Raw genomic sequence first — 72,089 nt, 5'->3', positions numbered from 1 at the left:
CATAGCAAGAGACATAGGATGAGAAGTAGAGCAGCTTTGAATGTGAAACAGTCGATGAGATGCAGAGGTGCAGAATCAGAAGGGCAGAAAATGCAGATGAGAAACAGAGGAAAAGTGACAGAGAATTAGAAACGGAGGTGCAGAATCAGACGGTGAGAAATAAGGATCTGAAATAGCTTCTGTTTCTGCCCATCTCTCTCGGTCCCTCTGTTATCAATCTTTGTTTCTGCAGCTCTCTTTCTGCCTCTTTCTCACGTTATGTTTCTGCCCTTCTCATTCTCCTCCTCTTCCTTCTACTCCTCTCCTTCTCATGATCTGTTTCTGCCCCTTTATTTCTCATCCTCTGTTTCTGTAGCTCACTGTCTGCCACACTGTGAATCATCCTCAGTTTCTACCCCTTTCTTTCTTATCCACTGTTCCTGCTCCTCTCTTACACATTCTGTGTTTCTGACCCTGTGTTTTTCATCATCAGTTTCTGCCCCAATGATTCTCTTAGAACATAGAACATAGAACATAGAACAGTACAGCACAGAACAGGCCCTTCATCCCACAATGTTGTGCCAACAATTGATCCTCATGTATGCACCCTCAAATTTCTGTGACCATATGCATGTCCAGCAGTCTCTTAAATGACCCCAATGACCTTGCTTCCACAACTGCTGCTGGCAACGCATTCCATGCTCTCACAACTCTCTGTGTGAAGAACCTGCCTCTGACATCCCGTCTATACTTTCCACCAACCAGCTTAAAACTATGACCCCTCGTGTTAGCCATTTCTGCCCTGGGAAATAGTCTCTGGCTATCAACTCTATCTATGCCTCTCATTATCTTGTATACCTCAATTAGGTCCCCTCTCCTCCTCCTTTTCTTCAATGAAAAGAGACCAAGCTCAGTCAACCTCTCTTCATAAGATAAGCCCTCCAGTCCAGGCAGCATCCTAGTAAACCTCCTCTGAACCCTCTCCAAAGCATCCACATCTTTCCTATAATACTGCGACCAGAACCGGACGCAGTATTCCAAGTGCGGTCTAACCAAAGTTTTACAGAGCTGCAACAAGATCTCACGACTCTTAAACTCAATCCCCCTGTTAATGAAAGCTAAAACACCATATGCTTTCTTAACAACCCTGTCCACTTGGGTGGCCATTTTAAGGGATCTATGTATCTGCACACCAAGATCCCTCTGTTCCTCCACACTGCCAAGAATCCTATCCTTAATCCTGTACTCAGCTTTCAAATTCGACCTTCCAAAATGCATCACCTCACATTTATCCAGGTTGAACTCCATCTGCCACCTCTCAGCCCGTCTCTGCATCCTGTCAATGTCCCGCTGCAGCCTACAACAGCCCTCTATACTGTCAACGACACCTCCGACCTTTGTGTCGTCTGCAAACTTGCTGACCCATCCTTCAATCCCCTCATCCAAGTCATTAATAAAAATTACAAACAGTAGAGGCCCAAGGACAGAGCCCTGTGGAACACCACTCACCACTGACATCCAGGCAGAATATTTTCCTCCTACTACCACTCGCTGCCTTCTGTTGGCCAGCCAATTCTGTATCCAAGCAGCTAAGTTCCCCTGTATCCCATTCCTCCTGACCTTCTGAATGAGCCTACCATGGGGAACCTTATCAAATGCCTTACTGAAGTCCATATACACCACATCCACAGCTCGACCCTAATCAACTTTTCTAGTCACATCCTCAAAAAACTCGATAAGGTTTGTGAGGCATGACCTACCCCTCACAAAGCCGTGTTGACTGTATTTGATCAAGCCATGCTCTTCCAGATGGTCATAAATCCTATCCCTCAGAATCCTCTCTAACACCTTGCAGACGACAGACGTGAGACTTACTGGTCTGTAATTGCCGGGGATTTCCCTATTTCCTTTCTTGAAGAGAGGAATTACATTTGCCTCTCTCCAGTCCTCAGGTACGACTCCAGTGGAGAGCGAGGATGCAAAGATCTTCGCAAGTGGCGAAGCAATTTCATTTCTCGCTTCCCAAAGCAGCCGAGGACAAATCTGGTCCGGACCTGGCGACTTGTCAATCTTAATGTTTGACAAAATTTTCAGCACATCAGCTTCGTCTATCTCTATCCATTCCAGCATGCACACCTGCTCTTCAAAGGTTTCATTCACCACAAAGTTCGTTTCTTTCGTAAAGACAGAAGCAAAAAACTCATTTAGGGCTTCCCCTACCTCCTCAGACTCCACACACGAGTTCCCTATGCTATCCCTGATCGGCCCTACTCTTTCTTTGACCATTCTCTTATTCCTCACATAAGTGTAAAATGCCTTTGTGTTTTCACTGATTCCTTCTGCCAAGCTTTTCTCGTGCCCCCTCCTGGCTCTCCTCAGACCATTTTTGAACTTCTTCCTTGCCTGCGAGTAATCCTTTCTAGCTGAACTTGACCCTAGCTTCCTCCACCTCATTCTCTGTTTCTGCCGCTCTGTTATTACCAGTCTGTTTCTCCTACCTTGTTTCACTTCATCTGCTTCTCATCCTCTGTTTCTGCTCCTCTGTTTCTCATTCTCCTTTTCTGCCAATCTGTTTATTTCCCTCTGTTTCTGACTCTCTGGCTTTCATTCTGTTTTCTATTTTCTGTGTCTTATATTCTGTTTCAGACCCTCTCAATATGCACCTTTGTTTCTCATATTCAGTTTCTGTCCTTTCTTTCTCAAACTGTGTTTCTGCTCTTCTGTCCCACATTCTCTGTTTCTGTCTCTCTGTTTCTCATCCACTGTTCCTCTGTTTTTCATTCTGTGTATCTGCCACTCTCTTTCTTCCTCTCTGTTTCTCACACTGTGTTTCTGCCCCTCTCATTCTCCTCCTCTTCTTTTCTGCTCCTCTCTTTGTCAAGATCTGTTTCTGCCCCTTTATTTCTCGTTCTCTGTTTCTGCAGTTCACTGTCTGCCACACTGTTAATCATCTTTCATTTCTACCCCTTTGTTTCTTATCCACTGTTCCTGCTCCTCTCTTACATATTCTCTGTTTCTCCCCCTCTGTTACTCATCCTCTATTTCTGACACTCTCATACTGCCTTTGTGTTTCTGATCATTTGTTTCTGCTCCTCTGTTTCTAATTATCTGCTTCCACCCCTCTGTTTCTTGGCCTTTATTTCCCATCGTCTGCTTGTTCTGTGCTTGACATCTTCTGTTACTACCCCTGTGTATCTTATCCTCAGTATCTCATTCTAAGATTCTGCAACTCTGTTTCTGTAAAAAAAACCTCATCTTCTGTTTATTATGTGTTTCTCATACTCTGTTTCACGTCTTCTGTTTCTCATGTGCTGTTTCTCATCCTCAGTTTCTGCCCCTCTGTATCTGTCCATCTGATTCTGCGCCTCTGTTTCTCCTTCTGTTTCCCATACTTTATTTCTGCCGGAGATAACGGGAACTGCAGATGCTGGAGAATCCGAGATAACAAAGTGTGGAGCTGGATGAGCACAGCAGGCCCAGCAGCATCTCAGGAGCACAAAAGCTGACGTTTCAGGCCTAGACCCTTCATCAGAGACGGGGTTGGGGTGAGGGTTCTGGAATAAATAGGGAGAGAGGGGGAGGCGGACCGAAGATGGAGAGAAAAGAAGATAGGTGGAGAGGAGAGTATAGGTGGGGAGGTAGGGAGGGGCTAGGTCAGTCCAGGGAAGATGGACAGGTCAAGGAGGCGGGATGAGGTTAGTACGTTTGAAATGGAGGTTTGGCTTGAGGTGGGAGGAGGGGATGGAATTTTTGCAGGACCGTGGGTGGGAGGAGGTGTATTCTAGGTAGCTCTGGGAGTCTGTGGGCTTGAAATGGACATCAGTTTCTAGCTGGTTACCTGAGACGGAGACAGAGAGGGCCAGGAAGGTGAGGGATGTGCTGGAGATGGCCCACGTGAATTTGAGGAAGAAGAGGTTATGGAGGCGGGGACGAGCTGGGCTGGTTTTGGGATGCAGTGGGGGGGAGGGGTGAGCTGGGCTGGTTTGGGGATGCAGTGGGTGAAGGGGAGATTTTGAAGCTTGTGAAGTCCACATTGATACCATTGGGCTGCAGGGTCCCCAAGTGGAATATGAGTTGCTGTTCCTGCAACCTTCGGGTGACATCATTGTGGCACTGCAGGAGGCCCATGATGGACATGTCATCAAGAGAATGGGAGGGGGAGTGGAAATGGTTTGCGACTGGGAGGTGCAGTTGTTTATTGCGAACCGAGTGGAGGTGTTCTGCAAAGCAATCCCCAAGCCTCCACTTGGTTTCCCCAAAGTAGAGGAAGCCACACCGGGTACAGTGGATGCAGTATACCACATTGGCAGATGTGCAGGTGAACATCTGCTGAATATGGAAAGTCATCTTGGGGCCTGGGATGGGGGTGAGGGAGGAGGTGTGGAGGCAAGTGTAGCATTTCCTACGGTTGCAGGGGAAGCTGCCAGGTGTGGTGGGGTTGGAGGGCAGTGTGGAGCGAACAAGGGAGTCACGGAGAGAGTGGTCTCTCTGGAAAGCAGACAAGGGTAGGGATGGAAAAATGTCTTGGGTGGTGGGGTTAGATTGTAGATGGCGGAAGTGTCGGAGGATAATGCGTTGTATCCGGAGGTTGGTGGGGTGGTGTGTGAGAACGAGGCCATTTCAAGCCCACCAACTCCCACAGCTACCTAGAATACACCTCCTCCCACCCACGCTCCTGCAAAAATTTCCATCCCCTATTCCCAATTCCTCCGCCTCCGCCACATCTGCTCCCACAATGAGGCATTCCACTCCCGCACATCCCAGATGTCCAAGTTCTTCAAGGACCGCAACTTTCCCCCCTCCCCAGTGGTCGAGAATGCCCTTGACCGCGTCTCCCGCATTTCCCGCAACACATCCCTCACACCCCACCCCCGCCACAACCGCCCAAAGAGGATCCCCCTCGTTCTATCACCCCTCTCTGATGAAGGGTCTAGGTCTGCAACGTCAGCTTTTGTGCTCCTGAGATGCTGCTGGGCCTCCATGCTGACTTGTTCTAATCTGACCCTGCACTTCCAGGAATTTAGAAATCTCATCCTTGACAATGGATTCTAGACTTTTACCAGCTACTGAGGTTAGGCTAATCGACCTACAATTTTCCATCTTTTGCCTTGATCCTTTCTTAAACAAGAGGGTTACAACAGCAATTTTTCAATCATCTGGGACTTTCCCTGACTCCAGTGACTTTTGAAAGATCACAACCAAAGCCTCTGCAATTTCCTCAACCAACTCCCTTAGAACTCTAGGAAAAAGCTAATCGGGGCCAGGGGATTTATCCATTTTTAGACCTTTTAGCTTTTCTAGCACTTTCTCTTTTGTAATACCTACCGTACACAACTCTGCCCCCTGACACTCCCTAACTGTTGACATACTACTCATGTCTTCCACTGTAAAGATTGATGCAAAGTACTTATTAAGTTCTTCAGCTATTTCCTTATCTCCCATCACTAGCTTCCAGCATCAATTTGGAGCAGCCCAACATCTACTTTTGCATCTCGTTTGTTTCTTTTGTTTGTATTGAAAGAATCTTTTACTATCATTTCTAATATTACTAGTGAGCCTACCTTCACATTTGATCCTCTCCTTCCTTATGGCTCTCTTGGTTATCCTCTATTTGTTTTTGTAGCCTTCCCAATCTTCTGATTTCCCAGTGCTCTTGGCCACTTTATGGGCTGTCTCTTTTTCTTTGATATATTTCCTGACTTTCATTGTCAGCCATGGCTGTCTAATCCCACCCCGGATAATCCTTCTTTTCTTTGGGATGAACCTCTGTACTGTGTCCTCAATTACACCCAGAAACTCCTGCCATTGTTGCTCCACTGTCTTCCTGGCTAAGCTCTGCTTCCAGTATATTTTCGTCAATTCCTCTCTCATGCCCCTGTAATTACCTTTATTTAACTGTAACACCATTACATCCGATTTTGCCTTCTCTCTTTCAAACTGCAGACTGAGCTCTACCATATTATGATCGCTACCTCCTAAGTGTTCCCTTACTTTAAGGTCTTTTATAAAGTCTGGCTCATTACATAACACTAAGTCTAGAATAGCCTGCTCCCTTGTGGGCTCCATCACAAGCTGTTCCAAAAAGTCATCCTGCAATCATTGCATGAATTCCCTTTCTTTGGATCCACTGGCAACAGTATTCACCCAATCCACTTGCATATTGAAGTTCCCCATGATCACCGTGACATTGCCTTTCTGACATGCCCTATCTATTTCCCGCTGCATCTTGCACCCCTGGTCCTGATCACTGTTTGGAGATCTGTACATAACTCCCATTATGGTTTTTTTGCCTTTATGGTTCCTCAACTCCACTCACAGACTCCACATCCTCTGACCCTATGTAATTCAGTGCTGTAGATTTAATTTCATTCTTAACTAACAAGGCTACCCCAAACCCTCTCCCCACCTCCCTGTCTTTTCGATATGTCGTAAACCCTTGGATGTTTAACTGCCAGCCCTGAACTCCCTGCAACCACGTCTCTGTGATGCCTACCACATCATTATCATTCAAAAGGATTTGTGCTGTTAATTCATCTACCTTGTTGCGAACAGTATGAGCATTCAGATAAAGTGCCTTAATGATAACTTTCTTGTCATTATTAGAGAGATTGGAAATCCTAAAATGTCTTAAGTTATCCTTCCTTTTTTCTGTATTGCTAGTCTGCCTCAAGCATAAATCCACCTGTACACATGCTATCCTGTTGCTTATCTTTCCATTTAACTCCATACTCCCCATCTCTTTTACTTTCCCTTCCCCCCGACTCAGAGGTTTAAAGTCCTACTGACCACCCTATTTATCCTTTTCGCTAGAACACTGCTTCCAGATCGGTTCAGGTGGAGACTATCCCAATGGTACAGATCCCTCCCCCCACCCCCCCCCCCCCACCCAGTTCTAAAACTGATGCCAATGCCCCATGAAATGGAATCCCTCTTTCCCACACCAATCCCTTAGCCATATGTTTCCTTCTCTACCTTTCTTTTCCCTATGCCAATTGGCACATGGCTCAGGCAGTAATCCGGAGATTATGATCCTTGAGGACCCGTACTTCAATTTCTTCACTGGGATCTCATAATCCCTGAACAGGTCCTCTTGCCTATGTTGTTAGTCCCAACATGGACCGCAATGACTGGATCCTCCCCCTCCCACTCCAATATCCTTTCAAGCCAGTCAAAGATGTCCCGCACCCTGGCACTGGGCAGACAACGCACCATGCGGCACTCCCGATCCAGCTTGCATAGGATACTATCTGTCCCCCTAATAATAGAATCCCCTATAACAACTACCTGTCTTTTTGCTCCCCCCTCTTGAATGGCCTTCTGCACCATGGTGCCTTGTTCAGCTGGCTCATCCTGTCCACAGTCGTTTCCCTCATCCGTACAGAGAGCAAGAATCTCATACCTGTCAGTCAAGGTCAATGGCTGAGGCTACTGCACTCCTGAACTCAGAATCCCCCTACCTGCCTCACTTACAGTCACACCTTGTCCCTGAACACTTTTTGAATTTGAGTTACTTAATCTACCAGGTGTGACTGCCTCCTGAAACAAAGGACAAAGAACAAAGAACAAAGAAACCTACAGCACAGGAACAGGCCCTTCGACCCTCCAAGCCTGCGCCAATCAAGATCCTCTGTCTAACCTATCATCTATTTTCTAACGGTCTGTGTCCATTTGCTCCCTGCCCATCCATGTACCTGTCCAAATATATCTTAAAAGGCGCTAACATGTCTGCGTCTACCACCTCCACTGGCAACGCATTCCAGGCACCCACCACCCTCTGTGTAAAGAACTTTTCACGCATATATCCCTTAAACTTTCCTCCTCTCACTTTGAACTCATGATCCCTAGTAATTGAGTCCCCCACTCAGGGAAAAAGGTCCTTGCTATCTACCCTGTCTATACCCCTCATGATTTTGTCTACCTCAATCAGGTTTCCCCTCAATCTCCATCTTTCTCATGAAAACAATCCTAATCTATTCAATCTCTCTTCATAGCTAGCACCCTCCATAACAGGCAACATCCTGGTGAACCTCCTCTGCTCCCTTTCCAAACATTCACATCCTTTTGGTAATGTGGCGACCAGGACTGTACACAGTACTCCACATGTGGCCAAACCAAAGTCCTATACAACTGCAACATGACCTGCAAACTCTTGTACTCAATGCCCCGTCCAATGAAGGAAAGCATGCCATATGCCTTCTTGACCACCCTATTGACATGCGTTGTCACCTTCAGGGAACAATGGACCTGAACACCCAGATCTCTCTGTTCATCAATTTTCCCCAGGACTTTTCCATTTACTATATAGTTCACCCTTGAATTTGATCTTCCAAAATGCATCACCTCGCATTTGCCCAGATTGAACTCCATCTGCCATTTATCTGCCCAACTCTCCAGTCTATATATATTCTGCTGTAATCTCTGACAGTCCCTTTCACTATCTGCTACTCCACCAATCTTAGTGCCATCTGCAAACTTGCTGATCAGACCACCTACACCTTCCTCTAAATCATTTACATATACTACAAACAACAGTCGTCCCAGCACAGATCCCTGTGGAACACCACTGGTCACAGGTCTCCAATTTGAGAAACTCCCTTCTACTACTACACTCTGTCTCCTGTTGCCCAGCCAGTTCTTTTATCCATCTAGCTAGCACACCCTGGACCCCATGTGACTTCACTTTCTCCATCAGCCTGCCATGGAGAACCTTATCAAACACCTGACTGAAGTCCATGTATATGACATCTACAGCCTTTCCCTCATCAATCAACTTTGTTATGTCTTCAAAGAATTCTATTAAGTTAGTAAGACATGACCTTCCCTGTACAAAACCATGTTGCCTATCACTGATAAGCTCATTTTCTTCCAAATGGGAATAGATCCTATCCCTCAGTATCTTCTCCAGTAGCTTCCCTGCCACTGACATCAGGCTCACCGCTCGATAATTACCTGGATTACCCTTGCTGCCCTTAATAAACAAGGGGACAACATTAGCAAGTCTCCAATCGTCCGGGACCTCACCCGTGTCTAAGGATGCCGCAAAGATATCTGTTAAGGCCCCGGCTATTTCCTCTCTCGCTTCCCTCAACAACCTGGGATAGATCCCATCCAGACCTGGGGACTTGTCCACCTTCATGTCTTTTAGGATACCCAACACTTCCTCCTTCCTTATGTCAACTTGACCTAGAGTAAGCAAACATCTATCCCTAACCTCAACATCTGTCATGTCCCTCTCCTTGGTGAATACTGGTGCAAAGTACACGTTAAGAATGCCACCCATTTTCTCTGACTCAGCACATAACTTTCCCTCTTTGTCCTTAAGTGGGCCAATCCTTTCTCTAGTTACCCTCTTTCTCTTTATATATGAATAAAAGGCTTTGGGATTTTCCTTAACCATGTTTTCCAGCAATATCTCATGTCCTCTCTTCACCCTCTTCATGCCTCGTTTCAGATTTGCTCTACATTCCCGATATTCTAGCAAAGCTTCGTCTATCTTCAGTCGCCTAGACCTTATGTATGCTTCCTTTTTCCTCTTGGCGAGTCTCACATTTTCACCTGTCATCCATTGTTCCTTAATCTTGCCATTTCTATTCCTCATTTTCACAGGAACATGTCTCTCCTGCACGCTAATCAACATTGCCTTAAAAGCCTCCCACATATCGAATGTGGATTTACCTTCAAACAGTTTCTCCCAATCTACATTCCTCAGATCCTGCAAATCTTGGTATAGTCGGCCTTCCCCCAGTTTAGTACCCTTCCTTTAGGGCCACTCCCATCCTTGTCCATGAAACAAAGTGTCCAGGTAACTCTCGCCCTCCCAGACATGCCGCAGAGTTTGAAGCTCTGATTCCAGATCATTTACTCTGATCCAGAGTTCTTCCAACAACCAACACTTGCTGCAGATGTGGTCGCTGCCGTTCACAACGGGATCAGCCAGCTCCCACATCATACAGCTACAGCACATCACCTGTCCAGCCATTACTACTTATTTAGTTAACTTTTACAATTTATGTATTAAATGCTTTTGAGTACTTCTCTGCTGCACTCTTTTTCAATTAAAAATAAACTTTTAATCAATTCCACAATACACAAGAAATATAAATTGAAAAGCCTCACCTTAACAACACACGAGAGTCCTTCTCGGTTAGAGCTCCAGCTCTTTCTGCTGCTGGAACAGGAATGGAGGGCTCCGCCGGTCAAGGTAGGTCTTTTCTACCCTTTAAAGCAGAGACTCACCCACCTGTAGGCCTCTGATCGATGCTCCCACTCTTCTTGCTCCGAGTCTGTGGACTTTTAATTAGGTTAGAGGAGGAAGGAGGGAGGGAGACCCTACTGTGTAGGACCTGGGACTTCGAGGTAAGTACTTAAATAACAATCACTTCCCTTCCCAACTGCCTCTCTGCTCCGACTGTCCAGATCTTTTTGCACATGAACATTCTAAAGAACAAAGAAAATTACAGCACAGAAACAGGCCCTTCATGGGCTGCTTCAGTATCTGAGGACTCATGAATGGTGCTGAACATTGTGCAACCATCAGCCAATGTCTCCACTCCTGATCTTATGATAGAGGGAACGTCTTTGATGAAGCAGCTGAAGATGGTTGTGCCTAGGACACTACACTGAGGAATTCCTGCAGAGATGTCCTGGAGCTGAGATGACTGACCTCCAACATCGACCATCTTCCTATGTGCCAGGTATGACTCCCCGATACCCATTAACTCTAGTTTTGCTATGGCTCCTTGATGCCACACTTGATCAAATACACCAAACCTTCTCAAAATATATCAAGGAGATAGCTTCGGCCCTAATATATATTTTTAAAAGGCTTCTGGATCAAGCCGATATACAATTTTGCCCAGGCTTGTTTTCATTTTATCATTCTCCCCTGATAACTCCTCTGGTAATAATGCAAACACCACATTAGCTTTACCTAACCACTTTGATTGGTTCCATAATACCTGTTGTATCTTTTTAGCCACTTTCTCAAATGAATTGCTTCTAAGTCGTTCTTGTCATATTTAGGTACCATTTAGACACACTTGGATAGATCCTAACCAGGCTTAGGCTATGTTGGGTTTGCTCTTTATCACTGTTCTAATCACTATTCCCACCTTTCACCTGTACTTCTAACATTTTAAGTTGGTTTTCATTTTTCAATTCCAAGTTCTGAAATTCAAAAGTTTTTTCTTTATCTTTCTCTTGTGCTTTCAATCATCCCTCAAACTGTTTCACTTCTATTTTATTTTCAAACTGTTTTATTTGCAACTGAATTTTTTCCATTTCTAATTATCCTGATTATATTACTGGAAATTGTAAATGCTGAAGTTTTGCCGCAAATATCTCCCCTTTCCGAAAGGGACAGACAACATCAATTTAAGCTGGTCTGCAATTCTGAAAGCGTTGCCCTACTTGTGTTCTGTAAACCACCCTAAATTACTTCTTCCACATCCAGGAAAATTTTAGCCACAAATATAGCCATTATTACACAAGGCACACCCTAGTGAAACCAAACAAAAACAAAATCCAAAAAGACAACACCAATATTTACAGTTCAACTTCTTTGTGTCCAACAATCAAGTCCAACTTGATAGAATTCTTTGAGGAAGTGACAAAGTTGATAGATGAGTGAAGGGCTGCAGATGTCATATAAATGAACTTCAGTAAGGTGTTTGATAAGGTTCCCCATGGTAAGCTGATGGAGAAAATGAAGTTGCATGGGGTCCAGGGTGTACTAGCTAGATGGACAGAGAACTGACTGGGCAACAGGAGACAGACAATTGTAGTGGAAGGGAGTTTCTGAAAATGGAGAACTGTGACCCGTGGTGTTCCACAGAGATCCGTGTTGGAACCACTGTTGTTTGTGATGTACATAAATGATCCGGAAGAAGGTATAGATGGTCTGATTAGCAAGTTTGCAGGTGATGCGAAGATTGGTGGAGCAGCAGATAGTGAAAGGGACTGTTGGAGAATGCAACAGAATATAGATAGATAGAACATAGAACATAGAAAAGTACAGCACAGTACAGGCCCTTCGGCCCACGATGTTGTGCCGTGGAATAATCCTAATCCAAAAATAAAATAACCTAACCTACATTCCCCTCAACTCACTGCTGTCCATGTGCATGTCCAGCAGTCGCTTGGAGAGTTGGACAGAGAAATGGCAGATGGAGTTCAATCCAGGCAAATCCGAGGTGATGCATTTGGAAGATCTAATTCAAGAGCGAACTATGTGGCAAATGGAAAAGCCCTGGGGAAAATTGATGCACAGAGAGATCTGGGTGTTCAGGTCCATTGTATCCTGAGCGTGGCAAAGCAGGTCAATAGAGTGGTCAAGAAGGCATAAGGCATGCTTTCATTTATCGGACAGGGTATTGAGTACAAGAGTTGGCAGGTCATGTTACAGTTGATTCAGACTTTGGTTTGACCACATTTGGAATACTGCGCACAGTTCTTGTCACCACATTACCAAAAGGGCGTGGATGCTTTTGAGAGGGTGCAGAGGAGGTTCACCAGGATGTTGCCTGGTATGGAGGCCTCCAGCTATGAAGAGAGTTTGAGTAGATTAGAATCATTTACACTAGAAGGACGGAGATTGAGGGGGAACCTGACAGAGGTCGACAAAATCATGAGAAGCGTAGACAGGATGGATAGCAAGAAGCTTTTTTTCAGAGTGAGACTCAGTTACAAAGGGCCATGATTTCAAGGTGAGGGCGGAAAGGTTTAGCGGAGATATGCATGGAAAGTTCTTTACACAGAGGATGGTGGGTACCTGGAGCACGTTGCCAATGGAGATGTTAGAGGCGGGCATCATAGCGTCATTTAAGATACATTTTAACAGATACATGAATGAGCAGGGAGCAGAGGCATACAGATCCTTGGGAGGCAGAGGGGGTAATTGAGAGGAGTTATCGGGAGTTGGTCACTCCTAAGGCTCAGGACGAGGATAGATGGGTTACAGTTAGGGGGAGGAAAGGGGACAGACAGACAGTGCAGAGATCCCCTGTGGGCATTCCCCTCAGCAATAAGTATACCGTTTTGGATACTGCTGTGGGGGATGACCTACCAGAGGAAAGCCATAGTAGTCAGTTCTCTGGCACTGAGCCTGACACCGTGGCAAAGAAGGGAAGGGGGCAGAATAGAAAAGTACTCGTGGTAGGGGACTCGATAGTTAGGGGAATCGACAGGAGATTTTGTGGGCAAGATCGGGATTCCCGGAAGGTATGTTGCCTCCCTGGTGCCAGGGTCCGGGACGTCTCCGATCGGGTGTATAAAGTTCTAAAAGGGGAGGGCGAACAGCCAGAAATCGTGTTACATATTGGCACAAATGATATAGCCAGAAATACATTTGAGGATATAAAAAGTGATTTCAGGGAGTTAGGATGGAAGCTGCAGAGCAGGACGAATAGAGTAGTGTTCTCTGGTTTACTACCGGTGCCACGAGATAGCGAGGTGAGGAACAGGGAGCGGGCGCAGCTGAACACGTGGCTACGCAGCTGGTGCAGGAGGGAGGGCTTCAGATATGTTGATAATTGGGATGCCTTCTGGGGAAGGTGGGACCTGTACAAGAAGGACGGGTTGCATCTGAACTGGAAGGGGACCAATGTCCTGGGTGGAAGGTTTGCTCGAGTAGTTCGAGAGGGTTTAAACTAGTATGGCAGGGGGGTGGGAACCTGAGCTGTATACCAGAGGTGAGCGTTGATGCAGGTGAGGCAGTATCAAGAGGTAGACCAGCTAGTGGGAAGGATTTTCCTGGGAAGGAACCAAGGGATCGGTTAAAGTGTGTTTGCTTTAATGCAAGGAGTATCAGGAATAAAAGTGATGAACTTAGAGCATGGATCAGTACCTGGTGCTATGATGTTGTGGCCATAACGGAGACATGGGTTTCTCATGGGCAGGAATGGTTGCTGGATGTTCCAGGGTTTAGAACATTTAAAAAGAATAGGGAGGGGGGAAAAAGAGGAGGGGGTGTAGCACTACTAATCAGAGAGGGTATCACAGCTACAGAAGCTTCCTTTGTCGAGGAAGATCTGCCTACTGAGTCAGTATGGGTGGAAATTAGGAACAGCAAGGGAGTAGTCACCTCGTTAGGGGTTTACTACAGGCCCCCCAATAGCAGCAGGGAGATTGAAGAAAGCATAGGTCGACAGATTTTGGAAAAGTGTGCACGCAGTAGGGTTGTTGTAATGGGTGACTTTAACTTTCCTAATATTGATTGGAACCTCCTTCGAGCAGAAGATTTGAATGGAGCTGTTTTTGTAAGGTGTGTTCAGGAGGGTTTCCTAATGCAGTACGTTGACAGGCCGACGAGGGGAGAGGCCATTCTAGACTTGGTGCTCGGAAACGAGCCGGGGCAGGTATCAGATCTTGTAGTGGGAGAGCATTTTGGTGATAGTGACCATAACTGCCTCACATTCTACATAGCTATGGAGAAGGAGAGGATTAGGCAGAATGGGAGGATATTTAATTGGGGAAGAGGAAACTATGATGCGATTAGACATGAGTTAGGAAGCATGGACTGGGAGCAGTTGTTCCATGGTAAGGGAACTATAGACATGTGGAGACGGTTTAAGGGACAGTTGTTGGGAGTGATGAGTAAATATGTCCCTCTGAGACAGGCAAGAAGGGGTAAGATTCAGGAACCTTGGATGACGAGAGCGGTGGAGCTTCTAGTAAAAAGGAAGAAGGTAGCTTACATAAGGTGGAGGAAGCTAGGGTCAAGTTCAGCTAGAGAGGATTACATGCAGGCAAGGAAGGAGCTCAAAAGTGGTCTGAGGAGAGCCAGGAGGGGGCACGAGAAAGGCTTGGCAGAACGAATTAGGGAAAACACAAAGGCATTTTACACTTATGTGAGGAATAAGAGAATGGTCAAAGAAAGAGTAGGGCCGATCAGGGATAGCATAGGGAACTTGTGTGTGGAGCCTGAGGAGGTAGGGGAAGCCCTAAATGAGTTTTTTGCTTCTGTCTTTACGAAAGAAACCAACTTTGTAGTGAATGAAACCTTTGAAGAGCAGGTGTGCATGCTGGAATGGATAGAGATAGACGAAGCTGATGTGCTGAAAATTTTGTCAAACAGTAAGATTGACAAGAAGCCAGGCCCGGATCAGATTTGTCCTCGGCTGCTTTGGGAAGCGAGAAATGCAATTGCTTCGCCACTTGCGAAGATCTTTGCATCCTCGCTCTCCACTGGAGTCGTACCTGAGGACTGGAGAGAGGCAAATGTAATTCCTCTCTTCAAGAAAGGAAATAGGGAAATCCCCGGCAATTGTAGACCGGTAAGTCTCACATCTGTCGTTTGCAAGGTGTTAGAAAGGATTCTGAGGGATAAGATTTATGACCATCTGGAAGAGCATGGCTTGATCAAATACAGTCAACACGGCTTTGTGAGGGGTAGGTCATGCCTTACAACCCTTATCGAGTTTTTTGAGGATGTGACTAGAAAGGTTGATGAGGGCCGAGCTGTGGATGTGGTGTATATGGACTTCAGTAAGGCATTTGATAAGGTTCCCCATGGTAGGCTCATTCAGAAGGTCAGGAGGAATGGGATACAGGGGAACTTAGCTGCTTGGATACAGAATTGGCTGGCCAACAGAAGGCAGCGAGTGGTAGTAGGAGGAAAATATTCTGCCTGGAAGTCAGTGGTGAGTGGAGTTCCACAGGGCTCTGTCCTTGGGCCTCTACTGTTTGTAATTTTTATTAATGACTTGGACGAGGGAATTGAAGGATGGGTCAGCAAGTTTGCAGATGACACAAAGGTCGGAGGTGTCGTTGACAGTGTAGAGGGCTGTTGTAGGCTGCAGCGGGACATTGACAGGATGCAGAGATGGGCTGAGACGTGGCAGATGGAGTTCAACCTGGATAAATGCGAGGTGATGCATTTTGGAAGGTCGAATTTGAAAGCTGAGTACAGGATTAAGGATAGGATTCTTGGCAGTGTGGAGGAACAGAGGGATCTTGGTGTGCAGATACATAGATCCCTTAAAATGGCCACCCAAATGGACAGGGTTGTTAAGAAATCATATGGTGTTTTGGCTTTCATTAACAGGGGGATTGAGTTTAAGAGTCGTGAGATCTTGTTGCAGCTCTATAAAACTTTGGTTAGACCGCACTTGGAATACTGCGTCCAGTTCTGGGCGCCCTATTATAGGAAAGATGTGGATGCTTTGGAGAGGGTTCAGAGGAGGTTTACCAGGATGCTGCCTGGACTGGAGGGCTTATCTTATGAAGAGAGGTTGACTGAGCTTGGTCTCTTTTCATTGGAGAAAAGGAGGAGGAGAGGGGACCTAATTGAGGTATACAAGATAATGAGAGGCATAGATAGAGTTGATAGCCAGAGACTATTTCCCAGGGCAGAAATGGCTAGCACGAGGGGTCATAGTTTTAAACTGGTTGGTGGAAAGTATAGAGGGGATGTCAGAGGCATGTTCTTTACGCAGAGAGTTGTGAGAGCATGGAATGCGTTGCCAGCAGCAGTTGTGGAAGCAAGGTCATTGGGGTCATTTAAGAGACTGCTGGACATGTACATGGTCACAGAAATTTGAGGGTGCATACATGAGGATCAATGGTCGGCACAACATTGTGGGCTGAAGGGCCTGTTCTGTGCTGTACTGTTCTATGTTCTATGTTCTATGTTCTATGAAAATAGGCAATAGCTTTTGATAGAGGATCTGGATCAGTGCACGCTTGGAGGGTGGCAGGGCCTGAGTCTGACCTGTAATTTTCTTTTTTCTTTGTACTTTCTTTGTAATCCTAAACTCATTTTGGAATTAGAGATTTTGATCTCAACAAGAGCCTTCAATGTGTTGTGGAACAGACCAAACCCCCCTCAAAATATATAAAGGAATAACCTGGGCCCTAACTTAAAAAAAAACTTTTTAAAAAAGTTAAGCGTAAGGTGATATTTTATGGATGTGATTCAATTGGTTTATCATGAGGCTTTAAGCAAAATACATTTAATTCTTAGGACATTGTTAAAAATAAAATAACACAAAAAAGGATTTTCAATAAGTCTTTAATTCCATTTAAGTACTTAACAAACTGATATATAATTTAACTTATAATCATCAACATGTCTAATGTAGCAGCATCCCATCAACACACTCTTGGGAAAGGTAAATTCAGCAAAACAGATTGTCCTCGTGAGCCATCTCTCTTTCAGCCCAGGAGAAGTTCACAACCAGTAGTCAAGCAGCAGAGTGAGAAAGCAAGCCTTTTGCTGCAGCAGAGACAGACCTGTATCTATTAGCTTCAACAGCAGGCTCCAAACCCCAAGGAAAACTGAAACCCTGTGTCTGTGCGGGCCTGAATCCACCCACTCATGCTTATTTTGTCTAATTTAAAAAGAACACTCAGGGAGCTCAAAGCTGTTTATCCACTGCTGTTGAAACTGACATTCTGTTACCAGTGTGAAAAAGCCCCCTTGCAAGAGAATAGCACAGAACATATCTCCCTGAAAGGCACAGCATCATCACAATTTATGCAGAGTTTTGTACTTACTGGTTTTCAACAATTCTTTGGTGAAATTCTGCACCATTCTTTTCAGCAGCAGCAGCGGGAGTGTGGACAGTGAGGACCAGGTAAGCTCTTCACTTAGGCAGCGTAGCTGAGTGGGAGCGGTTGAATTGCACTCTCAGAATGTGAGTGAACTGATACATTTGAGCAATAGCTAAACCTGAGGCTCTACACATGTAGTGTCTCCCACCCACCCTCCATCTCTGATCAAAAAAACTTCTCTGCTGTGTCGATAAGGTAAGGCTTTTCTTTCTCTTTTTGTTGTCGTGTGCTAGTAAGTGAAGTGATTTGGTACAATTTTTTTTTCATTTTATTTAGTTAGTATTTGATTGTATAGTAGGCCTAAGTAGGTCAATAGTAGGTCTCTAGCTATGAAGAAAGGTTGAGTAGATTAGGATTATTTTCATCAGAAAGATGAAGATTCAGGGGGGACCAGGTTGAGGTCTACAAAATCATGTGGTGGATAGCAAGAAGCTTTCTCCCAGAGTGGGGGGCTCAGTTACTAGGGGTCATGAGTTCAAAGTGAGAGGAGGAAAGTTTAAGGGAGATATGTGTGGAAAGTTCTTTACGCAGAGGGTGGTGGGTGCCTGGAAAGCGTTGCCAGGGGAGGTGGTAGACGGAGACACGATAGTGTCTTTTAAGATGTATCTGGACAGGTACATGGATGGGCAGGGAGCAAAGGGATACAGACGCTTAGAAAATAGATGACAGGTTTAGAGAAAGGATCTCGATCGGCGCAGGCCTGGAGGGCTGAAGGGCCTGTTCCTGTGCTGTAATTTTCTTTGTTCTTTAAGTGCAATGGCCTCAACATTGACTTCACCAGCTTCAAATTCCCTCCAACCAAACAGGTGGATGAGCATAAAGCGGTTGATGTGGTGTATATGGATTTCAGTAAAGTGTTTTACAAGATTCCCCATGGTAGGCTATTGCAGAAAATACGGAGACAGGGGATTGAGGGTGATTTAGCTGTTTGGATCAGAGATTGGCTAGCTGTAAGAAGACAGAGGGTGGTGGTTGATGGGAAATGTTTATCCTGGAGTTCAGTTAATAGTGGCGTACCACAAGGATCTGTTTTGGGGCCACTGCTGTTTGTCATTTTTATAAATGATCTGAATGAGGGTGGAGAAGGATGGGTTAGTAAATTTGCGGATGATACTAAAGTCGGTGGAGTTGTGGATAGTGCAGAAGGATGTTGCAGGTTATAAACGGACATAGATAAGCTACAGAGCTGGGCTGAGAGGTGGCAAATTGAGTTTAATGCTGAAGTGTGAGGTGATTCACTTTGGAAGGAGTAACAGGAATACAGAGTGCTGGGCTAATGGTAAGATTCTTGGTTGTATGGATGAGCAGAGAGATCTCGGTGTCCATATGCATAGATTCCGGAAAGTTGTCACCCAGGTTGATAGGGTTGTTAAGAAGGCATATGGTGTGTTAGGTTTTATTGGTAGAGGGATTAAGTTTCGGAGCCATGAGATCATGCTGCAGCTGTACAAAGCTCTGGTGCGGCCGCACTCGGTGTATTGCGTATAGTTCTGGTCGCCGCATTATAGGAAGGATGTGGAAGCTTTGGAAAGGTTGCAGAGATTTACCAGGATGTTGCCTGGTCTGGAGCGAAGGTCTTATGAGGAAAAGCTGAGGGACTTGAAGCTGTTTTTGTTAGAGAGAAGAAGGTTAAGAGGTGACTTAATAGAGACATACAAAATGATCGGAGGATTAGATAGGGTGGACAGTGAGAGCCTTTTTTCTCGGTTGGTGATGACTAGCACAAGGGGCTAGCTTTAAATTGAGGGGTGATAGATATAGGACAGAAGTCAGAGGTAGGTTCTTTACTCAGACAGTAGTAAGGGCATGGAATGCCCTGCCTGCAACAGTAATAGGCTTGCCATCTTTAAGGGTATTTAAATGGTCATTGGATAAACATTTGGATGATAATGGAATAATATAGGTTAAATGGGCTTCAGATTGGTTTCAAAGGTCGGCACAACATTGAAGTCTGTAGGGCCTGTACCCCACTGTAATGTTCTATGTTCTAACCTCCAGCCTTATCCTCTGTCCAGCCTCCCCCCTCCTCCTCCTCCTCCTCACCCCCTCACCTGACCTAACCTGTCCATTTTCCTACTCACCTATCTGCTCCAGCCTTCCCACTCACTTCCCTCCTATCTGCATCCACCTGTCACCCAATACTACTTGGGAGGGTTTAAACTAGAGATTCGGGGGATTGGGAACCAGAGCTGTAGGTCAGCAAATGGGGGCATTGAGGAGAAAGTAGATACTAGGATCACTAAATCAGAAAGAAAGAATAGGCAGAGACACGTAAATGAGCACAATGGTTCTGATGGGCTGAAGTGTGTTTATTTCAATGCAAGGAGTATTAGCCGTGACATAAGTGAGCTTAGAGCCTGGATCAGTATTTAGAGATATGAAATTGTGGCCACCACAAGGAGTTGGCTGAGAGAGGGACAGGACTGGCCACTCATAGTTCCAGGGTTTTGTTGTCTTACATGAGATAGAGAGGAAGGTAAAACAGGTCGAGGAGTTGCATTACTAATGAGGGAGAATGTTGCATCTGCACTCAGACAGGATATGCTGGAGGGTTCATCCACTGAGGCAATGTGGGTACAGCTCAAAAATAAATATCACTCTGATAGGATTATACTATTGTGAACCCCTCCCCCCACAGCCCCTCCTAACAGCCATTGCCAAGTTGAGGAAAAAATATGTAGGCTGATGATGGAAAGGTGCAAGAAAAACAGCATTGTCATAGTTGGTGTCTTTAACTTCCCCAATATTGACTGGGACTCCCTTAGAGTGAGAGGCTTTGACAGGGCTGAATTTGTTAAGTGCATCCAAGAGGGTTTCTTGAAACAGTATGTGAATAGCCCAACTGCAGGGGGCGCCATACTGGACCTTGTATTAGCTAATAAGCCTAGACAGGTGACTGAGCATTTCGTGGAAGAGCATTTTGGTAACAGTGAGTAAACTCCTTAAGTTTTAAGATATCTGTGAACAAGGATAAGTCAGCACATTGCAGGAAGGTACTAAATTGAGAGATGGCAAATTGTGTCAGCATTTGGCAGGAGTTAGGGAGTATTAATTAGGAGAAGCCATTATCAGGCAAGTCCACATTTGACATGTGAGAACTGTTTAAAGATCTGTTGGAGATAGTTCAAGACCATGATCCAGTTAGGAGGAAGGATAAGGATGGCAAGGTAACAGACCCTTGGATAATGAGGTAGATTGTGAATTTAGTCAAAGGAAATAAAAGGAAGCATATGTAATGTTTTGGAAATGATAATCAGGCCGGGGTCATGAGGAGTATAAAGAAAGTACTCAAGCGAGGAATTCAGAGACTAAGAAGGGGCCATGAAATGATTTTAGCAAGTTGGTTACAAGAGAAGGCATTCTATGGGTATCTCCGAAAACAAAAGGATAATTAGGCAGAAGCTAGGATCACTCAAAGATCAAGGAGGGAACTTATACTTGGATCTAGAGAATGTAGGCGAGATCCTAAATGAGTACTTTGCATTGGGATTCACCCAGGAAAGAATATGGAGGATATTTGAGATATGTGTGGGGCATGCTAATATGCTAGCACATTTTGAGATCAAAAAAGAAGTGGTGGTGAATATCTTGAAGAGTATTAAGGTGGATAAGTTCCTAGGGCCTGGTGATATATACCACAAGTTATTTACAGAGGCAATACAGGAGACTGTTGGGGCCTTGACAGAGGTCTTCATAGAACATAGAACATTACAGCACAGTACAGGCCCTTCAGCCCTCGATGTTGTGCTGACCTGTCATGCCGATCTCAAGCCCATCTAACCTGCACTATTCCATGTACGTCCATATGCTTGTCCAATGATGACTTAAGTGTACTTAAAGTTGATGAATCTACTACCATTGCAGGCAGGGCATTCCACGCCCTTACTACTCTCTGAGTAAAGAAACTACCTCTGACATCTGTCCTATATCTTTCATCCCTCAATTTAAAGCTATGCCCCCTCGTGCTCGCCGTCACCATCCTAGGAAAAAGGGTCTCCCTATCCACCCTATCTAAATCTCTGATTATTTTATATGTCTCAATTAAGTCACCTCTCAACCTTCTCTCTAACGAAAACAGCCTCAAGTCCCTCAGCCTTCCCTCCATACCAGGCAACATCCTAGTAAATCTCCTCTGCACTCTTTCCAAAGCTTCCGCATCCTTCTTATAATGCTTTGACCAGAACTGTACGCAATACTCCAAGTGTGGCCACACCAGAGATTTGTACAGCTGCAGCATAACCTCTTGGTTCCGGAACTCGAGCCCTCTATTAATAAAAGCGAAAACACTGTATGCCTTCTTAACAGCCCTGTCAACCTGGGTGGCAACTTTCAAGGATCTGTGTACATGGACACCGAGATCTCTCTGCTCATCTACACTAACAAGAATCTTACCATTAGGCCAGTACTTTGCCTTCCAGTTACTCCTACTAAAGTGCATCACCTCATATCCTCTCTAGCCACTGGAGAGGTCCTGGAGTACTGGTGAGTAGCTATATTGTTCCACTGTTCAAGAAGGAAAATAGGGGCAATCCAGGAAACAATCAACTGTGAGTCTCACGTTGGTGTTGGAGAGAATTCTTAGGGATAGGATTTATACACATTTGGAAAAGCATGGTCTAGTTAGGGACAGTCAGCATGGCTTTGAGCAGTTCAGGTCATGTCTTGATTGAATTTTTTGAGGAGGTGACAAAAGTGATCGATGAGGGTAGAACAGTACATACATGGATTTTAATAAGGCTTTCAACAAGGTCCCTTATGGCAGCCTCATCCAGAAGATTAAGATGCATGGGATCCTCAGTGACTTGGCCTCATGGATGCAGAATTGGCTTGTCTGTAGAAGACAGAGGGTAGTGGTGGAAAGGCAGTTTTCAGGCTGAAGGTCTGATTAGCGGTATGCCACAGGGATCCATACTGAGACCTCTGCTGTTTGTGTTATACATATATGTATATATATACGTATAAATAAGTGACTTAGATAAAATGTAAATGGCAGGGTTAGTAAGTTTGCCGAGGATACTAAGATCAGGGGAGTTGTGGATAGTTTAAAAGGTTGTCAAAGAATACTGCAGGTCATAAATCAGTTACGGATATGGGTGGAGAAATGGCAGATGAAGTTTAATCTGTGTAAGCATAAGATGCTATGCTTTGGGAGATCATATGTTAAGGAAACGTATACGGTTAACGGCAGGACTCTAACAGCATTGATGTACACAAAGATCCTGGGGTTCAAATCCATAGCTCCCTGAAAATAGTCATGCAAGTAGATAGGGTTTTAAAGAAGGCATTGGCTTATCCTTTTTTTCCCTGAATGTTACTCCAAGACTAACTATCACTTTGAAGATTTCTAGCCTGACTGCCTTGGCATCGAATTTACGAACCATTTTTGAAGAGCAAGGATACTTTAGATCTCATATTGCCCATTCACTTTGCACTTCAAACATTTATGCATATTTATGTCATGTCTCTTTGTTCTTTCAGTCATCCCCTGAAAAATAGTGTAAATTATATTATACTGTGTCTTCATTTGGCGACAAATGACCAATCACTTTATGCAGTTATATATTATGTCAAAACAGTTTTGTTTCCTTGTGGATCACTATGGGCTCCTTGCTTACTCTCTTCACCGAACAGACTGCAATGAGTATTAGGTCTCCTGTGAATTCTTTCTGGCTGTGAGATGCCCCTGGGTATATATTAGGGACAGTGTTAAATGCTATGCTTCCAATTTTGAGTGTGCAGCTGTTTTTAGTTTCAACACATAACACCCACAGTCACCGAACATGGGAGAATTGACATATTTACTGGTGGAAGAGATTTTTTACCATTTTCTAGCAGTCATCGGTCTGATCGGTATGTGATTGAAAAATGAGGGCAAAATGTTCGGAATCTTTTCCTAACAATTTTTTTTAGGACTGATTGTGCTCCTTAGTGTGTCAACATGTGTACATGAGTTTTTGTGTGGGTATGTGACTTGTTTTTGTTGTGTGTGTATATGTACATATATAATATGCGTGGGCATGCATGTATCACTAGTGAACATGTACCTAAGATTGTATTTGGGTATGCTTGTGTATAAGAGAGATTTTATGATTTCATGCTGGTGTATGCATGGCTCAGGAATTGAAGGATTTTTAAAATTTCCTTTATTCGTTAACGAGATGAGGGTGTCGCTGGCTAGGCAGCATATATTGCCTATCCCTAATTGCCCAGGGGACAGTTCAGAGTCAACCACATTGTTGTGAGTCTGAAGTCATATATAGGCCAGACCAGTTAAGGATGGCAGTTTTCTTCCCAAAAGGGCACTCAAGAACCAGATGTGTTTTTCCGACCATAAACAATGGATTCACGGTGATCATTAGATTCCTAATTACAGATATTTATTGAATTCAAATTTTACCAGCTACCGTGGTGAGATTTTAGTCCAGTGATAATACCACGAGGCCATTGTCTCCCGTAATGCTTGCAATCATTCAATATACTTTAAAAGTGAGAAACATTTAGCCTCTCTGTGTTAACTGATTAAAAATGACATGTTGCAGAGAGCTGGGAAATTGGAGGTGGACATTGAGAGATGGAAAGAGTTAAACAAGTGGTCAATGCATTGAGTTGGGGTGTCATGTTGCAGCTGTACAGGACAATGGTGAGGTCATTTTTAGAATTCTGCTTTCAGATTTGGTCTGCCTGCTATTGGAAAGATATTATTCAACTTGAAAGGATTCAGAAAATATTTACATGGATATTACTGGGACAGGTGGGCTTGAGTGAAAGGGAGAGGCTGTTTAGGCTGGGGGTTTTCACTCTGGAGCTTTGGGGGCTAAGGAATAAGTTTGCAGGTGTACATAAAATCATGAGGGGCCTGGATAGGACAAATAACCAAGGTTTTTTTTCCCAGGGTAAGTGAATCCAAAACTAAAAGTCAGAAGGCACAGGACACCTGGTTATAGTCCAATAGGTTTATTTGAAATCTCAAGCTTTCAAAGCACTGCTCTTTCATCAGGTGACTATAACCTGGTGTAGTGTGACTTACCAGAGTAGGGAACTCAATTACTAGGGGTCATGAGTTCAAAGTGAGAGGAGGAAAGTTTAAGGGAGATTTGCGTGGAAAGTTCTTTACACAGAGGGTGGTGGGTGCCTGGAACGCGTTGCCAGCGGAGGTGGTAGACGCAGACACGTTAGCGTCTTTTAAGATATATTTGGACAGGTACATGGATGGGCAGGGAGCAAATGGACACAGACCGTTAGAAAATAGATGACAGGTTAGACAGAGGATCTTGATTGGTGCAGGCTTGGAGGGCCGAAGGGCCTATTCCTGTGCTGTAGGTTTCTTTGTTTCTTTGTTTGTTTCTTTCTAGAACAAAAACACAAGTTGCTGGAAAAGCTCAATAGGTCTGTTAGCGTCTGTGAAGAAAAAAAGTCAGAGTAAACATTTCAGGTCTGGTGACCCTTCCTCAGACCCGGTCCTGAAATTTTAACTCTGATTTCTTTTCCCACAGATGCTGCCAGACCTGCTGAGTTTTTCCAGCAACTTCTGTTTTTGTTCCTGATTTACAGCATCCGCAGTTATTTCGGCTTTTATTTAGTGCGACTTCTGACCTTGTCAACCTCAGTCCAACAGCAGCGCATCCACATCCAAAACTAAAGGGCATAGGGTTTAAGGTGAGAGGAGAAAGTTTTAAAAGGGACCTGAGGGCAACCTTTTCACACAGAACATGAAGCATGTAAGGAATAAGTTACCAGAAAAGGTGGTGGACATGAGTACAATTACAACATTTTAAAGTAAACAACTGAAGTTCCGTGAAACCTGCAGAGTATTACTTCTAAGAATTCCTTTGAATAATGAGGCGAGATTGGGAATGGGATCTATTTGAGTGAAGTTAGAAACTGTTTCAGATGTATAAGTGATTGTCTTAGTTGGACAATTGGAGATCTACCTGATGATGCCCACGAGGAAAAGTAGAATGTTTGTGTCTTTGAGATTGCTGAAAGATTGTAAATCATTAAAAAAGAGGAAGAGTTGGAAAATGACAGTTTCAGATTTTTTTAAAAATGGCTGATAGATTTACAAGGTGTATCAAATGAGTGATGCAGAAAGGTGAAGCCGAGAAATTATTGATCAATGATGAATGATCTGGAGGAAGGTGTAAGTGGTCTGATCAGCAAGTTTGCTGATGGCACTAAGATTGGTGGCATAGCTGATAGTGAAGGGGACCGTCATAAATTACAGCAGAATATAGATAGCCTGGAGAGTTGGGCAGATAAATGGCAGATGGAGTTCAATCCGGGCAAATGTGAGGTGATGCATTTTGGAAGATCAAATTCAAGGGCGAACTATACGGTAAATGGAAAAGTCCTAGGGAAAATTGATGAACAGAGAGATCTGGGTGTTCAGGTCCATTGTTCCCTGAAGGTGACAACGCAGGTCAATGGGGTGGTCAAGAAGGCATATGGCATGCTTTCCTTCATTGGGCGGGGTATTGAGTACAAGAGTTGGCAGGTCATGTTGCAGTTGTACAGGACTTTGGTTTGGCCACATGTGGAGTACTGTGTACAGTTCTGGTCGCCACATTACCAAAAGGGTGTGGATGCTTTGGAGAAGGTGCAGAGGAGGTTCACCAGGATGTTACCTGGTATGGAGGGTGCTATCTATGAAGAGAGATTGAATAGATTAGGATTATTTTCATTAGAAAGATGGAGATTGAGGGCGAACCTGATTGATGTCTACAAAATTATGAGGGGTATAGACAGGGTGAATAGCAAGGAGCTTTTTCCCAGAGTGGGGGACTCAATTACTAGGGGCCATGAGTTCAAAGTGAGAGGAGGAAAGTTTAAGGGAGATATGCGTGGAAAGTTCTTTACACAGAGGGTGGTGGGCGCCTGGAATGCGTTGCCAGTGGAGGTGGTAGACGCAGACACGTTAGTGTCTTTTAAGATATATTTGGACAGGTACATGGATGGGCAGGGAGCAAATGGACACAGACCGTTAGAAAATAGATGACAGGTTAGACAGAGGATCTTGATCGGCGCAGGCTTGGAGGGCCGAAGGGCCTGTTCCTGTGCTGTAGGTTTCTTTGTTTCTTTGATGATATCTGGACAAGAAGTTTATTGAATTATTTAGTCAGTATTTTAAAGTTTCATCTGGGGAAGAAACCTTCTCAAGTAACAGATTGATGGTTGGAAATGAAGCTCAGAATTCTGTAAGATAAGTGATTGGGAGATTATTAAATGACTAAGGGAGCTGACAACACGAAGCTCATTGAATGAGTTTGGAAGAACTTTGATGGAAGCTCCACTTATGATGACAGTCTTTCAAGATTTGAATATGTGTATTGCAATTAATCCTAGCCCTATATTATTTACAGATAAATATAGACATAGGGAACATGCAGACGCATATACGGCTGGAGTGTTGTCAATGAAACTGGGGCGATCCTTGTTTGAGGAAAAATGAGCGCTGTGCAATGAGTGTTGTTTGGTTAAACTAGAGTGCTTTGGAGTTGGGTGAAAATAAGGAACATCAGGGGACAGGTAGAAATTAAACTTCACTTCAGGGCTAATTTTCCAGCTAAATTAGTTCTTTAATCTAGTAACTGAAAGCTACTCTGTTTGTATTGGATGTAGTTTTACTGACATTTCAGAAATAAGAGTCAACAGAGTCACACTTAGATGAAGCTGAACACCTGGCTTGATCCAGCTCAAAAAAAAGATTTTGAGGGCTTATAATAAGGAGCCAACCTCAGTGCTGCTTGCTGCATTGTGAGCACTGTTTGGAAAATCAAGAGTGCTTTGGAGTTGAGTAAAAATAGGGAATTCAGTGAGACAGGGGAGTGGGTGAAACTGAAAGACTGGGTGTGGTGCAGTTTCACCCCAGTCCAGACCCAAAACATTATTGGTAAATTGGTAAACGTTTCTCATTCATTTTTCGTTTATCTCAGTTAAGTTTAAGATTAAAAATGGCAGGAGGTCTCAGACCCGTGTTATGCTCTTTTGTTCAATGAGGAGCTCGGGGACACAGCTAATGTCCCTGATTCATTCACGTGCAGTAAGTGTGTCCAGCTGCAGGTCTTGTTAGACCGCATGACGGCTCTGGAGCTGCAGATGGACTCACTTTGGAGACAACACGATGCTGTGGATAGCACATTCAGCGAATTGGTCCCACTGCAGATTAGGATTGCTGAGGGAGAAAGGGAATGAGTGACCAAAAGGCAGAGAGAGAGCAGGAAGGCAGTGCAGGTGTCCCCTGCGGTCATCTCCCTCCAAAACAAGTATACCGTTTTGGATACTGCTGAGGGAGATGGCTCACCAGGGGAAGGCAGCAGTAGCCAGGTTCATGGCACTGTGGCTGGCTCTGCTGTACAGAAGGGCAGGAAAAAGAATGGAAGTGCTATAGTCTTTGGGGATTCAATTGTCAGGGGAGTAGATAGGCAGTTCTATGGTCGAAAATGAGACTCCTGAATGGTATGTTGCCTCCCAGGTGCACGGTTCAGGGATGTCTCAGATCGGCTGCAGAACATTCTGAAGGAACAGGGGAAACAGCCAGTTGCCATGGTGTATATAGGCACCAATGATATAGTTAGAAAACGGGATGACGTCCTACAAGCAGAACTGAGGGAGTTACGATCCAAATTAAAAAGTAGGACCTCAAAGATAGTAATCTCAGGATTGCTAGCAGTGCCACGTGCTAGTCAGAGCAGAAATGAAAGAATAGCCAGGATGAATGCTTGGCTTGAGAGCTGGTGCAGGAGGGAGGGGTTCAGATTTTTGGGACATTTTGGAACTGGTTCTGGAGAAGGTGGGACTATTACATATTGGACAGTCTACACCTGGGCCGGACGGGAACCAATGTCCTTGGGGTTGCTTTTGCTAAACTAATGTGGCAGGGAGATGGGAACCAAATATTGGACAGGTTATTGGACAGAAATGAGGTACTAACTAAAGCCTGTAGGGAACTAGATAATGAAGTCAGCATGACTAAAGGGAAGAGTAGGCAGGGAGCAGATGATGAACACAAAGGGACAGGTGATCTGAAGTGCATTTGTTTTAATGCGAGCAGTGTAGTAGATAAGGCAGATGACCTTAGGGCTTGGATCGGTACCTGGGAGTATGATGTTATTGCTATTACTGAGACTTGGTTGAGGGAAGGGCATGAATGGCAACAAGATGTCCCAGGATATCAATGCTTCAGGCGGGATAGAGAGGGAGGTAAAGGGGGTGGAGGAGTTGCATTACTGGTCAAAGGCCATATCACAGCTGTACTGAAGGAGGGCCCCATGGAGGACTCGAGCAGTGAGGCAATATGGGCAGAACTCAGAAATGGGAAGGATGCAGTAACAATTTTGGGGCTGTACTACAGGCCTCCCAACAGCGAGCGTGAGATAGAGGTACAAATATGTAAACAGATAATGGAAAGGTGTAGGAGAAACAGGGTGGTGGTGATGGGAGATTTTAATTTTCCCAACATTGACTGGGATTCACTTAGTGTTAGGGGTCAAGATGGAGCAGAATTCGTAAGGAGCATCCAGGAGGGTTTTCGAGAGCAGTATGTATGTAGTCCAACTCGGGAAGGGGCCACACTGGAGCTGGTGTTGGGGAATGAGCCCGGCCAGGTGGTTGAAATTACAGCAGATGAGAGTGGCCCGAAAGGAAGAGTTCTAAACTAGGGGAAGGCCAACTATACTAAAATTCGGCAGGGTCTGTGGAATGTAAAGAAACTGTTTGAAGGTAAACCCACATTTGATATGTGGGAGGCTTTTAAAGAGAGGTTGATTCGTGTGCAAGAGAGACATGTTCCTGTGAAAATGAGGGATAGAAATGGCAAGATTATGGAACCATGGGTGACAGGTGAAATTGTGAGACTAGCTAAGAAGAAAAAGGAAGCATACATGAGGTCAAAGTGACTGAATACAGACGAAGTTTTGGAAGAATATCAGGAATGTGGGACGAATCTGAAACAAGGAATTAAGAGGGCTAAAACGAGACATGAGATATCTTTAGCAAACATGGATAAGGAAAATCCCAAAGCCTTTTCTTCATATATAAAGAGCAAGAGGGTAACTAGAGGAAGGATTGGGCCACTTAAGGACAAAGAAATAAAGAAAGTTATGCACTGAGTCAGAGAAAATGGGTGACATTCTTAATGACTACTTTGAATCGGTATTCACCAAGGAGAGGGACATGACTGATGTTGCGGTTAGGGATAGATGTTTGATTACTCTAGGTCAAGTCGGCATAAGGAGGGAGGAAGCATTGGGTATCCTAAAAGGCATTAAGGTGGACAAGTCCCCAGGTCCAGATGGGATCTATCCCAGGTTGTTGTGGGAAGTGAGAGAGGAAATAGCCAGGCCCTTAACAGATATCTTTGGAGCATCCTGAAACATGGGTGAGTTCCTGCAGAACTAGAGAATTGTTAATGTTGTCCCCTTGTTTAAGAAGGTTAGCGGGGATAATCCAGGTAATTATCGACCGGTGATCCTGATGTCAGAGGTAGGGAAGCTGCTGGGAAAGATACTGAGGGTTAGGATCTATTCTCATTTGGAAGAAAATGGGCTGATTAGTGATAGACAATGTGTTTGACACGATAGTGTCTTTTAAGATGTACCTGGACAGGTACATGGACAGACAGGAAGCAAAGGGATACAGACCCTTAGAAAATAGATGACAGATTTAGTCAGAGGATCTCGATCGACACAGGCTTGGAGGGCCAAAGGGCCTGTTCCTGTGCTGTAATTTTCTTTTTTCTTTGTTTTTCGTTCTTTGTTACTCTGTTTTCTCCTCTCCAGATGCTGTCAGACCTGCTGAGCTTTTCCAGCAATCTTGTTTTTGTTTCTGATTTACAGCATATGAAGTTCTTTTGGTTTTAAGATTAGAAAGTGGCATGCTCCCAATGGAAATCGTCAATTGTTAAGTAATACCTGGAGAATTTTTTTTTGCAGTCTTTAAAAGCACAATGTAATAGCTTAAATAAAGAAAGTGATTTTTGATTATAATAGAAGTGTTCGAAACAAAGGAAAATCTCTAGCTTAATTAGATTCATTTAAAGAAAGTAAGTAGGTTACTCCCAAGAGCAGTCATCATAGCAGACGTCAGTCCTATAGTGTGCTTTTTTTGCACCATATGGGAAATAAGGGACACTTGAGTGCCCCTGATGATTATGTGAGCAAGATGTGTATGCAGCTGCAGCTACTGGCTAACTGCTTTTCAGAGCTGGAACTATGAGTGTGAAGAATTGCAATGCTGAAAATGTTATGGTGAAGTATCTCCACAGGGGCCGATATCCCATCACCAAGTCACCCTTTACTTACACATGGACAGTCCTTGAAACTGATCCAACTCCCTCAGAGCCACCTGTCAGAGTGAACAGAACCTCTGACACTCTTGTTCTTATCTACTCATATCCTACGAGGTCCACCTGGCTGGCCTCATTATAACCTTGACATCCGTCCCCCTCTGAGTCCAAGAACAAGGGTCGATTCACTTTTTTGTAGCTCTTCCTGGGATGTTTTAGCACTGGGTCAGATTCTCCAACTCTGTTTCTCTTATGGGTGGAGTGTAATGCACAGTAGCTTGCTTCCTGTACACAGAGCCACTTGGAGGAAATTCATGCAAAGGCAAAGGCATTGGCATCTATTATGTCCACGTCAGATTCAGAGGTATGTTCAAAACTTGACAGAGAGTGAGAACCCACAGGTCCAGAACAGTTAGAAGGCTATCGAGGAGCCAGGCTGGTTTCACACCTGCATTGTTTGTGAGCTTAATAAAATGTGAGGCTGGATGAACACAGCAGGCCAAGCAGCATCTCAGGAGCACAAAAGCTGACGTTTCGGGCCTAGACCCTTCATCAGAGAGGAGGATGGGGGGAGGGAACTGGAATAAATAGGGAGAGAGGGGGAGGTGGACCGAAGATGGAGAGTAAAGAAGATAGGTGGAGAGAGTGTAGGTGGGGAGGTAGGGAGGGGATAGGTCAGTCCAGGGAAGACGGACAGGTCAAGGAGGTGGGATGAGGTTAGTAGGTAGCTGGGGGTGCGGCTTGGGGTGGGAGGAAGGGATAGGTGAGAGGAAGAACCGGTTAGGGAGGCAGAGACAGGTTGGACTGGTTTTGGGATGCAGTGGGTGGGGGGGAAGAGCTGGGCTGGTTGTGTGGTGCAGTGGGGGGAGGGGATGAACTTGGCTGGTTTAGGGATGCAGTAGGGGAAGGGGAGATTTTGAAACTGGTGAAGTCCACATTGATACCATATGGCTGCAGGGTTCCCAGGCGGAATATGAGTTGCTGTTCCTGCAACCTTCGGGTGGCATCATTGTGGCACTGCAGGAGGCCCATGATGGACATGTCATCAAGAGAATGGGAGGGGGAGTGGAAATGGTTAGCGACTGGGAGGTGCAGTTGTTTGTTGCGAACTGAGCGGAGGTGTTCTGCAAAGCGGTCCCCAAGCCTCCGCTTGGTTTCCCCAATGTAGAGGAAGCCGAACCGGGTACAGTGGATGCAGTATACCACATTGGCAGATGTGCAGGTGAACCTCTGCTTAATGTGGAATGTCATCTTGGGGCCTGGGATGGGGGTGAGGGAGGAGGTGTGGGGACAAGTGTAGCATTTCCTGCGGTTGCAGGGGAAGGTGCCGGGTGTGGTGGGGTTGGAGGGCAGTGTGGAGCGAACAAGAGAGTCACGGAGAGAGTGGTCTCTCCGGAAAGCAGACAGGGGTGGGGATGGAAAAATGTCTTGGGTGGTGGGGTCGGATTGTAAATGGCGGAAGTGTCGGAGGATAATGCGTTGTATCCGGAGGTTGGTAGGGTGGTGTGTGAGAACGAGGGGGATCCTCTTGGGGCGGTTGTGGCGGGGGCGGGGTGTGAGGGATGTGTTGCGGGAAATGCGGGAGACGCGGTCAAGGGCGTTCTCGATCACCGTGGGGGGAAAGTTGCGGTTCTTAAAGAACTTGGACATCTGGGATGTGCGGGAGTGGAATGTCTTATCGTGGGAGCAGATACGGCGGAGGCGGAGGAATTGGGAATAGGGGATGGAATTTTTGCAGGAGGGTGGGTGGGAGGAGGTGTATTCTAGGTAGCTGTGGGAGTCGGTGGGCTTGAAATAGACATCAGTTACAAGCTGGTTGCCTGAGATGGAGACTGAGAGGTCCAGGAAGGTGAGGGATGTGCTGGAGATGGCCCAGGTGAACTGAAGGTTGGGGTGGAAGGTGTTGGTGAAGTGGATGAACTGTTCGAGCTCCTCTGGGGAGCAAGAGGCGGCGCCGATACAGTCATCAATGTACCGGAGGAAGAGGTGGGGTTTGGGGCCTGTGTAGGCGCGGAAGAGGGACTGTTCCACGTAACCTACAAAGAGGCAGGCATAGCTGGGGCCCATGCGGGTGCCCATGGCCACCCCCTTAGTCTGTAGGAAGTGGGAGGAGTCAAAAGAGAAGTTGTTGAGTGTGAGGACGAGTTCAGCTAGGAGGATGAGAGTGTCGGTGGAGGGGGCCTGGTCGGGCCTGCGGGACAGGAAGAAGCGGAGGGCCTTGAGGCCATCTCCATGCGGAATGCAGGTGTACAGGGACTGGACGTCCATGGTGAATATGAGGTGTTGGGGGCCAGGGAATTGGAAGTCCTGGAGGAGGTGGAGGGCGTGGGTGGTCCCACGGACGTAGGTGGGGAGTTCCTGGACCAAAGGGGAGAAAATGGAGTCCAGATAGGTGGAGATGAGTTCGGTGGGGCAGGAGCAGGCTGAGACGATGGGTCGACCAGGGCAGGCAGGTTTGTGGATTTTGGGAAGGCTTTTATATGATCCACACGCTTATTCAGGACCATCATATCTACCCAAAATTTACATGTCACTGGACCTGATCTTGCATTGACTATGCCTCTTATCCATGCAGGGCCATTCCTATGGTCCGTACATCAAACTTTGTACCCTGAAGTAAATTGTGCTTCTGGCTTACCAGAGCCCTGTGTCCGGCATTGGTGTTCCTGATACCATTTCACCCTTGCCCTTAGGTCTGAGAAGATCAGATTTAATCTCGTGTGAAGCCTTCGCTCCTCTAGCAACTCTGCTGGAGCTATCTCTGTAGTTGCATGAGTGGCGGCTCTAAAATCAAATCAGGACCAGGACGTTTGTTCTTTATTAAACCTGCCTTCAAAGTTTGGACTGCTTTTTCTGCCAGAGCATTGGTTAATGGATGTTATGGAGCTTTTGTTACATGTCAAGTACCATTCAGCTTTAGGAAATACACAAATTCCTTCCATGTAAACGACATCCAGTTATCTGTGACCAACACTTCAAGGTTTCCTTGTATTACAAGAGAATGCATGCAGTTTGTCTATTGTTATCCCTGTGTTTGATGAATGAACTGTCTGCATATTCAACAACTTTGAGTGGGTGTCCACAATGGTTAAGAGCATTGAGACCATGAAAGGAATTGCATAGTTGATATGTTACTGAATCCAGGGCTTACCCAAAATTTCCCATGAATCGGGGGAGCAGCTACAGTAATTTTTGTCCTTGTTTGCACCCTGGGCAATGCTCTGCACATGCAGCTATGTCTGCAACCAATCCTGGGCATCATAATGTCTCGCCAGCATCTTCATTTTGGAAATAACTGGATCTGGCAGCGACGTTTGTTCAGGAATTTTACTCCTAGTCCCCATAATAATATACCATCTTTTCCTGTGATTCGGGTTCTCTGGGTCCAAATAGGTTTCAATTCTGGCTGTGAGGACCCTTTCATTTCTGCCATTATCACAATTATTTCAATTTTGCCAGGACCAGATCTTTCTGCATCCAAAGTCTGATAATGTCAGCTTTGAATGGAAATGTGTTCAGAAAATTTAAAATAATTATTGACTCTTCCAGTGGCAATACCACTAGTGATATATCTGCCAGCAGAAGGTGGCTCAAGGCTTCTGCATTTGCTACTTAGCCTCCTGGGTGAAGCCCCAATTGACAATTATATGCATAGTGTCATGATTGGAATGAGGTCAGCCAGGTGGACCTCATAGACTATGAGTTCCCTGATTGGGACAGTCCCAACCAGGGAGTCCTGGCTAACAATTATAAACATGAATGACAAGGGTAATATTCAGTCTAAGAGTCAGCTCTGAGCTAGCTGGGTCAGCGTCATTTACCATGCAGATGTAAATAAATCATTGTGGCACAAGTGGTCAGCACGTTTGACTGTTGGTGGTTGGTGGTTTGAGACCATCCAAACATGCAGCCTCTACTGTTTTCATTCCATTATCTTTCTTTGCTGCACTGTTAAAGGGGCCATGAAAATGTTCCCCAAACAGCATTTTTAATGGGCAGCATGGTGACAGTGATTAGCCCTGCTTCCTCACAGTAGCAGAGACCTGGGTTCAATTGCAGCCTTCATCAACTCCCTCTATGGAGTTTGCACATTCTCCCTACATCTGCATGGGTTTCCTCTGGGTGCTCTGGTTTCCTACAATTGTCCAAAGATGTGCAGGGTAGGTGGAATGGCCATGTTAAATTGCCCAGGGATGTGTAAATTAGGTGGGTTAGCCATGGGAAATGTAGACTTACCGGGATAGGGTAGAGAGGTGAGTCTGGTTGGGATGTTCTTTGAAGAGGCAGTGTGGACTTGTTGGGCCTAATAGCCTGTTTCTGCACTGTTGGGATTCTATCTAAAGGGTGATTCGGTGATGGGATACCAGCCTTCTTGGGGTTATTTCAGTAGAGGCGAGATAAAAACACCTTCCTGCAGACATTCATTTGCAGTGTTCATCTTTAAATTGGGTATGCATTTCTGGCATCATGCTTGACTTGTTCAATCCTGCCACCGAAGAGAATGCCCAGTATGTGAAAAAAATGCATTTTTTTTCCCTTGTGGGCAAGTGATATTGGTGATATGTGTAATTCTTCTGACAGCTTGTAGACCAGCAGCTTTATTGGTTAGTAGAAGCCTAACTTTCCCTGAGGGACCAGCTACTAAAACCTTTCAAGAGTTGAAATTCTGAGAGGCCATTTGATATGTAGGATTAATGATGTGACAATGGAAAAGTCTATGAGCTGAAGCCCAACTGGATTTCAAACAGGCATAACGACTGGTGGCCATAATGACTCAGAACATTGAGTCCATGAAAGGACCTGCAAAGTTGACATGCACCGAGTCCAGGGTTTACCTGGCAATTCCCACGAACTTGGGGAAGCTGTTGGTGTAATTTATGTCCTTATTGGCACTCTGGGCATTGTCCTACCAAAGCAGATATGTCAGCAGCCAACCCCGGCCACCAGGCATAACTTCTTGCCAACATCTTCATTTTGGATGGCAATTGAAAATTTATGAGCATTTTTTTGTAGTACATGGACTCCCAAAAGTATTGGTCACAGAAAATGGGCCATTGGCTAGCAGAGGATTCAAGTAGTTCTTAAAGTTGAATGGTAAGAAGGGACGATGCCATGCCATCCATCGTCCAATGATCTGGTGCAAAGAATTGTCCAAATTTTGAAGCCGGGCTGAATGGAATAGCCCACAGCTTCACCCAATACCAAACTGTCTCAGTTCCTGTTTGATTGTTGGACCAGTCCTCAAACAATTGCAAAATGTCTCGAGTAGAGTTGCTAATGAGGAGAAGACTCTATGCCATATTAAGACTGATCTTCTGGAACTTGGGGAAAGGGTGAAATGGCATCAGGAATCCCATAAAGGGAGGCAAAAGCCTAGTGGTATTATTACTGGGCTGTTAATCCAGAGACCCAGATAGCATTCTGGGGACAGTTCGAATCCCACCATGGCAGATGGTGGAATATAAATTCAATAAACTATAACTCTGGAATTAAGGGTCTAATGATGACTATGAATCCATTGTCAATTGTCAGAAAAACCCACCTGGTGCACTAATGTCCTTTAGGGAAGGAGACTGCCATTCTTACTTGGTCTGGCCTCAATGTCACTCTAGACACTCAGCAATGTGATTGACTCTGAACTACCTTCTGTGCAATTATGGATGGGCAACAAATGTTGCCTAGCCAGTGATGTCCTTATCCCGTTAATGAATAAGGAAAAAATTACCAGCCACAAGTCTCCTCAAAATGAGACAGACAGTTTACTTCAGGGGTCAAAGCTTGAAGTCAAAACCGCAGAAATGGCTCTGCCTGGGTAAGAGGCATAGCCAATGAAGTCACGTCCTATGATGCACCATGCTCGGGAAGGAGAATAGGTCTAGCTATGAAGATAGTTTGAGTAGATTAGGATTATTTTCATTAGAAAGACGGAGATTGAGGGGACACCTGATTGAGGTCGACAAAATCATGAGGGGTATAGACAGGGTGGATAGCAAGGAACTTTTTCCCAGAGTGGGGGACTCAATTACTAGGGGTCATGAGTTCAAAGTGAGAGGAGGAAAGTTTAAGGGAGATATGCGTGGAAAGTTCTTTACACAGAGGTTGGTGGGTCCCTGGAATGCATTGCCAGCGGAGGTGGTAGACACAGACACGTTGGCGTCTTTTAAGCTATATTTGGACAGGTACATGGATGGGCAGGGAGCAAATGGACACAGACCGTTAGAAAATAGATGACAGGTTAGACAGAGGATCTTGATCGGTGCAGGCTTGGAGGGCCGAAGGGCCTGTTCCTGTGCTGTAGGTTTCTTTGTTCTTTGTTCTTTGAAAGCTGCCACTTCACAAACAAGGCAGAAGCAAAACATACCCTGTCCTCAGAAATCTGGCAAGGCTGTCAGAACCCAAAGGTTCCCCTCTACACCTGGTGTTGAAGAAAACTCTGAGGATGATACGGACACGGTTGATGTCATAGCTTCTAAGTCTTAATTGCATGAAGAAGGTGAATTGCAGCTGAGTTGCTTTGGCAGGCTACAGTCCGGTACAGGCCTCCAGTATCTGAGGCAGAATTGGAGGAACCATTCCAGGTCCAAAAATGCCCTGGGAGAAGCTAGAGCAAAAAGAACAGGCCTTTTCCCAGGTCTTAGAAGGAGAGGGATGTTATGATTGGAATGAGGACAGACATATGGATCTCATAGAATATGAGCTCCCTGACTGAGCCTGTAACCTGGTCCGATCAGGGAGTCCTAGCTGACAGATATAAACAGGAACTTATAGTCAGAGATTCTACTCACTCTATGATCTGGCTATGAGGTACCTGAGTCGGTGTCATGTACAATGTACGTGTAACTAAGGGTTATCTTGGTGACAGGATACTAGCTGCCTTAGAGTTATTTTACTTATCATTACAGCCCGCAGCTGAATTCAGCCTGAAGTTATGGTGGCACTGTCATGTCCTCTTTAAGTAGACCTAGCAGGACTTTCTGGTCAGTAATTATTACAAATTTACATCCATAATGCTTTGATGAAACTCCCTGACTCAAAATATGACCGCCAACCCTCCTTCTCTATCAGGGTGTACTTATGCTCTACATTAGACAAAGTCCTGAATGTATACACTATTGGACGTTCCTCTCCATTGGGTCATGAGCTAATATTTCCCTGATGTTGTCAGGGGAGGCATCGTATATCAATACCAGGTCTCACTTGGGATCAGAGTGTTCCGACACCTTACACGATAATAGCTGTTTCTTTACTTCCCTGAAAGTTATGGCTTGACTATGTGGCCATCCCAATACCGACCCAATTTCTTTAAGAACTGATGCAAAGAAGCCAGGATGGAGGTGAATTTATGACTGAGATTTCTGTAATAATTCACCAACTCAAGGAAAGACCTATGTTCTGATATCAGTATGGGAGCTGGGACATCTTTGATCACTGTCCACTTTATCTTCCAACTGGTATAACCTGATCTTATTGACTCTATAGACCAAGAAAGTCACCTGGGGTGGTCTGAAACACTCATATTTTCCCTCCTGAAGTGTACAATCACCTGGGAGAAATGTCTAGGGACTATGTCCGAGTTCTCTAATTGGTCTTTCCTGTTATAAGCACGTTACTTAGATAAATGGACACCTTGGGTAGACCGAATTGAAAAATATTGAGCCAGTCTAGATGAGTCTTTCTCAACTAATTTAGTCCCCACAAGCTTGGGCCTGAGCCTTTCACGACAAACAGTTGTAATTGAACCAACTGATTCTCAACAAAGAACAAAGAAACCTACAGCACAGGAACAGGCGCTTCAGCCCTCCAAGCCTGCGCCGATCAAGATCCTCTGTCTAACCTGTCATCTATTTTCTAACGGTCTGTGTCCATTTGCTCCCAGCCCATCCATGTACCTGTCCAAATATATCTTACAAGACACTAATGTGTCTGCATCTACCACCTCCACTGGCAACCAAATTACCAGTTCAGCAAACAAATCAACAACCTCATCCACAGCCCGAGCTACAAGCCTTCCCAAAAAAGTGTAAAGTGGACAGTATGTTTAATGAGATGGCCACACCATAAATGATGGTGGCACAAGCTGGAAGGGAAGGGGTGACCATCAGAGTAAAAGACTCAGGAAGGAATTGCAGGAGTCCCTTGTGATTGTCTTCCTCTCAAGCAGATATACCAATTTGGATACTATTGGGATTATGGCCTCTCAAGGAATGGAGTACTCCCAGTTGCATATAATCATGAGCGTCTCTTATTCTATCAGAGAAGGTGATGAAAAAAATAAGTGGCAGGGCTACTGTGATAGAGATTCGATAGTAAGGGGTATAGACAGTCTCATCTGTGGCTGCAGATATGTGTGCAACACATATGGGTATCAATGACATAGGTAAACAATGTGATGGGGACATGAAAGCGGAATATAAGAAGTTAGGAATGAATTTGAAATGTAAGAACTCAAATGTCATAATCTCAGAATTCCTTCCAGTACCACATCTGGCAAAAGCAGGAATGAGAAGATAGATCTGATGAATGGCCTCCATTGTTGAGCAGCGGGAGTCAGGAGAGAGTATGAGGGGTCTGCTGGGAAGGTTGACTAGGACTGGACACAGGGCGGCTGAGTAAGTGAGGTAATGTATTTGGACGGTTGCTTTACCCAAAACAGTACTTTGGTAGTGTCTCCCACCCATCCTCCTCCTCTATCCATTAAGAAAGTTCTGAGCACTGATTTGGTAAGGTTATGAGATGTTTTTTCCTCAATAATCTGTTTGGAAATTCGGAACAGTGGGAATGGATGTTAGGGTATTTGCATGCTCCGCCTGGAGAATGTGGGAGGTAAGGGTCACCACTACTGTCCCTGCTGACTTCATCTGCAGGAAGTGCACCCAACTCCAGCTGCTCGAAAACTGCGTTAGGGAACTGGAGCTGGAGCTGGACGAACTTCGGATCATTCGGAAGGCTGAGGGGGTAATTGAGAGGAGTTACAGGGAGGTAGTCACACCTCAGGTACAGGATAAAGGTAGATGGGTTACAGTCAGGGGACAGAAAGGGAACAGGCAGACAGAGTATGGATCCCCTGTGGCCATTCCCCTCAATAACAAATATTCCATTCTGGAGAATATTGGGGTAATGACTTACCAAGGGTAAGCCATGGGGTACAGATCTCTGGCACAGAGCCTGTCCCTGTTGCTCAGAAGGGAAGGGGGGAGTGGAGGAGTGCATCAGTCACTGGGGACTCCATAGTTTGGGGGACAGATAGGAGATTCTGTGGGAATGAGAGAGACTCGCGGTTGGTGTGTTACCTCCCAGGTGCCAGGGTCTATGATGTCTCGGATCATGTTTTCGCGATTCTTAAGGGGGAGGGGGAGCAGATCCAAGTTGTGGTCCACATAGGCACCAACAGCATCGATAGGAAAAGGGATGGGGATGTAAAGCAGAAATTCAAGGAGCTAGGGTGGAAGCTAGAGCTAGAACAAGCAGAGTTGTTATCTTTGGTTTGTTACCCGTGCCATGTGCTAGCGAAGCGAGGAATAGGGAGAGAGAGCAGTTGAACACGTGGCTACAGGAATGGTGCAGGAGGGAGGGATTCAGATACCTGGATAATTGGGGCTCATTTCGGGGTAGGTGCGACCTCTACAAATAGGATGGTCTACACCTGAACCAGAGGGGCACCAATATCCTGGGGAGGGGGGATGTTTGCTAATGCTCTTCGGGAGGGTTTAAACTAATTCAGCAGGGCGATGGGAACCTGAATTGTAACTCCAGTGGACAGGAGCTTGAGAGTAGTGAGGTCATGATTAAGGTTTCAAGGTCGCAGGAGTGTACCGGCCGACAGGAAGGTGGTTTGCAGCGTGCCTACTTCAATGCCAGGAGCATCCGGAATAAGGTGGGTGAACTTGCAGCATGGATTGGTACCTGGTATTTTGATGTTGTGGCCATTTCAGAGACATGGATAGAGCAGAGACAGGAATGGTTGTTGCAGGCTCCAGGGTTTAGATGTTTCAGTAAGATCAGAGAAGGTGGTAAAAGAGGGAGAAGGATGAGAGGGGATCTGATTGAGACGTATAAGATTATTAAGGGATTGGACACTCTGGAGGCAGGAAGCATGTTTCCGCTGATGGGTGAGTCCGGAACCAGAGGACACAGTCTAAAAATAAGCGGTAGGCCATTTAGAACAGTGTTGAGGAAAAACTTCTTCACCCAGAGAGTGGTGGAGATATGGAATGCTCTGCCCCAGAAGGCAGTGGAGGCCAACTCTCTGGATACTTTCAAGAAAGAGATAGATCGAGTTCTTAAAGATAGTGGAATCAAGGGTTATGGGGATAAAGCAGGATCAGGATACTGATTGTGGATGATCAGCCATGATCATAATGAATGGTGGTGCTGGCTCGAAGGGCCGAATTGCCTACTCCAGCACCTATTGTCTATTGTCTATTGGCATTGTTAGACAAGGACAGTATTACAGTGGCAGAAAGGACATTTGATGAGGACTTGTCTACTGAGGTAGTGTGGGCTGAGGTTAGAAACAGGAAAGGAAAGGTCACCCTGTTGGGAGTTTTCCAAACGCCTACAAAATGTCCCAGAGATTAAAGGAAAGGATTGCAAAGATGATTCTGGATAGGAGCGAAAGTAACAGGGTAGTTGTTATGGGGGACTTTAACTTTCCAAATATTGACTGGAAATGCTATAGTTTGAGTACTTTTGATGGGTCAGTTTTTGTCCAATGTGTGCAGCAGGGTTTCCTGACATAGAATGGAGATAGGCCAACAAGAGGTGAGGCCACATTGGATTTGGTAGTGGGTAATGTACCAGGCCAAGTGTTAGATTTGGATGTAGGTGAGCACTTTGGTGATAGTGGCCACAATTTGGTTACGATTACTTTAACGATGGAAAGGGATAGATATATACCGCCGGGTAAGAGTTACAGCTGAGGGCAAGGACATTCTGAGGTGATTAGGATAGATCCATTGGATGGTGAAGGAAATTGCAGGGGCTGGGTACAATTGAAATGTCGAGCTTGTTCAAGGAATAGCTACTGCGTGTCCTTGATAAGCATGTACCTGTCAGGCAGGGAGGAAGTGGTTGAGCGAGAGGGAACTGTGGTTGACTAAAGAAGTTGAATCTCTTGTCAAGAGGGAGAAGGAGGCTCTTGTAAAGGTGAGGCATGAAGGCTCAGTTAGGGCTCTTGAGAGTTACAAGTTTGCCAGGAAGGACCTAAAGAGAGAGCTAAAAAGAGCCAGGAGCGAACATGAGACGTCGTTGGCAGGTAGGATCAAGGAAAACCCTAAAACTTTATATAGGTATGTCAGGTATAAAAGAATGTCGAGACTAAGTTTAGGACCAGTCAAGGACAGTTGTGCGTGGAGTCCGAAGAGATAGGAGAGGCTCTAAATGAATATTTTTCGTCAGTATTCACACAGGAAAAAAGACAATGTTGGCAAGGAGAGTATATCAGAATTCCTACAGTGTGGAAACAGGGCCTTCAGCCCAACAAGTCCACACTGAATCTTGGAGCATTCCACCCAGACCCATCATCCTACAACCCACCTAACCTACGCCTCCCTGAACACTATGGGCAATTTAGCAAGGCCAATCCACCTACCCCACACATCTTTGGACTGTGGGAGAAAACTGCAGCACCCAGAGGAAACCCTTGCAGACACAGGGCGAATGTGCAAACTCCACACAGACAGTTGCCCGAGGCTGTAATTGAACCCAGGTCCCTGATGCTGCGAGGCAGCAGTACTATCCATTGAGCCACCATGCTGCCCTATTGAGATATAGGCTACTAGACTAGATGGGATTGAGGTTCATAAGAAGAAGGTGTTTGCAATTCTGAAAAGTGTCAAAATAGATAAGTCGCTGGGCCAGATGGGGTTTACCCTAGGATTCTCTGGGAAGCTAGGGAGGAGCTTGCAGAGCCTTTGGATTTGATCTTTATGTTGTCATTGTCCACAGGAATAGAGCCAGAAGACTGGAGGATAGCAAATGTTGTCCCCTTGTTCAAGAAGGGGAGGAGAGACAACCCTGGTAATTATAGACCTGTGAGCCTTACTTTGGTTGTGGGTAAAGTATTGGAGAGGATTATAAGAGATAGGATTTATAATCATTTCTGGTTGCAGCAGCAGCGCGAGCGGGAGCTTGGACCAGGGGCCTGTCAGGAAGCCGAGCAGGAGCGGACATGGGACTGCTGAGTAAGTGAGGTAATATATTTGTGTAAGATAATAAAATGTGAGGCTGGATGAACACAGCAGGCCAAGCAGCATCTCAGGAGCACAAAAGCTGACGTTTCGGGCCTAGACCCTTCATCAGAGAGCTCTAGGCCCGAAACGTCAGCTTTTGTGCTCCTGAGATGCTGCTTGGCCTGCTATGTTCATCCAGCCTCACATTTTATTATCTTGGAATTCTCCAGCATCTGCAGTTCCCATTATCTCTAATATATTTGTGTGTTGCGTTAACCGAAACACTACTCGGGTAGTGTCTCCCACCCATCCTCCTCCTCTAACCAAAAAAAAGGTTCTGTGTGCCAGAAGGTGAGTAGTTTATTTTTAATTCTTTATTTTTCAACAGCCTCTTTGGGAATTTAGAATAATGGGAACGGAGGCCAGGGCAGTTGAATATTCCCCCTGCAGAATGTGGGAGATAAGGGTCACCACGAGTGTCCCTGCTGACTACATCTGCGGGAAGTGCACCCAACTCCAGCTCCACGAAAACTGCGTTAAGGAACTGAAGCTGGAGCTGGATGAACTTCGGATCATTCAGGAGGCAGAGGGGTTTATTGAGAGGAGTTAGAGGGAGGTAGTCACTCCTCAGGTACAAGAAAATGGCCAGATGGGTTACAGCCAGGGGACAGAAAGGGAATTGGCAGGCAGATTAGGGATCCCCTGTGACCATTCCCCTCAACAATAAGTATGCGATTTTGGATACTGTTGGGGGGGACAACTTACCAGGGGAAAGCAGCAGGGCAGAGGTTTCTGGCGCAGAGCCTGTCCCTGCTGCTCAGAAGGGAAGGGGGAAGAGGAGCAGAGCAGTAGTCATTGGGGTCTCCATAGTTAGGGAGACAGGTTGGAGATTCTGTGGGGATGAGAGAGACTCATGGTTGGTGTGTTGCCTCCCAGGTGCCGGGGTGCGTGATGTCTCTGATCGTGTTTTTGGGATCCTTAAGGGGGAGGGGAAGCAGCCCCAAGTCGTGGTCCACTTAGGCATCAATAACATAGGTAGGAAGAGAGATGGGGATTTAAGGCAGAAATTCAGGGAGCTAGGATGGAAGCTTAGAGCTAGGACGAACAGAGTTGTTGTCACTGGTTTGTTGCCCATGCCACATGCTAGTGAGACGAGGAATAGGGAGAGAGAGGAGTTGAACACGTGGCTACAGGGATGGTGCAGGAAGGAGGGTTTTGGATTCTTGGATAATTAGGGCTCTTTCTGGGGTACGTGGGACCTCTACAAGCAGGATGGTCTTCACCTGAACCAGAGGGGTACCGATGTGTGTCTACTTCAACGCCAGGAGCATCCAGAATAAGGTGGGAGAACTTGCAGCATGGGCTGGTACCTGGGACTTCCATGTTGTGGCCATTTCGGAGACATGGATAGAATAGGGACAGGAATGGTTGTTGCAGGTTCCGGGATTTAGATGTTTCAGTAAGAGCAGAGAAGATGGTAAAACAGGGGGAGGTGTGGCATTGTTGGCCAAGGACAGTATTTCAGTTGCAGAAAGGATGTTTGGGGACTCGTCAACTGAGGTAGTATGGGCTGAGGTTAGAAACAGGAAAGGAGAGGTTGCCCTGTTAGGAGTTTTCAAAGGCCTCCGAATAGTCCCAGATACGTAGGGGAAAGGACAGCAAAGATGATTCTCGATAGGAGTGAGAGAGACAGGGTAGTTGTCATGGGGGTCTTCAACTTTCCAAATATTGACTGGGAACACTATAGTTCGAGTACTATAGATGGGTCAGTTTTTGTCTAGTGTGTGCAGGAGGGCTTCCTGTCACAGTATTTAGACAGGCCAACAAGGGGCAAAGCCACATGAGATTTGGTACTGGGTAATGAGCCTGGCCAGGTGTTAGATTTGGAAGTAGGTGAGCACTTTTGTGATAGCGATCACAATTCTGTTTTGTTTACTTTAGTGATGGAAAGGGACAGGTGTATACCACTGGGCAAGAGTTATAGCTGGGGGAAAGGCAATTATGCTGAGATGAGGCAAGATTTATGGAGCATAGGATGGGGAAGGAAACTGCAGGGGATGGGCACATTGGAAATGTGGAGCTTATTCAAGGAAAAGCTCCTGTGTGTCCTAGATAAGTATGTACCTGTCAGGCAGGGAGGAAGCTGTAGAGCGTGGGAGCCGTGGTTTACGAAGAAAGTGGAATCTCTGGTCAAGAGAAAGAAGAAGGCTTATGTTAGGATGAGAGGTGAAAGCTCAGTTAGGGTGCTTGAAGGTTACAAGGTAGCCAGGAAAGACCTAAAGAGAGAGTTCAGAAGAGCCAGGAGGAGACATGAGAAGTTGCTGGCGGATAGGATCAGGGTAAACCCTGAGGCTTTCTATAGGCAGATAAGGAATAAAAGAATGACGAGAGTAAGATTAGGGCCAATCAAGGATAATAGTGGGAAGTTGTGCGTGGAGTCAGTGGAAATAGGGGAAGCACTAAATGAATATTTTTCAACAGTATTCACTCTAGAAAACGACAATGTTGTCATGGAGAATACTGAGGCACAGGCTACTAGACTACGTGGGATTGAGGTTCACAAGGAAGAGGTATTAGAAATCCTACAGAGTGTGAAGATAGATAAGTCCCCTGGGCTCGATGGGATTTATCCTAGGATCCTCTGGGAAGCCAGTGAGGAGATTGCTGAGCCTTTAGCATTGATCTTTAACTCATCATTGTCTAGAGGAATAGTGCAGATGACTGGAGGATAGCAAATGTGGTTCCCCTGTTCAAGAAGGGGAGTGGAGACAACCCTGGCAATTATAGACCAGTGAGACTTACTTCAGTTGTTGATAAAGCGTTGGAAAAGGTTATAAGAGTTAGGATTTATAATCATCCAGAGAAGAATAATTAGATTAGGGAGAGTCAGCACGGTTTTGTGAAGGGTAGGTTGTGCCTCACAAACCTTATTGAGTTCTTTGAGAAGGTGACCAAACAGGTAGATGAGAGTAAACCGGTTGGTGTGGTGTATATGGCTTTCAGCAAGGCGTTCAATAAGGTGCCCCACAGTAGACTATTGTACAAAATGCGGAGGAATGGGATTGTGGGAGATATAGCAGTTTGGATCGGAAATTGGCTTGCTGAAAGAAGACAGAGGGTGGTAGTTGATGGGAAATGTTCATCCTGGAGACCAGTTACTAGTGGTGTACCACAAGGGTCGCTGTTGGGTCCATTGCTGTTTGTCATTTTTATATATGACTTGGATGAGGGCGTAGAAGGATGGGTTAGTAAATTTGCAGATGACACTCAGGTCGGTGGAGTTGTGGACAGTGACGAAGGATGCTGTACGTTGCAGAGAGACATAGATAAGCTGATGAGCTAGGCTGAGAGGTGGCAAATGAAGCTTAATGCGGACAAGTGTGAGGTGATGCACTTTGGTAGGAGTAACCGGAATGCAAATTACTGGCCTAATGGTAAGATTCTTGGTCGTATAGATGAGCAGTGAGATCTCGGTGTCCATGTACACAGATCCTTGAAAGTTGCCACCCAGGTTGACAGGGCTGTTAAGAAGGCATACAGTGTTTTAGCTTTTCTTAATAGAGGAATCGAGTTCTGGAACCAAGAGGTTATGCTGCAGCTGTAGAAAACTCTGGCGCGGCTGCACTTGGAGTATTGTGTACAGTTCTGGTCACTGCATTATAAGAAGGATGTGGAAGCTTGGGAAAGGGTGCAGAGGAGATTTACTAGGATGTTGCCTGGTATGAGGGGAACGTCTTATGAGGAAAGCCTGAGGAACTTGAGGCTGTTTTCATTGTAGAGAAGAAGGTTGAGAGATGACTTAATTGAGACATATAAAATAATCAGAGGGTTAGATAGGGTGGATCGGGAGAGCCTTTTTCCTAGGATGGTGACGGCGAGCATGAGGGGGCATAACTTTGAATTGAGGGGTGAAAGATATAGGACAGATGCCAGAGGTAGTTTCTTTCCACAGATTGTGGTAAGGGAATGGAACGCTTTGCCTGCAATAGTAGTAGATTTGCCAACTTTAAGTACATTTAAGTCGTCATTGGACAAGCATATGGATGTACATGGAATACTGTAGGTTAGATGGGCTTCAGATTGGTATGATAGGTCGGCACAACATCGAAGGCTGAACGGTCTGTACTGTGCTGTAATGTTCTATGTTCTATGTAGGAAGGAATAATTTGATTCGGGATAGGCAACAAGGTTTTGTGAAGGACAGGTCGTGGATCACAATACTTGTTGAGTTCTTTGAGATGGTGACCAAACAGATGGATGTGGGTAAAGTGATTGATGTGGTACATGTCGATTTCAGTCAAGCGTTTGATAAGGTTCCCCACGGTAAGCTATTGCAGAAAATACGGAGGCATGGGATTGAGAGTGATTTAGCAGTTTGGATCAGAAATTGGCTAGCTGTAAGAAGAAAGAGGGTGGTGATTGATGGGAAGTATTCATCCTGGAGCTCAGTTCCTAGTGGTGTACTGCAAGGATCTGTTTTGGGACCACTGCTGTTTGTCATTTTTATAAATGTCCTGGATGAGTGCACAGAAGAATGGGTTAGTAAATTTATGGATGACACTAAAGACGGTGGAGTTGTGGATAGTGCGGAAGGATGTTGCAGGTTACAAAGGGACATGGATAATTTGCAGAGCTGGGCTGAGAGGTGGCAAATGGAGTTTAAGGCGAAAAAGTGTGAGGTGATTCACTTTGGAAGGAGTAACAGGAATACAGGGTACTGGGCAAATGGTAAAATTCTTGGTAGAGTGGACGAGCAGAGGGAGGTCAGTGTCCATGTGCATAGATTCCTGAAAGTTTTCACCCAGATTGACAGGGTTGTTCAGAAGGCATGTGGTGTGTGAGGATTTATTGGCGAAGGGATTGAATTTCATAGAACATAGAACATAGAAAAGTACAGCACAGTACAGGCCCTTCGGCCCACGATGTTGTGCCATGGAATAATCCGAATCCAAAAATAAAATAACCTAACCTACATTCCCCTCAACTCACTGCTGTCCATGTGCATGTCCAGCAGTCGCTTAAATGTCACCAATGACTCCGCTTCCACGACTTCCACTGGTAAACTATTCCATGCGCTCACAACTCTCTGGGTGAAGAACCTCCCTCTGACGTCTCCTCTATACCTTCCTCCTAACACCTTAAAATTATGACCCCTCATGGCAGTCAATCCTGCCTTGGGGGAAAGTGTCTGGCTATCGACTCTATCCATGCCTCCCATTACCTCGTAAACCTCAATCAGGTCACCTCTCTTCCTCCTTCTCTCCAGAGAGAAAAGCCCGAGACCAGTCAACCTCTCCTCATAAGACAAGCCCTCCAGTCCAGGCAGCATCCTGGCAAACTTCCTTTGCACCCTCTCCAAACCCTCCACATCTTTCCATTAATAGGATGACCAGAACTGGACACAATATTCCAAGTGTGGTCTCACCAGGGTTTTGTAGAGCTGCAGCATAACCTCGCAGCTCTTAAACTCGATCCCCCTGTTAATGAAAGCCAAAACACCATATGCTTTCTTAATAACCTTATCCACTTGGGTGGCAACTTTGAGGAAGCTACGCACTTGAACACCAAGATCCCGCTGATCCTCCACGCTGCCGAGAATCCTGCCTTTAATCCTATATTCAGCATTTAAGTTCGACCTTCCAAAATGCATCACTTCACATTTATCCAGGTTGAACTCCATCTGTCATTTCTCAGCCCGGCTCTGCATACTGTCAATGTCTCGCTGAAGCCTGCAATAGCCCTCGATACAATCAACGGCACATCCAACCTTTGTGTCATCAGCAAACATACTAACCCACCCCTCAACCTCCTCATCCGAGTCATTTATAAAAACTACAAACAGCAGATGCCCAAGGACAGAGCCCTGTGGGACACCACTCAGCGCTGACCTCCAGGCAGAATACTTACCATCTACAACCACTCTGTGCCTCCTTTCAGCCAACCAATTCTGAATCCAGACAGCCAAATCACCCTGTATCCCATATCTCCTGACTTTATGAATGAGCCTGCCGAGGGGAACCTCATCAAATACCTTGCTGAAGCCCATGTACACCACAACCACTGCTCGACCCTCGTCAACCTGTCTCGTGACTTCCTCAAAGAACTCAATAAGATTCCCTTTCTTTAAAAGACGAACAACATTTGCCTGTCTCCAATCTTCCGGTATGACTCCCATGGAGAGTGAGGAAGCAAAGATCTTCGCCAACGGCTTAGCAACCTCCTTTCTCACTTCCCGGAGCAACCTAGGATAAATCTGGTCTGGCCCTGGGGACTTATCAATCTTAATGTTTGCCAAAATTCCAGCAAATCAACTTCCTCAAACTTGATCTGTTCAAGCCTGTTTTCCTGCTCCTCAAAGTTCTCATTCACAACAAGGTCCCTTTCCTTCGTGAAAACCGATGCAAAAAACACACTTAGGGCTTCCCCTATCTGCTCAGACTCCACGCACAAGTTCCCCACGCTATCCCTGATTGGCCCTACCTTCTCACTGATCATTCTCTTATTCCTCACGTATGAGTAAAATGCCTTCTGGTTCTCCCTAATCCTTCCTGCCAAGCCTTTTTCATGGCCCCTCCTGGCCCTCTTCAGTCCACTTTTGAGCTCCTTCCGAGCAAGCCTGTAATCCTCTAAAGCTGTGCTAGACCCTTGCTTCCTCCACCTTACGTAAGCTGCCTTTTTCTTTTTGACAAGAAGCACCTCTGTACCCGTCATCCAAGGCTCCTGAGTCTTACCCCTTCTTACCTGTCTCAGAGGAACAAATTTATACATCACTCGCAACAACTGCTCCTTAAACAGCCTCAAAGATGTCTGCTGCGCCCTTTCTGTGGAACAATTGCTCCCAATCTGTACTTCCCAACTCCTGTCTGATAGCGCCATAATTTCCTTTACCCCAGTTAAATATCTTCCCCTGGTAACTATTCCTTTCCCTCTCCAGGGCTATGGTAAATGTGAGGCTGTTGTGGTCACTGTCGCCAAAGTGTTCCACCACGAGATCTGACACCTGTCCTGGCTCATTGCCGAGCACCAAATCCAAAATGGCCTCCCCCCTCGTCGGCCTGTCCATATACTGAGTAAGGAAACCCTCCTGAACACACCTGACAAAAACGGCTCTATCCAAACCATCTGCACTGAGGAAGTTCCAATCAATATTGGGAAAGTTGAAGTCACCCATAACCACAACCCTGCTACGTTTGCACTTTTCAACAATCTGCCGGCCAATGAGTTCTTCAATCTTCCTACTGCTATTTGGGGGTCTGTAGAAAGCCCCCAATGAGGCGACTGCTTCCTTGCTGTTCCTAACTTCCACCCATACTGACTCAGTCGTTAAACCTTCCTCAGCAACCTCAGCCCATACCACCTCAGTAGACGAGACCTCATCAAATGTTCTTGAGCCACCATTATATGTCCTTGACCAACAAAGCCACACCTCCCCCTCTTTTACCACCTTCCCTAACCTTCATGAAAGATCTAAACCCTGGAACCTGCAACATCCATTCCTGACCCTGCTCTATCCTTGTCTCCAAAATGGCCACGACATCGAAGTCCCAGGTACTTATCCATGCTGCAAGCTCACCTACCTTATGCTGGATACTCCTGGTATTGACGTAGACACATTTCAAACCAGCTTGCTGTCTGCCAGCGCTCTCCTGTGGCAGTGAGGTCCTGTCCATGTCCCCCCTACGCTCATCCTCCTCTGTACTAGGACTACACCTCAGTTTTCCATCCCCCTTCTGAGCTAGTTTAAATCCACCTGAATATCACTCGCAAATTTCACACCCAGGATATTAGTGCCCCTCTGGTTCAAGTGGAGACCGTCCTATTTGTAGAGGCCCCACCTTCCCCAGAATGAGCCGCAATTGTCCATGTACCTGAAGTCCTCCCTCCTGCACCATCCCTGCAGCCACATGTTCAGCTGAAATCTCTCCCTGTTCTTTGCCTCATTTTCACGTGTCATGGGAAACAAACCAGAGATGACCACCCTGTTTGTTCTAGCTCTCAGCTTCCACCCTAGCTCCCTGAAATCCTGCCTGACATCCCTATCCCTCTTTCTACCTATGTCATTGGTGCCTATGTGGACCACGACTTGGTGATGGTCACCCTCTCCCTTCAAGACCCCAAAGACACGATCCGAGACATCACGGACCCTGGCATCTGGGAGGCAACACAAGAACCGTGAGTCTCTTTCGTTCCCGGCAAACCTTCTATCAGTCCCTCTAAATAATGAGTACCCAATGACTGTCACTCTCTTCCTATCCCCCCTTCCCTTCTGTGCAAGGGGGACAGACTCTGTGCCAGAGACCTGCACCCTACTGCATGCCCCTGGTACGTCATCCACCCCCCCCCCCCCCCCCCCCACAACGGTATCTAAAACGGTACACTTATTTTTCAGGGGAACGACCACAGGGGATCCCTGCACTGACTGCTTTTTCCCCCTTCTAACAGTTACCCAGCTTTCTTCACGCTTAGGAGTAACTACTTTCCTGTAACTCTTGTCTATCACTGACTCTGCCTCCCGAATGATCACCTATATAGCTGAGGGATGTGAAAAAAAAGTCCGTCCCTTCCCAGAAACCTCTGCTCCGAGGTGCTGCTGCTGCACAAATAAATGGAAGGCTCCGACACTTGAGGTAGGCTATTTAAAGATTTAAAATCTCTGACTCACCGGCTTCCGACAGGCCCCTGGTCCAAGCTCCCGCTTGCATTGCTGTTGCACAAAGAAATGGATGGCTCCGACGCTCGAGATAAGCTTTTTAAAGATCTAAAATCTCTGACTCACCGTCTTACTGACAGGCCCCTGGTCCAAGCTTCTGCTCGCGGTGCTGCTGCAACCGGAACCAGGAGGTCATGTTACCACTGTACAAAACTCTGGTGTGGTCACACTTGGAGTATTGCGTAGAGTTTTGGTCACTGCATTATAAGAAGGTTGTGGAAGCTTTGGAAAGTGTGCAGAGGAGATTTACCAGAATGTTGCCTGGTATGGAGCGAAGGTCGAAAGAGGTAAGGCTGACAGACATGAAGCTGTTTTCGTTAGAGAGAAGAAGGTTAAGAGGTGACTTAATAGAATCATACAAGGTGATCAGAGGTGATGGTGATGGCGAGCACAAGGAGACATAGCTTTAAATTGAGAGGTGATAGATATAGGATAGATGTCAGAGGTAGGTTCTTTACTCAGAGAGTAGTAAGAGCATGGAATGCCCTGACTGCAACAGTAGTAGGCTTGCTAACTTTAAGGGCATTTAAATGGTCATTGGATAAACTTATGAATGATAATGGAATAGTAAAGGCTAGATGGGCTTCAGATTGGTTTCACAGGATGGCGCGATATCAAGGGCCAAAGGGCCTTTACTACGCTGTGATGTTCTATGTTCTATGAATGCGTGGCCGGAGAGTTGATGTACCAAAGAGAGGTTTATCTTCTTGAGACAGTGACACTGTTTCTGGGGAGGGTGAGAAAGTTTGTACCCGGGCAGAGTTGTGACAAATGTCTCATGGGGATTTTTACTAGTTTTGTTGGTGAGGTGCTATACGAGTTAGACAGAGGAATGGGAACCAAAGTGTAGGTTTAGAATGATCAAATTCAGATCAGGAAACAGGAGATAGAGCATTAGTTAGTGATGTAATCAGTGGCTTAGAAAAACAAAAGAGATCAGGATCAAAAATCACTCAGCAATACAAATTGATGGGATTGAAATGTTTATAATTCAGTGCAAGTAATATTACAAGCAAGGCAAGTGAAATAAGGGCACTGATGGACACATTGCAGCATGTGATCATTATTATACAGAAACCTGGTTAAAGGAGGGGCAATATTGGCAGATCAACATCCCTGGATATGAGGCTTTCAGGCAGGGTGGAGTGGTTGACACCAAGGAGGATGGAAGCGGTAATGGTTAAAGATCCATTTACAGCTGTCAGAACAGATGGCATACTGAACAAGTGAGCAAATGAGGCTAATGGATTGAGCTGATGGTGGTCATTGTCTGAGCTGGTGGTGGAGGCAAAGACTCTTAACACTTTCATAAAGGACGTGGGTCTGCACCTCAAGTGCTGTAAGCTGCAGGGCTAGGGTCCACCTGCAGGAAGATAGGTATTGAAAGTGCATCTGAGTGTCTTTAACTCCGCAAGAACTTAATGTTTGCAAATGGCTCCTTTCTGAGCCGTGCATCAAACATAGAACAATACCGGAAAAAAATTGACTTTTTAGCCTACAATATTGTGCCGAACATGACACTGAATTCAACTAAATCCTTCTGCCTGCCCTTGGTGCATGTCCTTCCATTCCTTTCAAATTCATGTGCTTATCTAAAAGTCTCCAAAATACCCCTAGAGTACTTGTCACCACCACCACCCCCGTATCACGTTTCACATTCCTACAACTCTGTGTGCAAAAAATTTACTCCTCCCACCTCTTTTGAACTTTCCCCCTCTCATCTTAAATTGATGCCCCCTTGCATCGCACATTTCTAATCTGGCCAGTAGATTTGACTATCAACGCCTACTACGCATTTCATAATTTTACAGTCTTCCATCAAGTCTACCCTCAGACTCCACTGCTACAGAAAAGATATCTGAGTTTATTTAGATCCTCCTTAGAGCTCCTGCCCTCTAATACTGGCAGCATCCTGGTTGAATCTTGTCTGCACCCTCTCCAAAGCCTCTATATCCTTCCTGTAGTGTGACAACCAAAACACAATACTCTAAGTCTGGCCTAACCAAAGTCTTAAAAAGTTACGATATTACACCCTGACTTGCACTCAAATGTAGGGGTGAGGAGATGGCCCAGTAGTATTATCATTGAACTGTTAATCTAGAGACCCAGACAACATCCTGGTGACCAGGTTCAAATCCTGCCTTGGCAGATAGTGGAATTTCAATTCAATAAATACCTGGAATTAAGAATCTAATGATGATTATCAGAGTAAAAACCTGTCTGGTTCACAAATTTTCTTTCTGGAAGGAAACTGCCTAACTTGGTCTGGCCTACATGTGGTTCCAGTTCCACTGCAATGTGGTTGATTCTGAACTGCCCTCTGGCCAATTAGGGATGAGAAATAAATGCTCCCTAGCCAATGGCACCCACATCCCATGAAGGAAGAAAGAAAAATAATTTCCCAACCAATAAAGGTAAGCATGCCATAAGCCTTCTTTGCTATCCTACCTACGTGTTTGGCCACTTTCAGCGAGCTGTGGACTTGAACCCCAAGATCCTTCTGTACATCAATGCTGCTCATTAACTGTACGCTTTTCCTTAACATTTGATCTCCCAAAGCATATCACCTCACACTTACACAGATTAAACTCCATCTGCCATTTCTCCACCCAAATCTGCAACTGATCTATGTCCTGCTGTATCCTTCGACAACCTTCTATCCTATCCACATGTCTACCAATCTTTGTATTGTCTGCAAACTTACTAACTCACACATCTACATTTTCATTTAAGTCATTTATATACATCACAATAACAGAGGTCCCAGTACAGATCCCTGCGGAACATTACAAGTCACAGATCTTCAATCTGAAAAGCACCCTTTCACCGCTACCATCTCTCCTCTACGAGCAAGCAAACTCTGAATTCATGCCGCCAAGTCACTGTGGATCCCTCATGAGCCTACCATGAGGAACCTTGTTGAAAGCCTTACTAAATTCCATGTAGACTACATCCATTGCTCTATCCTCTTCGATCACCTTTGTCACCTCCTCAAAAAATTCGATCAAGTTAGTAAGATCCTGCACAAAACCCTGCTAATTGTCCCTAATTAGGCCATGTTTTTCTAAATGTGCATAAATCCTATCCCTAAGAATACTCTCCAACAGCTTTCCAACCACTGAGTGAGGATCACTAGTTTATTGTTCCAGTAACCCAAAACATTAACTCTGATTTCTATCCATCGATGTTTCCAGAAATGCTGAGATTTTCTAGAAATGTCTTTGTTTGTTCCCTCATGCCACTCATCATCTGCTGTTGATCCTTCCTGTCTTTTGTAACATTCAATATGCTAAATCTCAAAATTAAATTGACTTTCTCAGCACCCCATGAATTTCTTGCCTCCTCTTTGTCTTTTCAATTGGTGTTTCATCGTGCAAATAAGGTGTGAATGAAATTCGTCATCTCCATGTCTTTCCTTTTTGGCAGCTAATCTGATGACCATACTTATACTGTCTCGAGGGAGCTGCGGTCTCTGCAGTTGTACAGGTCGGTATTTGATGTCCATGGCAGTGGCAGATTTTCTGGTGATCATCCTCTGTGTCATTATGAACTACTTGGGATCTCTCCACTTCCCCATCTCATTCCTCCACCATTACAATGTTTGCAGTCTTAACAGTATAGTAAATGCTGCAGTGGTGGATAGCTCAGTCTGGCTTACTGTCGCCTTCACCATTGATCGCTTCATCGCCATCTGTTGCCCAAAGTGGAAAGTGAGATATTGCACCGAGAAAACAGCAGCCTGGGTAATACTGACAATTTGCACAGTGAGCTTCTTGAGAAACATCCCACGCTACTTCACCTATGAACCTGATTACCTGCGTGGTCCATTTCCATTCTGCCGGCTTCGTAAGTTGTGTACCAATGTCCCTTGGGCAATATATTTGTGTCTGTGCACAGTCTTAACGCCACTTATTCCTTATGTGTCCATATTGTTTCTCAATGCACTGACCGTCAGACACATTCTTGTAGCCAGTCGAATCCGGAAGACATTGCGGAGTCAAAGCAACGATGGGAAACAATCTGACCCAGAGATGGAGAACCGTAGAAGGTCCATCATTCTGCTCTTTGCCATATCGGGCAATTTCATCATTCTGTGGATGACAAAGGTTGTTGTCTTTGTGCTTGAAGAGATGTTGCTGGAACTGAACTTCATGAATGCAATGATTCATGTTGGGGACATGTTAATGTATCTGAATTCCTGCACTAACACCTGTATTTATGCTCTCACCCAGGCTAAGTTCAGAGATGAGATTAAGCGAGTTGTGTCATATCCAATTAATCTTTTGCTGAAGATTATAAAATAGCAAAATAGAAGCAAAACTTGTTACCTTAATGGCTCCACTTCAGGGTCTTCTCACGGTGGCGGGTATGGGAGTGGGAATAAAGCAGAAGGATCAATTTGAATTAAGAAAATTCAATTCCATATAGACAATGCACAAAGGCTTCATGACTGCATTGGTGATAGAATTAAGCTTAAGGCTATGTTTATGGTTAGGCTTAGTTTTAGAGTTTGGGAAGAATTCACATTGATTGGGAACAGAATAATTGAAGTTAGAGTATTTGGGAATAATTGTCTGTGGGTCAGTTTCATGCACAAAACAAAATTGCCAAATGCTTTCACATCATCTATTATACATATCATTGGTCATTTTCACCTCTCCACCAACGAAAACGTATGAATCAGGAGTATGGTTAAATACGTTCCAATCATCTTGATAAGTGTGATGCTAAAAACTCTCAAGAAACTTGATGCCACTTTACTGAAACAGCATGTTTCATGGGTATTCCATTCACCACTTTCAATATTCACTCATGGTATGATAAATGTACAGATTTTGCATTGAATTCTATCTCCAAAGGTACAGCAGCAATTGATCAAGGTTTCTACAACATTGATAATAGGACACAAAGGGTCATGGTAGAAGGCTATTTGGCTGACTGAAGGCTGATGTCCAGTGGTGCATCACATGGATCATTATTGGGAACCCTAACTGTATGCTCTATACATAAATTATATAGATGAAAATGTGCGGAAAATGTGAAGCAAATTTGCAATCAACACCAAGATTGGCAGAATGTTTAATAATGAAAAAGATAGTTGCAGGTTACAGGAGGTATAAATTGGTTGGTCAGATGGACAGACCACTGATAAATGGTCATTTAATCCTGTTAAGTGTGAGCTAATGCACTTTGGAAGAAGAAGCAGTTGAAAGGAATATTTGATGGATGGTAGGATACGGGGTAGCTTCCAAGAACAGAGGGGTCTTGAGGTAATTATTTACCTATTCTTGAAATCAGCACAGCACATGAATAGGATAGTCACGAAGGCAAATCAGACACTTGCTTTCATCAGAGTATAAAAGCAAGGAGGTAATTTTGGAGTTTTACAGAACATTGATCAGGCTACAATTGTATCAGTGATAATGGGAACTGCAGATGCTGGAGAATCCAAGATAATAAAGTGCGGAGCTGGATGAACACAGCAGGCCAAGCAGCATCTCAGGAGCACAAAAACTGACGTTTCGGGCCTAGACCCTTCATCGGAGAAGGGTCTAGGCCCAAAACGCCAGTTTTTGTGCTCCTGAGATGCTGCTTGGCCTGCTGTGTTCATCCGGCTTCACACTTTATTATCATTGATCAGGCTACAATTGGAATACTGCATGCAGTTCTGGCCACTTCACTGCAGCCACTAGAGGGGGTACAAAGGAGGTTCAAAAGGATGTTAGATAATGAAGAAGGGTCTAGGCCCGAAACGTCAGCTTTTGTGCTCCTGAGATGCTGCTGGGCCTGCTGTGCTCATCCAGCCTCACATTTTATTATCTTGGATTCTCCAGCATCTGCAGTTCCCATTATCATTAATTCAAAAGGATGTTGCCTGAAATGGAAAAGTTGAGCTATAAGGAGAGATTGGATAAGCTTGGATTGTTCCCTTCAGAGCCGAGAAGGCCGAAGGGGGACACGATTGAGGAGTATAAGGTTATGAGGGGTAGAGACAGGTTGAATAGAGAATAGTTGTTTCCCTTGGTTAAGGGGGCCAATTATGGGAGGGTTTGGCTTTATAGTAAGGGGCAGGAGATTCAAAGGGGATTTGGGAAAATAAAAACTTTTTCATTTAGCTGGTGGTGGGAATCTGGAATGGACAGCCTTGGAAGGTATTGGAGGTTAGAAACTTTAGGACATTTAAAAAAATGTTTGGATGTGTATTTCAAATATCGTAACATTCAAGAATATAAGACAAGTACAGGAAATTGGGATTAGAGGACTATTATTGGTAGTTATGTTGGTGCAGGCACAATGAGCCGAAGATAATAAAATGTGAGGCTGGATGAACACAGCAGGCCAAGCAGCATCTCAGGAGCACAATGTGCTCCTGAGATGCTGCTTGGCCTGCTGTGTTCATCCAGCCTCACATTTTATTATCTTGGAATCTCCAGCATCTGCAGTTCCCATTATCTCTGATACAATGAGCCGAAGGACTTTTTCTGTGACATATGAATTTATAAGTCAGCTTTACTCTTGTGACTACCACAATGAAAAAGGGAGCAGATGAATGGCAACACCACCACCTGCAAAGTCTACTCAAAGTGGTAGATAATCCTGGCTGGGTACTATATCACCATTACTCATATACGTTGAATTAACGGGAACTGTTCTGAGGAAGGGTCACCGGACCCAAAACCTTAATTCTGTTTTCTCCTCCACAGATGCTGCCAGACCTGCTGAGCTTTTCCAGAAACTTCGTTTTTGTTTCTTTCAATAACATCTCTATTTTCAATTGATATTCCAAATTTTTAACCTGTGACTCCTAGTCTGTAGACCATTAAGTCAAATTTCTAATTCAGAACATGCATGAATCCATTGTTGAAGAGGGCATTAAAAAAAGATCATAACACACTGAAGCAGAGATGTAGTGATCATAATGAGGTCAACCAGGTGGACCACATAGAATAAGCGTTCCCTGATTGGAGCTATTAATCTGGTCCAAACAGGGAGTTCTGGCTGACAGATATAAACAGGAGCATCGGACATCCTGTTCACACAGAGCTGGCTCTGAGGAAGCTGCATCAGTGTCAAGTTCTATAGAATAATGGGTGCCTTGGTGACGAGATATCAGCCTCAATGGAGCTATTTCAGTGTGATGAGAGAAAAGCATGTTCCTGAACAAATTCACTCACATTCGTCTTTGAGTTGGAGTAGGCATTCCTGACATCATATTGTTATTTTGAATGCTCAATTTGTTCAATCCTGTCGTTGAAGACTGGGTCCAGTATGTGGAAAGACTCCATTACATTTTCTAGGCAAATAACACTGGGAAAGGTGAAAAGCAACAACTAATTCCCCTGACAGTCTATGGACCTGCAGCTATTTCTTTTCTGGGAGTCATAAATTAAAAGTGAAGGATACTCAATTAAAATATAGCTGTTATTGAATGGCGGAAGTAGCTCAAAGTACCAAGTGACTTACTGCTGGTTCTTGTCTGTATGTGCATGCTATAATTTCTTATCCTTTCAGTTATTAGGAGCCCAAATTTCCCTGAGACATCAGATACTAATACCTTTCAAGAATTTATGGCCCTCGTCACTTCCTCTGGTGCTCCCGCTCCTTCTCTGAAAGGGGAAAAACACCGCTGCCCGCTACCGGTAAGTAATTTTGAAAATAAACTGCTCTACCTTAGCTGCAGTCTTCCGGGTCCGTCTTACCTCCGCTGCTGCTCGCACTCAAAATGGCCGTTGGCGTCGAAGGGTGAGTATTTATACTCACTGCTTTCCTTCCCGGCTGCCCCTCTGGCCCTCGTCACTTCCTCTGCTGCTCCCGCTCCTTCTCTGAAAGAGGAAAAACACCGCTGCCCGCTACCGGTAAGTAATTTTAAAAATAAACTGCTTTACCTTAGCTAATAAAATGTGAGGCTGGATGAACACAGCAGGCCAAGCAGCATCTCAGGAGCACAAAAGCTGACGTTTCGGGCCTAGACCCTTCATCAGAGAGGCTCTCTGATGAAGGGTCTAGGCCCGAAACGTCAGCTTTTGTGCTCCTGAGATGCTGCTTGGCCTGCTGTGTTCATCCAGCCTCACATTTTATTATCTTGGAATCTCCAGCATCTGCAGTTCCCATTATCTCTGCTTTACCTTAGCTGCAGACTTCCGGGTCCGTCTTACCTCCACTGCTGCTCGCACTCAAAATGATGCCAAACCTCCTCTATTTCTGAGACTATTGCTTTTACTCAGCAATTTGAGAGCCAGGGGAATCCATTTCAGGATTTTTGACTAAGTTGAAGAGACTGGCAGAGACATGTTACTTTAGTTTAATGCTTAATGAGATGCTGAGAGAATGTTTGGTATGCCGGATTAATGATGTAACTATGCAAAAGCACCTATTAGCTGAATCCCAACTGAACTTCAGACACTACAAGTGGCTCTATCATTGGAAAATGAGCAAGTGGAGCATTTGGGTCACAGCTTATTCCGATGGAAGTGGACACTCTCTCCAGTCCAACTGAGCTTGGGGAACACCACTTGAATGAGGGCAATTGCAAAACCTCACTCAGGACATATTCTGAATAGAGGGATTCTAGGTCAGCCCACAACGAATCATCAAAGCAAAGCTGAGCCTTGGTCAAGCAATTGAAACCTTTTTCCAGGCCCGGGCCAGCAAGCCATTGTAGTTGCTCACGACTCAAGACAACAAAAGAGTCCCATATGACCTACATTGAGTAAGAGAACTCATAGGCCGGTATCCAGGAGAGTGCATACCCTGGAAAATCCACCTCCTTCTGGTTTAGCAACATTCAAATCAGGACTAAAATCAAAAGCACATTTCTAAGAAGGTCTCAGATGCAAAATGTCAGCTTTCCTGCTCCTCTGATGCTGCCTGACCTGCTGTGTTCCTCCAGCTCCACACTTTGTTATCTCAATCAAAATAAACATCTGGTTAAATGGTCATCTTGTTCTGTTGGAGGTTGATATTGATGTGGCCTTTTCAGTGATTGCAGAACCAGTCTTTAACAAAATACGCCCTGGACTCCAATTCTTTAAATTTGTGCAAAATCTCAGCTAGACTGAGAACCTATAATGGGGAACCTTTGCATATAGAACATAGAACAGTACAGCACAGAACAGGCCCTTCAGCCCACGATGTTGTGCCGGCCATTGATCCTCATGTATGCACCCTCAAATTTCTGTGCCCATATGCATGTCCAGCAGTCTCTTAAATGACCCCAATGACCTTGCTTCCACAACTGCTGCTGGCAACGCATTCCATGCTCTCACAACTCTCTGTGTAAAGAACCCGCCTCTGACATCCCCTCTATACTTTCCTCCAACCAGCTTAAAACTATGACCCCTCGTGCTAGCCATTTCTGCCCTGGGAGAAGGATATAACTTCAGCTCCGTTCGCTTATGAGAGACAGTTGGTTCAGTTAACACTGATTGTGGTAAAGGACTCCAGACCAAGCTCGATGGGATGAAATTGGATGAGAAATATTCTCCTAGATTGGTTCAATATATTTTGATTAAAAAATGGTTGCCCAAGTGAAATCTTAATTCAATACCTTGATGGTTCTCAGGAAAGCCCAGGGACTATGAAAGCAGACAAGGCCACCTTGTACATTGACCCGGAAGCAATTCCATGATTCTGCAAGGCTTGTCCAGTGCCATTTCTCTCACGTGCAGAAGTAGAGGCAGAAATCAGAAGGCTGTCAAGTAAAGGAATCATCAAACCAATCCAATTTGTGGAATGGGCTGCATCAGTTATACCGATCGTGAAAACTGAAGGCTCCATTCGCCTTTGTGAGATTTTAAATGATAAGTTTTTTCTTCACAGCTGAAAAAAATGGCAAATCCCATACATAGTGAATTTACACTCAATGCTGGCAGTGGTGGTGGCAGAGAGCTGCCCTACATGAACCTGAGCACAAGCCATGCATATTTGCAATTGTGGTTAGATAAGGATTCCCAGAGGTATGCTACAATTAATACCTGCAAAGGTTTGTGCCAATATATGATACTGGCATTTGGCGTGTCATCAGCCTTTTCTCAGTGAATGATAGAGAACATTTTACATGGTCTACCCCAGGTTACTACTTATCCAGATGAAGTACGAATAACAGGGAAGGCCAAAAAAGAGCACTTAGAAAACTTTGACATAGTCCTTAGATGTTTCTGCCAGATGGTTGTATGCCATAGAAGGGAAAAATGTATGTTCTTGACAACCCAAATGACCTATGTCAGCTACAAAATCGACAAGACCAAGTTATACCTAAGGTTTTGGAGTAGATTTGTAGTTGGGGTTGTGGGTGTTGAGGTTGGTTGGCTCTCTGAGCTGGTTCATTGTTCCGCAGACGTTTCATTACTTTGCTGGATAACATCGTCAATGTAGCTTACGACGAAGACTTCATCTCAGGCTGCATTGATGATGTAACCCAGCAGGATAATGAAACACCTGTGGAACAACAAACCAGCTCGACGAGCCAACCAACCTCAACACTGAGTTATACCACTTGGAAAATAAAGTAAAGACAGTCAAAAGGGCCCTGGTTCCCATGCCTATACCAGAGATTAAGTCTTTCCTTGTACTGATGAATTATTATGGAAAGTTTAGACATAACCTGGGCTCTACTCTCGCACTTTTGCATCAACTCCGAGAAATGGGTCAGCCTTAGAAATGGTCACACAGCCAAGCCATAGCTTTCAGGGAAGTGAAGAAACAACAATCATCCTCTAAAGCAGTGGCACAGGCAAAATCTGGTATTGACATGCGAAGCCTCCCTGGAAGACATCAGGCTAATATTTGCTCATAGGTGGCCCAAATAAGGAGGAACACCAAATAGCAGATGCATCCAGGACTTGAGCCAATACAGAGTGGTATAAAAGGTGAAGTCACATGATATCGGGTTGAACTGACAGGGTGGATACCAGTCTGTCATAAGGGACCTTATCTAAGGCTTTACTGAAGTCCATGTAGACATGGAAAATAAAAAAAAACATATCAAAAAAGGGAACAGGGATAACCCTGGAAATTACAGACCAGTTAGTCTTATATCAGTGGTGGGCAAATTATTGAAAAGGGCTCTGAGAGATAGGATTAATGGTCACTTGGAAAAGCACAGTTTGATTTGTGATAGTCAGCATGGATCTGTGAGGGGTAGATCATGCCTCACCAACCTTATGGAATTTTTTGAACCTAACACGAGGTTGAAGGTAGAGCAGTGGATGTGGTATACATGGATTTAAGTAAGGTGTGTGATAAGGTTCCCCATGGTAGGCTCATGCAGAAGGTAAGGAGGCATGGGATGGGGGAAATGTAGCAGATTGGATACAGAATTGGCTGAATCTTAGAAGACAAAGGGTGGTAGTGGACGGAAAATATTCAACATGGTGCTCAGTTACGAGTGGAGTACCACAAGGATCTGTTCTGGGTCCTCTTCTATTTGTGAATTTGTAAATGATTTGGGTGAAGGAGTGGAAGCTGGGTTAGCAAGTTCACGGGCAATATCAAGGTTGGCCACATTGTGGAAAGTGCAGAGGGCTGCTCTAGGTTACGAAGAGACATTAATAGAATGCTGAGCCGGGCTGAGAAGTGATAGATGGAGTTTAACCCTGAAAAGTGTGAAGTGATTCATTTTGGAATGACAAACTTGAAAGCAGAATATAGGGTTAATGGAAAAATTCTTGGCAGTGTGGAGGACCAGAGGGATCTTGGGGTTCATGTCCACATTTCCCTGAAAGCTACCACTCAGGTGGATAGAGTTGTTAAGAAGGCGTACGGTGTGTTAGCTTTCATTAATAGAGGGATCGAGTTAAAGAGCCATGAAGTTAGGCTCCGGCTATACAAAAGCCTGGTTCAGCCACATCTGGAGTATTGTGTCCATTTCTGGTCACCTCATTACAGGAAAGATGTGGAAGCGTTGGAAAAGGTGCAGAGGAGATTTATTAGGATGTTGCCTGGAATGGAGGGAAGGTCTTACGAGGAAATGTTGAGAGAGCTGGGGCTTTTCTCTTTAGAGAATGAAGAAGGATGAGAGATGAAATGATAGAGGTGTACAAACTGATCAGACAATAGATAGAGTCGACAGCCAGAGACCTTTTCCGCGGGTGGAGGTAGTTTTTTTATGAGGGGACATAGTTTTAAAGTGAAAGGAGGTAAATATCGGGGAGGTATCAGAGGTAGGTTCTTTTCACAGAGCATGGTAGGGGCATGGAATGCATTGCCAGAGAGGGTAGTGAAGTCAACCTCATTAGGTGTACTTAAGCGGCTATTAGATAGGCATATGAATGATAGTATAAGGTAGCAGTGGAGGTTAGATAGAGCTTCAGTTTTGGGTAAACATTCAACACAACATTGTGGGCCGAAGGGCCTGTAATGTGCTGTTGTGTTGTATGCTCTATGTTCTATGTAATTACTTTTCCATCTCACCTGTCTCCTCTGGCTTAATGACTTTTCAAGACCCCTTATAGCTCTTCTAATTCCTTGTTTAAGCTCTTTCCTACCTTCCTTATATACTTCAAGGGCTTCATCAGTTCCCAGCCTCTTCGGCCTTATGTATGCATTGGAGTCAGGAAGTTCCACAAATAACTTTGCAGGCGTAAATTTGTCATAATAATGTACCACAAACTCGTGCAAGGTCTGCTTAAAGAGGACAAGACAGTGCCACACATAGCTTCAGGCCGAATTCAGCTGAGGACTTGAATACCAATTGTGTATATTTGCAAGTTGCAACACTGGCTGAGAAGCCAAATAGCAAGTGCAGATGCTTTCAGCTGCCTCCCATTGGTAGATACACCACCAGTAGCTATTGCCACTATAAGAGTCCATAATGGATTTCCATTTTCTAGACACACGCCCAATCACAGCTGACATTATCAGACTTGGAGGAATGAGGACTGGTCCTGGCAAAACTGAAACAACTGGTGGCAAAGGGAGAAACCAAAGGACAGTCACAACCAGAACTGAAACCTTTTTGGACCTGGAGAGAGGAGATCACAGGGGAGGTTGGCATATTATTATGGGAAGCAGGAGTGATTGTCCTGAGCAAGGGCTGCTGCCAGATACTGGCTGAGCTCCACCAGGGTTATCCATGGCTTTCTAAAATGAAGATGTTGGTGAGAAGTTATGTCTGGTGGCCAGGAAAGGATGCAGATATAGTCATGTTGATTGGCAGTATCCAGAGTACCAAAAACAACAATAATTACCATTAGCAGCTCATGCATATTCATGGATATTAGATTAGATTAGGTTCTGGATGTGAGTTTGCTCGCTGAGCTGGAAGGTTAGTTTTCAGACGCTTCATCACCATTTTTTTATTTGAAAAAATATACTTTATTCATAAGATGTACAAAAAAAAAACATATTTATACACCTACCCAGTCATGCAAGCCGCTCCGGGTTACCCAGGGGGTACGTACACCAACTAAGGGAAAAAAACAAACAAAGAAGAAAAAAAAAGCAAAGAAAATACCCCGGCAGTCATCTCCCCGCACAGTCCCAGTTGGTCCCCTGACCAGTTGGGGAAGGCGCCAGCTGGGCCCAGTTACCAGATAGGGCCCTTTCTTCTATTCTGGACGAGGGGTTTCATACCGTGGTCTTTCCCCACCGCGCCTTGGCGGCGGCTACCCCAAGCTTTAGCGCGTCCCTCAGCACGTAGTCCTGGACCTTGGAGTGCGCCAGTCTGCAAAATTCGGTCGGGTCAGTTCTTTCAGCTGGCAGACCAGCAATTTGCGGGCAGACCAAAGAGCGTCTTTCACCGCATTGATGGTCCTCTAGGTGCAGTTGATGTTGGTCTCGGTGTGCGGCCCGGGAAATAGCCCAGAGAGCACGGAGTCCCGCGTCACGGAGCTGCTCGGGACGAATCTCGACAAATACCACTGCATCCCCCTCCAGACCTCCTGCGCATATGCACACTCCAGATGGAGGTGATCGACAGTCTCGTCCCCCCTGCAGCCACCTCGAGGGCAGCGTGCGGTGGTGCAGAGATTCCGGGCATGCAAAAAGATCTCACTGGCAGAGCCCCTCTCACCGCCAGCCAAGCAATGTCCTTGTGCTTGTTTGAAAGTTCTGGCGATGAGGCGTTCTGCAAAATGACTTTGGCAGTCTGCGTGGGGAACCACACGACGGGATCCACCCTCTCCTTTTCCCGAAGGGTCCCGAGGATACTACATGCTGACCACTGCCTGACGGCCTTGTGGTCAAAGGTGTTTCCCTTCAAAAATTTCTCCATGAAGGACAGGTGGTACGGGACGGTCCAACTACTCGGAGCGTTCCACGGCAACGAGGCCAGGCCCATCCTTCGCAACACCGGGGACAGGTAGAACCTCAGTAAGCAGTGACACTTGGTGTTTGCCTACCGAGGATCTACGCACAGCTTGATGCAGCCGCACACAAAGGTAGCTGTCAGGGCGAGGGTGGCGTTCGGTACGCCCTTTCCCCCATTTTCCAGGTCTTTGTACATGGTGTCCCTGCGGACCCGGTCCATCCTCGAGCCCCAGTTGAAGTGGAAGATGGCCCGGGTGACCGCAGCGGCGCAGGTCCAGGGAATAGGCCAGGCCTGCACCACATACAACAGTACCGAAAGCCCCTCGCACCTGTCAACCAGGTTCTTGCCCGCGATGGAGAGGGACCGGAAAGTCCACCTGCCCAGCTTCTGCTTCAGTTTGGTGATACGCTCCTCCCAAGTCTTAGTGCATGCTGCAGCTCCACTGAACCAAACACCCAGCAACTTCAGGTAGTCTGTCCTGACGGAGAAGGGGATGAAGGAGCGGTCATCCCAGTTCCCGAAGAACATGACTTCGCTCTTACCCCTATTGACTTTGGCACCCGAAGCCCGTTCAAACTGGCTGCAGATGGCCAACAGCCTACTCACCTACCGACGATCAGTGCAGAAGACGGCGACGTCGTCCATGTACAGGGAGGTCTTGACCTGAAGGCCTCCGCTGCCTGGGATAGTCACGCCCTTCAGACTCACGTCCTTCCTGATGGATGCAGTGAAGGGCTCCACACAGCACACGAACAAGGCAGGAGAGAGCGGGCAGCCCTGCCTGACTCCAGATCTGACGGGAAAACTGTCTGATTCCCACCCGTTGATCGAGACTGCGCTAACGATGTTGGTGTAGAGCAGCTGGATCCAATTGCGGATGCCCTCCCCGAACCCCAATTTGGAGAGGACGTCCCTCATGTAAGCATGAGAGACCCTGTCGAAGGCCTTCTCCTGGTCCAGGCTGACGAGGCAGGTGTCCACCCGCCTGTCCTGCACGTAGGTGATAGTATCCCTGATGAGCGCAAGACTCTCAGCGATCGTCCTGCCCGGCACAGCACAGGTTTGGTCAGGGTGAATCACCGACTCCAGGACAGACCTGACCTGGTTGGCTATGACGTTGGCCAGGATTTTGTAGTCCACGTTCAATAGTGAAATGGGGCGCCAATTCTTAATTTCTTCCCTCTCCCCCTTCCTCTTATAAGTGAGGGTGATGATGCCCTTCCTCATGGACTTGCACATTTCCCCTGCCCAAAGCGCACTATCGTACAACTCCAGCAGGTCCTGGCTGACAAGGTCGCACAGAACGGAATACAGCTCGACCGGTAAGCCGTCACTCCCGGGAGTCTTATTCCTCTCCAAGGACTTGAGGGCTCTGGTCAGCTCGTCCAGGGATATCGGCCGGTCCAGCCACTCCCTCGTGCCGTCATCTAAGACCTCCGGGATAGACGACAGGAACGACTCGGAGGCCGTGCTGTCCGTGGACTTCGTGTCGTACAGTCCGGCATAGAAGGATCTGCTGATTCTCAAAATGTCGGGCCGAGACGACGTCAGCGAGCCGTCATCCTCCTTCAGCCGGCTAAGCACAGAGCTCTCTTTGAGCACCTTCTGAAGGAAGAAACGTGAGCACATCTCGTCCTGATCCTCGGAGCGGACCCTGGACCGGAAGATTATCCTGGAGGCCTCCGTGGCGAAGAGCGAGGCTTGCTGGCCCCTCACCTCACGGAGGTCCTCTGTGATATCAACCCCCATCAACTGCAGAAGGAGCAGGTTCCGCACCCTTTTCTGGAGTCGCGACAGCTTTCCGTGCCTCTCTCTTGCCTTCCGAACACCCTTGAGGACAAAGAACCTCTTGATGTTCTCCTTCACCATCTCCCACCAGTCGCCTGGAGGCTCAAAGAGGGGTTTCACGGTTCTCCAACCGGCGTACTCCCTCTTAAGCTCCTCGACGTTCTCTGGGGTCAACAGAGTTGTGTTGTGCTTCCATGTCACCTTGCCGGCCGGCTGGTCGTCCTGTAAGTGACAGTTGGCTATCAGGAGGCAGTGGTCAGTGAAGAACACTGACTCGACGTCGGTAGACCTGACCGAGAACGCCCGTGACACAAACAGGAAGTCTATCCTTGAGCGAATAGACCCGTCTGGCCGCGACCAGGTGTACCTCCGCTGCGCTCTGTCTGCAGGGGTGCCGAAGACGTCGAGCAGCTTGGCGTCCTTCACTGTGCCCATCAGGAATCTGGATGTGACGTCCAGTTGACTCCCCCCACCCGCTGTCCCCACGCCGGATCTTCCATCTGCATCAATGATGCAGTTGAAGTCTCCGCCTAGGATGACCGGCCTGGACGTAGCCAGCAGGGGTGGAAGCCGCTGCAGGATGGCCAACCGCTCACTCCGTACCACTGGGGCGGACGCGTTGATCAGCCTCAGGGGAGCATTCCTGTAGGGTACGTCAGACACTGGGAGGCGCCCCCCACCACTTCCAGAACTTGAGAGATGGTGAAGTTGTGCCCCCGCAGCAGAATAGCCAGGCTCGAGGAGCGACAGTCGTTACCCCCCAACCAGATCGAAGGCCCACAGGTCCAGGCGCCAGACCATTTCCCGTACCTGCTGAGGTGCGGTATCCCGCACACCTGCAGAAACAGGAGGTCCGCCTTGACGGTGGTCAGGTAGGCCAACGTGGACACACATCTTGCGGTGGACTTGATGCTGCGCACATTAATGCTCGCATCTCGTACCCCCATTGTGGGCAGTGACCACAGTACCCTCCCCAAGTCCAAGGCCCAGCCCCTCCATCTGTCCCTTCATGCCCACTGCTCAGGCTAACTGCTGGACGCTCTCCGGGCTCAGGAAACCATCCGTGCTGCCTTCTGGGTGGCATCCCCCCATCGGGGGTACGGAGGCAGGAGAGTCCGGCTCTGGGTCAGGCTGGGGACGTGCTGTTACCTCCTTCCCGCCTGGAAGTTCCGGGGGGCCCTCCAGTGCCCCAGCGGCACGTGACTGGGTGTCGGAGGGAGCCTCAGGACACCTCCCGTCACCTGGAAGCGTGGTGCTGCTCTCCTTCTCCCTTGAGATCTTTAGCTTCTGCTTCGGGCGGGCCCTCTCCAAATCTCCCTCGTCAGAGAAGCTCTTTTTGCCCCCCTGTAGCTGCCTCTTCCCGCCTGATGGTTGCAGTTCCTGGGCCCGCCGACGCACCTTCCTCCTCACCTTCCGGACCGTCGTCCACTACCCTGGGTCGCCTGTCGCCGCCTCCATCAACTCCAGGTTGTCGGCGGGGGGGAGCGGAGCCTGGAGGGGCGCTTTGCTGGCCTCGGGCCCATCCTGCGGGGCTGGGCCCTCCTGCACGGCCTGGCCCTCCTGCACATTAGTGGGGTCCTTGCAGGGCCCTGGTGCCTTCCTCTCCTGCGGGGGGGCTGGCCCCACATTGCCGCTGCCGGTGACCTGGGCGTCGGTGGTCCCCCTCCGCGGGCATGCCCTATAGAGGTGGCCTGCTTCACCGCAAAGGTTGCAGCTTTTTTCTTGTGGGCAATCCTTTGCAAGGTGTCCCTCCTCCCTGCAGTTCCTGCAGATGGTGGCTTTGCAGTCGGCCGCCACGTGACCTGACCTACCACAGGCATGGCAGACTTTAGGTTGCCCTGCCTAGGTCAGGTAGCCCTGGCTCCCGCCAATCGCGAAGCTGGATGGTGGGTGTACAATGTTCCCGTCCGCACCCATCCTTAACGTCACCTTAACCTGCCTCTTACTGGCCCAGATGCCAAAAGGGTCCATGATGTCAGTTATGTCCCCTTCCACCTTCACGTACCTTCCAAGGAAGGCCAGGACATCAACTGCTGGCACATGCGGGTTGTACATGTGTACAGTCACCATATGGCTCCTCTGCGCTGGCATCACGAACAGCGGGACAACGGTCAATACAGAGAGGGGGCCCTCACCTCCTTTCTCCTTGAAAACCTCCATGAAGCGCTCGCAAAGCTTGGCACTCCTGAAGGTCACATCGTAAAAACCTCCTCCTGGGAAATCCTGCAGGCAGTAAATGTCCGCAGCAGCGAACCCACAACAGTCCAACAGGACCCTCTTCACGAAGAAGGTGCGGTCCACAGGTGCACCTTCATCCACCTTCTTTACAGAAACACGGATGGTGTTCCGGACCCCCTGACCTGGGGCACGAGCACTTGCCGCAGCCATCATTGCAGGTTGGCTGCTCCACTGAACCAGCGTTAGGCCGAAGCCAGCATTAAGATCCACTGGTTGCAAGGGTGCACAGCCAACCCGACGTCTTCCTTCCACCTCCAACGCAGCGCTCTCCTCCTCTCGGTCCACAAGTGAGTGGGTCTTTCTTTTGTTCCAGATGTAAGCTGGTTCACTGAGCTGGAAGGTTTGTTCCCAGACGTTTCGTCACCATTCTAGGTAACATCATCAGTGAGGCTCCGATGAAGTGCTGGTGTTATGTCCCGCTTTCTATTTATCTGTTTAGGTTTCCCTGGGTTGGTGATGTCATTTCCTGTGTTGGTGATGCCATTTCCTGTTCTTTTTCTCAGAGGGTGGTAGATTGGCTGCAAATCAATGTGTTTGTTGATGGAGTTCCTGTTGGAATGCCATGCTTGTAGGAATTCTCGTGCATCTCTCTGTTTAGCTTGTCCTCGGATGTATGTGTTGTCCCAATCAAAGTGGTGTCCTTCCTCATCTGTATGTAAGGATACGAGTGATAGTGGGTCATGTCGTTTTGTGGCTAGTTGATGTTCATGTATCCTGGTGGCTAGCTTTCTGCCTATTTGTCCAATGTAGTGTTTGTCACAGTTCTTGCAAGGTATTTTGTAAATGACATTTGTTTTGCTTGTTGTCTGTATAGGGTCTTATCAGTTCATTAACTGCTGTTTTAGTGTGTTGGTGGGTTTGTGGGCTACCATGATGCCAAGAGGTCTGAGTAGTCTGGCAGCCATTTCCGAAATGTCTTTGATGTAGGGGAGAGTGGTTATGGTTTCTGGGCATGTTTTGTCTGTTTGTTGGGTTTGTTGCTGAGAAATCAGTGGACTGTGTTCATTGGGTACCCGTTCTTTTTGAATTCAATGCCATTAGCTTTCTTCACTGCCTGCTGTACCTGCATGCTTGCTTTTATTGACTGATGTACGAGAATACCTAGATCTTGCTGTACATCCCCTTTACCTAACTTGACTCCATTTAGATAGTAATCTGCCTTGCTGCTCTTGCCACAAAAATGGATAACCACACATTTATCCACATTAAACTGCATCTGCCATGCATCTGTCCAATAACCTAGCCTGTCCAAGTCAACCTGTATTCTCACAACACCCTCCTCACATTTCACACCGCCACCCAGCTTTGTGTCATCAGCAAATATGCTAATATCATTTTTAATGCCTTCATCTAAATCATTCATGCATATTGTGAACAGCTGCGGTCCCAGCACCGAACCTTGTGGTACCCCACTGGTCACCGCCTGCCATTCTGAAAGGGACCCGTTTATCACTACTCTTTGCTTCCTGTCAGCCAGCCAATTTTCAATCCAAGTCAGTATTTTGCCCCCAATACCATGTGCCCTAATTTTGCTCACTAAATCTCCTATGTGGGACTTGATCAAAGGCTTTCTGAAAGTCCAAGTATTCTACATCCACTGGCTCTCCCTTGTCCATCTTCATAGCTACATCCTCAAAAAATTCTAGAAGATTAGTCAAGCACAATTTTCCCTTCGTAAATCCATGCTGACTCTGACCTATCCTGTTACTGCTATCCAAATGAGTTGTAATTTCATCTTTTATAATTGACTCCAGCATCTTTCCCACCACTGATGTCAGGCTACCCGGTCTATGATTTCCTGTTTTCTCTCTCCCTCCTTTCTTGAAAAGTGGGACAACATTAACCATCCTCCAATCCGCAGAGACTGATGCTGAATCTGTAGAACATTGGAATGGGCACGTCAGAGGCAATAAATGGGTAAAACTTAGAACAATCAACATTAAAAGGGAAAAGGTACTCAGCAAACTATTAGGATTGAAGGCAGACAAGTTCCCCAGGCCTGATGGCCTACATCCTAGGGTATTAAAGGAAATGGTGGCAGGGATAGTGAATCCATTGGTTATGAAATTCCAAAATTCCCTGAACATGGAAAAGGTTCCAGATTGGAAAAATGCTGATGTAACA

General features: G+C 46.0%; 1 protein-coding gene across 1 annotated transcript; it reads left to right on the top strand.

The window, feature by feature from the left end:
• The first annotated feature begins 23,262 nt into the window (after nt 1-23,262).
• On the top strand, nt 23,263-55,995 carry LOC125457465 (probable G-protein coupled receptor 139). The gene is made up of 2 exons (XM_048541661.2): nt 23,263-23,379; nt 55,118-55,995. The coding sequence occupies exons 1-2, from the start codon at nt 23,310-23,312 to the stop codon at nt 55,993-55,995; spliced, it is 948 nt and encodes a 315-aa protein (XP_048397618.1). The 5' UTR covers nt 23,263-23,309.
• The last annotated feature ends 16,094 nt before the right edge of the window (nt 55,996-72,089 follow it).

This window comes from Stegostoma tigrinum, chromosome 14, assembly GCF_030684315.1.
Source record: "Stegostoma tigrinum isolate sSteTig4 chromosome 14, sSteTig4.hap1, whole genome shotgun sequence".
In the NCBI taxonomy this organism is placed as follows: domain Eukaryota; kingdom Metazoa; phylum Chordata; class Chondrichthyes; order Orectolobiformes; family Stegostomatidae; genus Stegostoma; species Stegostoma tigrinum.
Note: the sequence above shows the minus strand (reverse complement) of the source record. Positions and strands in the feature narration are given on the sequence as shown.

Bases quoted from the DNA above. Each gene is read 5' to 3' on its own strand.
- LOC125457465 (XM_048541661.2), top strand. From the start codon at position 23,310: ATGGGAGAATTGACATATTTACTGGTGGAAGAGATTTTTTACCATTTT. The intron at 23,380-55,117 runs GTATGTGATTGA...CCTTTTTGGCAG, and splicing joins AGCAGTCATCGGTCTGATCG to CTAATCTGATGACCATACTT.